Source organism: Callospermophilus lateralis, chromosome 16, assembly GCF_048772815.1.
Source record: "Callospermophilus lateralis isolate mCalLat2 chromosome 16, mCalLat2.hap1, whole genome shotgun sequence".
Lineage (NCBI taxonomy): Eukaryota > Metazoa > Chordata > Mammalia > Rodentia > Sciuridae > Callospermophilus > Callospermophilus lateralis.
Genome location: NC_135320.1, coordinates 58,481,227 through 58,553,315, shown reverse-complemented (window position 1 = coordinate 58,553,315; position 72,089 = coordinate 58,481,227). Strand labels below are relative to the sequence as shown.

Genomic DNA, 72,089 nt, shown 5'->3' with positions numbered 1-72,089 from the left:
TGAAATCTGGGTGGGGCACAGGTATATTTAAAATTACAAACAGGCTGTGACAAACTATTTCATCTGTGCAGGTTATAAGGCACCAGGTACCAGAGGCGAATAATTATTCCCGTTTTGTGAAATAATTGGGGCTGGGGGGTGGGAGTGCACAGGATCCTGTGGGGTAGGGACACACTATGACTGTTTCTGATCTAGCACACTGTGGAGGAGGAGGTCAATCCCTGGCTATTCTCTGTGCTCCAACTGGATTACTTGCAAGGGCTGGTGATGATGGGGCCAGAAACTGTGGGTACTCGGATTTGTTTTTGGCACCAGGGAAAACAGACTCTAAACTGATCATTATACCACTCTTGCAAAATTAAACAAAACAAAAAACAAACAGCAAACAAAAACCCCAGGCAGAGCCCCCGCACCTCCAATTGAGAACACAGAAACAGTTCCTACGTGACCTTTCCCAGGGTTGGACTGAGCTCTACTTGGATTCCAGGCAGAAACAAAACAGATCTTCAGGCCCTGTGGCTCAAAGGAAAAGCAGTCCTTATCTTTTAGAGGTCAGCCTCCTCCCTTCTTGTCTAGCTGTATTATTATCAAATGAAGGCCACAAAAGGGTCAGACAGGCCCGTGCTTATCTTAGCCCAATGCAGACTTCCTTGGCTAAAAATGAGGATGTAGCCAGGCCACACTCCACCAATTTCAGGTGAATTAGATTTTTTCCCCCCCTGGAGTTTCCTGGGGCAGCTGGCCAAGAACCCCTGAAAGTCCATTCCCCTAGGAAGTGCCAAGTTTCGTCCACTCGGTTTCATGAAAGTTGGTGTAATGTGGCTGAATGGCGCGTCCTGCACCATTGTCTAAGGTGGACTAGGGCTCTCTGTTGAATGGGAGGGGGAAGAGAGAAAGGGAAATTGGGAAGAGAGGAAAAAGCAAAATTCCCCATTGACATTTTTCTTTCTTTTTTTCTTTTTTGGTGCAGGGTGTTAAACTCAGGCTCTCCCACCTGTTAAACACACACCCCACCACAAAATTACACCTTCAGCCCCTTTCTGTGGTGTTTTTCCCTTTTTCCCCCCCAGCCCTTTTTTTGAGACAAAATCTCACAAAATTGCCCAGACTGACCTTGAATTTGTGATTTTCCAGCCTCAGAAGTAGCTGGTATTATTGGCAAGCACCCCACATCTAGCAATCTGTAGCCTGTGGCATTTCTAAATGGGGCTCATAATCATGCACACACACTCATTACCTGCTTTGAAAACAGCATATATAATATATATAAAATGGTATGTATTATAGAAAACATATACAATATCATATATTATATATACATACACATATATAATATATAAAATAAATCAATACATACATATATATTTATACACACATATATATTTTTGTTACTGGGGATTGAACCCAGGGGTGCTTTAGTACAGAGCTACATCCTACAGCATGGAGCATAGGGTTGGACAAAGATTTGTTTCTTTGTCTCATGAATTTGAATAAAAGAATAAAATCTACAACACAAGGGTGACAGCAAAGTAATAGGATTTGTTAGAGTAATAAAAAAAGCAGAACTCCCAAAAAAAGAAGAGTCCTAAGAGAGGGGATACCCCAGAGTGGCTATTGTCTAGGGGTTTACATATATCTATAGGTTTAAGGAAGTTAGTTCCCTGCCCAATCCTGAGTAAGGCACTCAGTGTCCACAAGGGATTCATACAGCCTTTAGTCCAATAAAAATATCAATCAGGCATTTTTCCTTCTTTGGAGAGGCATGGACTCCAGTCACACAGGTTGATTTTGACAAAGCCTTTTTTTGGTAAGTTTCTTAGCAAATATCTGCAGGTGCTGTTGGTGCTCTATCAGGGGCCCATCTCCCTGTCCTGCCAGCCTTATCTCTTGCTCTGATGCCAATCCCCAACTCCTTTTTTTTTTTTTTTAAATTGGGCTCCCTCAAGCCCTTTTATTTATTTTTTTAATATTTATTTTTTAGTTTTCGGCGGACACAACATCTTTGTTTGTATGTGGTGCTGAGGATCGAACCCGGGCCGCACGCATGCCAGGCGAACGCGCTACCACTTGAGCCACATCCCCAGCCCCCCCAACTCCTTTTTAAATTTCCTTTAGAGATGTGGTCTTACTAAGTTGCCAAGGTGACCTTGAACTTGAAATCTTCCTGCCTCAGCCTCCTGAGTTGCTGGAATCACAGGCATGTGCCATGGCACTTGTGAATCTTTCTCATCCAGATTGGATGTCCCTGAAAAATCTTCAATTGTTTTTTTCAACATTGGTTTCCCACTTTCTTTCTCTGTCTCCTCATCTTTCATAGTTCCTTCATTTCTTGCCTCCCATGAACATTTTTGAAGGAGAGCAAATCAGCTCTCTCACTAATTACAGAACTCAAGGAAGTTCACATGCAAACTTGCCACAGCTTCAAATCTTGCAAAGTATTCTCACCGAGATAGTCAGTCACAAACTTCTCTGGGAACATCAAGAGAAGTCTTAAGCCACTGGCTAGTGAATTCTTTTCACATCATTAATCCTTAAATTTACAGAGCCAGGACCATATCCCAGGGGAGGGAGCAAGACCGAGATTCAGAAGGGCTACAGTCCTGTTGGCACACTCTCCACAGCTCTCTGGGTCATTCAGGGAAATGTCCACCTGACTCAGCTTTCTCTGCTACTGTCTCTCCCTCAGTGGTCCTTGAATACTGACATCAAGATTTTAACAGTTCATCAGGCTTGTAATCCCTGGACTCAAGAGGCTGAGGCAGGAGAATTTCAGCCTAAGCAATTTAGGGAGACCCTCAGCAAGTTAGCCAGCCCCTGTTTCAAAATAAAATAAAATAAAATACTGGGTATGCAGCTCAGTGGTAAAGCATGTCTGGGTTCAATCCCCAATACTAAAAATATAAGTAATTTTTAGAGAAAAAGGCTGGGGCCAGGTGTGGTGAGATACAACTGGGGAGGCTAAGGCAGGGGAATGGCAAGTTTGAGGCCATCCTGAGCAACTTAGCAAGACCCTCAGCAACTTTAATGAGACTCTGTCTCAAAGTAAAAAGGATTGGGTAGGAGCCGGACATGGTGGCACATACCTGTAATCCCAGCAGCTGGGTAGACTGAAGCAGAAGGATTGTGAGTTCAAAGTTAGCCTCAGCAACTTAGTGAGGCCCTAGCGAAATCCTGTCTCAAAATATTTGAAGGGCTGGGGATGTAGCTTAGTGGTTAACCACCTCTAGGTTCAATCCCTAGTAACAAACAAACAAACAAAAAAGGACTGGGAATGCAGCTCAGTGATAAAGCACGTCTGGGTTCAATTCCCATTAACAAAAAATTTTAAAAAATAAACCCAAAATAAAAAAGGGCTGGGGATATGGCTCACTGATAGAGCGCCCCTGGGTCTAATCCCTGTTGCAGCAGGGGGCGCAGGGAAGAGAATCAGTAGCCCCACCATCCACAAGCCCCAGGTTGGAAATCTGCCAGGCACCTTTCTTGTGAGTAGGAAATTTTCCCTAGGGAGGGGTTGGGCTACATCTTCAGGGGTCCTACTTTGAGGGGAGATTTGAGAATCCACTTGTTAGCAGTGGCAGCAAGAGCTGGGATTTCCCTGGGGTTTCTCTACTGGTCATTCCATCTCACTTAAGTTCTGGCTTTGGAGGGGAACTGGAGCTTTGGAAAAGAACAGTAGAAACTGGAAACCCCCACCCCCACCCCCACACTCACACATCCAACTCTGCCCAGGAAAGAAAAATCCTTTCCTGTACATGGGTGTCTTGGACACAGAAATGATTTTAGTTCATTTTTTTTGGCTTTGTTTTTCTATGTATGCACAGAGCCACACACGAGCATAAAGGAACAAAATCAGAATGGGTCACTTTGTCATTGTTGCTACAGAGTTGTTTATTTTATAGTTAAACAAAGGCATAGAGGGACTTCTCTAAACTTTTGCTCAGAAAACCAAACTTGAACTTTGGTCCTTAAAGGATTCCTGGAATACTGTTCTAGTGAGCAGAGAGCACCCACTCATAGCTTTCTCTCTCCCCTCAAGGGTCTTTGATCTTCACTGCCTGTTCTGCTACACATATACCAAATAGACACAGTGTCCTAACTCAAGAGGCCGAAAGTCTTGTGAAGTTCAATCAGAAAATTGTCTGAAGGAGGATGAGAAGAAACAAAGAGTCGCAAGGTTACAGAGAGGCTGTGACTAATCATACTAACAGTGGCTAACACTGTTCAGCAAGTGGGCGCCAGGCCCATGCCGTAAATAGATGATCCCACTTAAATATCACAATACCCTGGGGAGGAGGTGCTGCATGTATCCTCATTTTATAATCCATGGCACAGAATAACTGCCCAATGTCCATGTTTGCTGGGAGCCATCAGCCAAGTAGGTATGACAATCTCCTTGCCAGCTTACTCCCATGCTGTCTAGTGGAAGGACTTCTGAAAGGTGACCTTGCTCAAGGAATAGGGCAGTTTAGCATAATAGGAGATTAGGGTGTTCCCCCTTTAGAATAGGGCGTATCCTGCTGCTGAGTTCCTCTTGAGTTCTTAGGGTCAGACAGTATATTTTGGGAGACAGAAGCCCATGTGGAGTGGATTTTGGGCAGAGTAGTGGATTTGGGCAGAAGTGTATTTGGGCAGAGAACGTGGATTCCCCCAGAACGTGTTTGTAGACGGCCAGTGTGAGTTCGGGAATAAGGAATTGCTGTTTGAATCTACAAGCTGTGTGGAGGCTCTGATTTGTGCCCAGCCAGAGACTGTGGCATCTGGTGGCTCGGAGGCCGAACGCCTGAAGCTTGGGGGTAAGTGAAATTGCTCGCCCCTGAGGGAAGGCGAGAGAATGGGTGACCATTTCAAAAAACAATGTGTTCTCCTTTTGATTTATTTTGTTTTTGTTTCAAGCTGCCTATCCGTAGAAATTTCTCAGGCAAACTGGAAAAAATGGTTGACTAAAGGCTTGAAGTTTGTCGGCCCTGAGGAAGAGAAAATTGATACAACGATTTTTTATTCCGTTTTTGCTTCATTCAGTTTCGGTTTTGTTTTGTGTTATCTTATTGGGTTGCGTTATCTTTATAGTAGATTAAAACAAACTGAAAAGATGTTAAGTAAATTGTTAGAGGTTCAGAACATGGAGAAAGACATTTTAGATCAAGCAAAAGAGAAGGTCTCTCCAGCTAGTCAGACAGAGGAAGAAAATTTAAAGGAAAAGGGGTTGTTAGGAAAAAGGCCACAACAGGAGGCTGTTACTAACTCTGTTTTATCACAAGAGGGTTTAATTCAACCAACAGCCCCACCGATAGAGACAGCTGAGTGGCCCTCAAACCCCATAGTTGATAATTGGGATCCTGAGACAGGACCTCAAAGATTACCATGCCCTGTACTTGAGCAGGCAGGAGGGCAGCGAATTCACCGTGCTTTAGATTTTAAAACAGTGAAGCAGTTAAAGGAGGCTGTAACAACCTATGGTCCCCAAGCTCCCTTCACGGTAAGCATGGTCGAGTCCATTACTAACTTGGACATGACGCCAGCAGATTGGGCTAGCATGTGTAAATCTGTGCTAAATGGAGGACAATATTTGTTATGGAAGGTTGCCAATGAGGAATTTTGCGCAGAGACAGCTAGGCGAAATGCAGCAGCCGGTTACCCTCAAAGAAATCTAGAGATATTGCTAGGGAAAGGACCTTATGAGGGTCAGCGGCAACAAATTGAATATGATCCTGCTATATATGCACAAATTGCTGCAGACGCAGTTAGGGCATGGAAGACTTTACAAGGACATGGAGATTTACAAGGTCAGCTATCTAAGATAATACAGAGAGCTAATGAACCTTACGCTGACTTTGTAGATAGGCTAATTCAAACGGCTGCCAAAATTTTTGGGGATACGGAACAAGCAATGCCATTAATAAAACAACTGGCTTATGACCAAGCAAATCGTTGCTGCAGAGAGGTTATTAGACCATGGAGACATGAAGATTTAAACACATATATTAAATTATGTAGAGATATTAATGAACAAGGGCAAGTCTTGGCAGCTGCAGTACAACAGGCTTTAGATGCCAGGCCAAAAACATGCTATGATTGTGAACAAACAGGACATTTTAAAAGGAGTTGCCCCATAGGAGGAGGGTTTAACAAAACTAGGTATCAAAGAAATAGAATACCGGGTATTTGCCCACGATATCGTAGAGGGAGACATTGGGCTAATGAATGCCGTTCTCAAACTACCATAGAGGGTACTCCCTTATCAAAAAACGGACAAGGACCAGGTATTTACCCACGATATCGTGGAGAAAGGCATCAGGCTCCATTGCCAAGAAACGGTCAAGGGGGCCCAATGCTCCAGGGCCCACAACCACAAATATACGGGGCAGTGGAGGAACCCAGCAACACCATCAGAGTAGTGCCCAGGACACATTGTCCATTAAATCCCTCATCAGACAAACCCGAGGGAGCGCAGGGTTGGACATCTGCGCCTCTGCCAGAGCAGTACTAACTCCAGAGATGGGAGTTCAAATCATTCCTTCAGGAATAAAAGGACCTCTTCCCCAAGGGACAGTAGGCTTATTATTGGGACGTAGTTCATCTACATTAAAAGGACTTGTGATAAGTCCTGGGGTAATTGATCCCGATTATGTAGGTAAAATAAAAATTATAGCTAGTTCCCCAAGAGGTATATCAGTAATTTCACCTGGAGATAGAATAGCACAGTTGTTAATAATACCCAGCCTACATAATAAATTTCCTAGTCATAGTGTAAAAAGAGGTTCCAGGGGATTAGGCTCCACAGGTGTAGATTGGGCTATGTTGTCTTTAAATTTAGATTCTCGCCCAATGTTAAAACTAAATATTCAAGGACACGACTTTAATGGGCTACTGGACACAGGTGCAGACCTTAGCATCATATCTAGTCAGGAATGGCCAAAACATTGGCCATTACAACAAGCCACTCAAACGCTTCGTGGCCTAGGAGTGGCTACTAATCCCCATAGAAGTGCAATGGTATTAGATTGGAAGGATCCTGAAGGATGTGAGGGAACTATACAGCCATATGTATTGGATCATCTTCCTATAAATTTATGGGGACGAGATGTCCTAGATCAACTAGGTTTGACGTTAACAAATAACATCAATCCTAATGCGCCCACTACTAGGGCTAGACAAGGTTTTAGGAAAGAAAAAAGATTAGGAAAACAAGGACAAGATATAGCAGCACCAATTCAAATAGATCAAGGAGCAGACAGACATGGGTTGGATTTTCAGAAAGGGCCACTGCGACAATAAAAATTACTTGGAAATCAGAAAGACCAGTGTGGGTTCCTCAGTGGCCCCTGACTAAAGAAAAGATACAAGTAGCCCATGATCTGGTCAAACAACAATTAGCGGAAGGACATATACAACCTTCCATATCTCCCCATAATACTCCCATTTTTGTCATTAAAAAGAAATCTGGTAAATAGAGATTATTGCAAGATTTAAGAGCCATTAATAATGAAATGGTCATTATGGGACCTGCTCAATCAGGGATTCCTCAATTGTCTGCTTTGCCAAAAACCTGGCATGTTTTACCCATAGATATTAAAGATTGTTTTTTTTCAATTCCAATTCATCCCGAGGATAGTCCACGTTTTGCATTTACTATCCCTGCATTAAATCATGAAGGTCCTGATCAGAGATATGAGTGGAAAGTACTCCCTCAAGGGATGGCTAACAGTCCAACTATGTGTCAAATATATGTTAATAAAGCAATCCAGCGATGTATTATTGGCACATAAAGATAAAAACATATTGCTGGAATGTTATGCCACACTTACAAACTTATTAAAAATTATAATCTAGAGATAGCAATAGATAAAGCACAATTAAATTTTCCAATTAGTTATTTAGGAGTTCTATTATCCTCAACCATGGTCCGTCCACCAAAAATTCAAATACGAGTAGATCAACTCAAGTCACTTAACGACTTTCAAAAGTTATTGGGAGACATAAATTGGATAAGGCCTTATCTAGGCATACCAACAGGAGAGTTGGGACCTTTATTTGATATTCTAAAAGGTCCATCAGATCCAAACTCACCTCGCATGTTAACTCCTAAAGCAAGAAAGGCATTAAAAATTATTGAAACATATATGGAAAATATACATTTGGATAGAATTGATATAAGCTTGCCTTTATTATTTATTGTACTACCAACAAAAAATATTCCTACAGGAGTATTTTGGCAGGAAGGTCCATTATTGTGGATACATTTATCTTATTCTCCTAACACTATTCTTACTAGGTATCCTGAGGCTGTAGGACAATTAATACTCAAAGGAATAAAAGCAACGAAGGGAGTGTTTGGAATTTCTCCCAATAAAATTATTACTCCATATACTATGGATCAAATTGATGAGTTAGCTAATGAGTTAAATACTTGGGCAATAATCATGTGTAAATCTAATGTTTCATTTGATAATCACTTACCATCTAATCCTTTGTTGTCTTTTTGGTCTAAGCATCCTGTAGTTTTTCCAAAAATGACAACAAAAACCCCTATCATGAATGCTCCAAATATATTCACTGATGGGTCAAATAATGGTACAGCAGCAGTAGTTACCCCTGATCAAACTTTTACATTTTTAGTACTCAAACAATCAGCTCAAAAGGTAGAGCTTAATGCAGTATTACAAGCCTTTTTAATGTTTAAAGATTCTGTATTTAATTTATTTTCTGATAGTCAGTATGTAGTTAATGCTATAGTATCTCTTGAAGATGCTGGTAGGATTTCCCCTTCTTCTACTGTTTTCTCTTTGTTTTCCACTATACAAAGTCTAATCTGGGACAGAAAAGATCCATTCTTTATAGGACATATTAGAGCACATACAGGATTGCCTGGAACCCTTAGTTTGGGCAATGATTTAGCAGATAAAACTACACATGACATACATATTTTCTCTACACTAGAAGAAGCTACGAATTTTCATAAAAAAATCCATGTTAATGCTAATACTTTACAAAAGCGTTTTAAAATAACTAAGGAACAAGCCAGACATATAATAAAACAATGTCAAAATTGTGTGACCTTTTTACCACAAGTTAATCTTGGAGTCAATCCTAGAGGACTGATACCTAACCATATTTGGCAGATGGACGTCACACACTTGCCAGAATTTGGAAAATTAAAATATTTACATGTTACAGTTGATACTTCTTCCGGATTTTTGATGGGCTCCCTTCATGCCGGAGAAAAAACTAAAGATGTTATAGCTCATTGCTTACAAAATTTTGCCACTGTGGGCGTTCCTAAACAGTTAAAAACTGATAACGGTCCTGGCTATACCTCTACCTCTTTTAAACAATTTTGCTCATCATTTGGTATTACTCATATAACAGGAATCCCATACAATCCACAGGGACAAGGCATAGTTGAAAGAGCTCATCAAACTATTAAAACATACTTATTAAAGCAAAAAGAGGGAATTGGAAAGGGGTATATATCCCCCAAAGATAAACTTAAAATAACACTTTTTACTCTAAACTTTTTAAATTTGGATTCATCAGGACTTAGTGCTGCAGAAAGGCATATGTATCCAAAAAATGTGCATAAGCCTAAAGTTCTTTGGAAAGATATTCTAACAGGACAATGGAAAGGTCCTGACCCAGTGATTGTCTGGAGTCGGGGCTCTGTCTGTGTGTTTCCACAGGGAGAACAGCAACCGATTTGGATTCCAGAAAGACTAACCAAAACGATTTCTACAGATCGAAAAGAAGATGATTTGACTCAAATCCATAACAGCTGATATCCAGAACTCCAGCTTGGCCATTCTTACATCTGCAACAGTGATTAACCAGGATGCTTTTTTCAATATCTATTTTATTATTGCATTTTCCCACATCATAAGGTTCTATTTTTATTTTTTGAGCTCATACAAACCTAGGTTAATGTTTTTCTGATCAGTTTTATTTTTTTGACTGTGGAGTTTTTAAACATTGCAATGGAGATTTCACCTAGGTAAAGCTACAAGGCCTTTATTATTATCTTATGTGTTGTACGTTTGTTTGCCCATTTGTGTTTTGTGTTGTATGTCTGTGTGTGCGTATGTCCATATTTCATATATGAGGAGCGCTCATGAGAAAATGGATCCAAATTATTATTTTTTTTATTCACGTGATTTAAATGGCTTAATTTAAATTAGGTAAACAGCTGTTAAGGATTGTTTTTAAAGGTGGTTAACAGATCTGCTTGTTTACTAATTTAAATCAGGTAAACAGCTGTTAAGGATTGTTTTTTAAGGAGGTTAACAGATCTGTTTGTTTACTTTCACCTTTCCTTTTCATTATATTTAATAATTCTTTTCAGGATAATGTCTTTTTAGCATCATTGCCAGAATTCCTATCTTCATCCCAATGAATATAACTCAACAAGTATACTCAATCAAGGAGTCAACTTACTTTGGGAGGAAATGGACTTTGGGAGGAGACGGACAGATTGATAGATTCCTCCACTTTGAACTGCTTACAGAACTTGCCTAGACTATGTAACTATCGTTTGGTACAGCGAATTGTGGTAATGCTGGCATATCTTTGCTGATGGTGTCACCAGTGATCTTTGCTGATGGTGTCACCAGTGATGCAATTTTTCCAAAGGAACTGTCAATTGGCTTGGTGTCGTGGCATTTCTTTATCCTCCTCCCTTCTGCTAGTGATGGTCTAAATTTGGGGGCCAATGGCTATATGCTGGACCGGTAGTCAGTGACGGGTATGATCCAATTGCAGTGGTATCAACCTAAGACAGGAGGCTGACGCCTAAAGGTCAGTTGCCTAAAGGTCAGTTTTCCAATGACGGGTAAGAACCATATGTTGAATTGGACAACCTACCAGGCACGGTCCTTAAGCCACATTAACCTCACTCCCCCACTGGCACCAAGGCCAAATTTGGGGGCCAACAGAGGTGAGGCAAAGAACCTCACCCCCCCACTGGTGCATAGACCTATCCACAAGTATGGCTGTATGCTGGACCGGTAGTCAGTGACGGGTATGATCCAGTTGCAGTGGTATCAACCTAAGACAGGAGGCTGACGCCTAAAGGTCAGTTTTCCGATGACGGGTAAGAGCCATATGTTGAACTGGACAACCTACCAGGCACGGTCCTTAAGCCACATTACTTGTTGTTTAATTAATCAGAAGTGGGGAGATGCTGGGAGCCATCAGCCAAGTAGGTATGACAATCTCCTTGCCAGCTTACTCCCATGCTGTCTAGTGGAAGGACTTCTGAAAGGTGACCTTGCTCAAGGAATAGGGTGGTTTAGCATAATAGGAGATTAGGGTGTTCCCCCTTTAGAATAGGGCGGTTTAGCATAATAGGAGATTAGGGTGTTCCCCCTTTAGAATAGGGCGTATCCTGCTGCTGAGTTCCTCTTGAGTTCTTAGGGTCAGACAGTATATTTTGGGAGACAGAAGCCCATGTGGAGTGGATTTGGGCAGAGTAGTGGATTTGGGCAGAGAACGTGGATTCCCCCAGAACGTGTTTGTAGATGGCCAGTGTGAGTTCGGGAATAAAGAATTGCTGTTTGAATCTACAAGCTGTGTGGAGACTCGTGATTTGTGCCCAGCCAGAGACTGCGGCACATGTTCAAACCCTGGCCCCACCATTACCTGACCCTGGGCAAACTACTCAGTTTCCTTTATTGTAAGCCAAACTGGATAAAAATAATATCTAGAATTCCTGTGAAGACTAAGTGATATGAAAGACACAAAGGGTTTAGTAATTAATTCCAGGGGTTGCTGAAGCAGGAGAATTATGAGTTCAAAGCCAGCCTCAGCAATGGTATGGTGCTAAACAACTTTGTGAGAACTTGTCTCTAAATAAAATACAAAATAGGGCTGGGGACATGGCTCAGTGGTTGAGTGTCCCTGAGTTCAATCCCCAGTACCAAAAAAAAAAAAAAAAAAAAAGGCTTGGGACACCGTAAATTTTGTTTTACCATTATGACCTCATTCACCCAGCTGGGAGGCTACTGAGCCCAGATTAGACCCAAGTCTGGCCGTTAGGGTTCTGCTTGTGCAGGAAGCAAAGTTCTAGGAAGCAGGGAGCCCCTAACAAAGTCTGGTGGCGTGGCCTTTGCTCTCCTGCTTCAGGTGCCTCCTGCTCTGGGTTTTCCCCCTCACAGGAAGGATGGGCTGCAGCTCAGACATCCCCTGACACATCATCTACCAGGAACCACAAACTGACAAAACCCGTGAGTTCTCATCTGTCTCTATAGTGGCCAGTTTGTGACGCAAAACCCTGCTTGGAGAAGCAATTCTGGGAGGCTTTGCTGGACCTCTCAGCCTTGGTGTCCTGCCAAGCACTGTGCTCCAAGTAGCCTCTTCTCCAGCCTGGCCTTTCGAGCACCACTCTTTTCCTTGAACAAGTCAATGAGCTCTTTCTTCTGCCCAGCCATGTATCAACAAGGCACGACACGGGCTTGGCTCGCTGTCTCCAATCAGTGGGATTGCTGGACTCCTGTCTCCCATGAGGGTGGCCCCCTTCCCACTGGGCTGCTTTTCCTTGGGTATTCCCCTGGTTGTACCCTCACCCTGGTAACAATTTGCAAGGGACTTCTGGGATTGGTGCTAAGGCAACCCTCCCCCTAGCCCCATGGCTCCTGTCAGGCAGCACTTCCCTGAGCTTGGGGAAAGTAGGCTTAGAATTTAGGTCCATGTCGCTGCTTAGTGGAGGGGTTTGAGGAACACCAAACACATGCCCCCGATGTTTTTCCCACTGGGCAGCATTCAGCATTCACCTAACAATCTCTCCATTACCAGCATCCAAGTTGTTTAGTTTAAACCTGTGTTTCAGATTGTGAGGACACACTGATTTAGTTTCCATCGGTTATTCTGTGAACATGGCCTGTTTTGTCCGCTAAAGTGTCTTTCTTTGGGTGATAAACTATATGTCCTCCTAAGTGTGAGTGCGGTGCATTAGGTCTCTGGGAGATGGCTGTTATGATGCACATGGTTCCTGGGTACTCTCATTTACTAGCTTAGTTAACTGAAGGCAAAAAAGTACTTATGAGGACTTGAGGGAATTGCTATTGGTTTGCTTATCCAGTGTGTGTGTGCGCGGATGGTGGCGGTGAGGAGGGAGAGACCTCAGATCGACTGTCTTTAGGAAAAGAGTTGAGGCCCTGTTCTCACCACTCCCACCCTACCCCTGCATTCCAAGCCTGGCCTGGTCAGGGTTAGCCTATTTTCTTACCTTCCTGAGCCTTACTCCAGGATTGCAATTGTCTATGGACCTGCCAGATCCCCCTACCACATCGTAAGTTTTCTAAGAGCAAGGACTAGATGTTACTCAGCTTTCTATCTTCAGCATCTAATCCCATGTTTGTCGTGTGAGATATGCTTATTGAAATCTTTCCCTTGCAGGGCATGATAGCATACACCTTTATTCCAAGCAACTCAGGAGGCCCAGGCAGGGGGATCATAAATTCAAGACCAGCCTGAACAATTCAGCAAGACCTTCAGCAACTTAATGAGACCCCGTATCAATAAAATGGCTCAGGATGTAGCTCAGTGGAAAGCACCCTGGATTCAATACCCAATACCAAGGGAAAATATATATACATATAAGTAAATAAATTAATGACTAATATATATGAAATAATAAATTAATGAATAAATAAATTATAGAATTAATTTCTTTAACTTACTATAAAAGGGAAAACCTAGCCTTTTAAAATTGTTGTGGGGAATTGAGAGAGTTTATGTAAACTGTTTAGTATATGACAAATTGCTATCTTGCATTAAATAGAAACTAACATGTTGTTCCTCAACCTGAAGGTAGTCCACTAAAACCAAGCCAGAGAATTGGAAAGGCACCTCCCAGACAATATTGCCATCTTCTATAAAGCATGTTTCCTTCTCCAGGATGCATCTGAAGTTTGTAGTCAATGGGATAATCTCCATGGGCTTGTTGGAATGGAAAGGGGGAACATACAAGGTGATTTGTCCCAAAATTTTCTTAGGGGTCAACAGTTCTTAGAAAATATGGCAAATAAATGGAATGAGGGGGAGGAAGCACCAGGTGTTTGGGAAAGGTCTATAACACGATGGCTGCAGAAAGAGGAGCTGGGGTGGAGAGGGGGCAGAGCAAATAGGAAAAAATGAAAGAAAGTTCCATGGGCCCCCTTATATGCTTTGCAGCACTCAGGGACACCGATGCTGGTTAATTCCCTATGTGATCCTTAGGAAGTCCTGTGACGGGGGTGTTATTATCCCATTTTCATCTGAGAACACTTGGCCTGGTGGTTAGATAATTGACAGCTGCTGAGCAGCAACTGCTGAAACTAGGCCTGTCCAAACTGGAGTTCACCTACCTTCCCACAGTGCTGCCTTCCCCATGGTGGTCTTGGGAGCAGGATCACAAGGAAGATCTGCAGTGGGGTAGATTTATTTCCACTTCCTGACCCAACCTACAAGAAGTAGGACACCACTAGGATCACCTTCCAGCATAGGGCCTGGCCCACAGTAGGCTCTCAGCAAACCCTGAATGGCCAATGGGAACTGAGTTTAGGCACATGCTCAACAGTCCATGCCAGTAGGACAAATACCCAAACTGGAGGGATTATTTGTGTGACCTAGAAGTTCTTTATTTTATTTCTTCCACAACGACCTTGACTCATGAATCCACAAAAAAAATCTAATTCATATATTGTGCCCAACACCATTATTTTTTGTTCTATTTACTTTCAATAGGAGAGATAGAATAGAATTAAATCCCTATAAAAATAGATTTGGCTTAAATTATGTGTATATAATTCATTATTAATGGCCTACCTTTCATTTGAAGACATTTTAAAATTACAAACTATACCAATAGGAACCGGGCATGGTGGCACACGTCTCTAATCCCAGCAGCTCAGGAGGCTGAGGCAGGAGGATCACAAGTTCAAAGCTAGCCTCAATAAAAATGAGGCACTAAATAACTCAGTGAGACCCTGTCTCTAAATAAAATACAAAATAGGGCTGGGAGTGTGGCTCAGTGGCCAAGTGCCCCTGAGTTAATCCCTGGTACCCAAAAAAAAAAAAAAAAGAAAAAGAAATTATACCAATAGGTGTAATATTTTGGAGCTGGAGAGGATCTTAGTATTCATCTGATTAAATATCCCATTTTTTAGAAAAGAAAGAGACACAACTTATATGGCTTGTCTAAGGCCAGGCTCTAGGGCATGGCACAGCTGGATACAAAGCCGGGGGATTCCTCTGGACCACAGGTTTTCAAATTTTGAATAAAGAGCCATTGATGAGTGGAAAAATCAATTTTTGTAGTTTACAACCAACTTTTTTTTTTTTTTTTTTTTTTTTTTTTTGTACTGGGGATTTAACCCATGGGTGCTTTACCACTGAGCTACATCCCTAGCCCTTTTTGTTTTATATTTTGAGACAGGGTCTAAGTTGCTCAGGGCCTCAGTAAATTGCTGAGGCTGGCCTTGAACTTCAATCCTCCTGCCTCAGCCTCCTGAGTTGATGGGAGTGGTGCCTAGATTTATTTATTTACTTACTTATTTTGGTTCCAGGGATTGAACCCAGAGGTACTTAAGCACTGAACCACATCATCAGGCCTTTTTCTGTTTTTTATTTTGGGACAGGGTCTTGCTAAGTTGCTTAGGGCCTCACTAAATTGCTGAGGCAGGCTTTGAACTTTCAATCCTCCTGCCTCCTGAGCTGCTGAGATCATAGGTGTATGCCACTGCACCAGGCTTTTTTTCTTTCTCTCTTTTTTAACTTTTAAGAAATACATTTAAACATTTTTTGTAGTTATGTATGAACAGAATGCCTTTATTTTATTTGTTTATTTTTATGTGACTCGAGGATCAAACCCCAGTGCCTCACACATGCTAGATAAGCACTCTGCCACTGAGCTATAGCCCCAGCCCAGCTTTTGAGAAACATTTTTAATACACTTTATTTTTTAGAGCAATTTTAGGTTAACACAAAAACTGCACAGAAAGTACATTTTTTACAATTGATGAACCAATATTGATATAGTATTACTAAATAAGGACTAGAGTATACATAAGGATCATTCTTTGTGCTGTGCAGCTCTATGGGTTTTGACAAATGCCTCTTGTCATGTATTCATCATTACTACACCATGTAAGACAGTTTCATTGTCCTAAAAGTGCCCTGTGTTCCATCTATTTCTCCCTTCTTAGCTCTTCCTGAACTTACTGTCCAACTTTTTTTTTTTTTTTTTTTTTTTGGTGGGGAGGGGTACTAGAGATTAAACACAGGGCCACTCTATCACTGAGGTACAGCCTTAGCCCTTTTTATTTTTCATTTTAAGACAGGGTCTCATTAATCTCACAAGCTGACCTTGAGCTTGCAAGCTCCCTGCCTCAGCCTCACCAAGCTGGGCTCATGGGTGTGCACCACCAGGCCTGGCCCAACCTTTTGTATATAAAGTACAAGAGAATTTTTAAAAATCATAATGCATAACTCCTAGCAAGAGTATTATTTCACAAAACTTTCGATGTTTTTGGAAATTTTCTTTTAAATACACATGTGAATATATGTATATTTAGGATAAAATGTGAAATTTTCTTTCTATAGGCTGAAGTACAACAAAGTTTGAGAAGCACTTAAAATTCTAGGGAATAAATCCAGAAAATGAATACACAGATGGAATATTTCATACATGAAACCAAAACAAGAAAAACATAACCAAGAGACATTAAGAAAACAAACAAGTATACAAAAATTCTCTGAAGAGGAGTACAAAGAGGTCAAAAAGTTAATTGTTTTTCCCCAAATCAGCTTTGACTTCAGCTTCTTCTTTGAGATTGCAGATCAAATTGTTTGAAGATTTTAAAATTCTCAGAGTACAAGATATTTTTCCTGTACTGGGTTAGATGGAGGAGTGAGGGTTTCATCTTTACAAACTGATTCTGTTCAGCTTCCTAACATGTTATCTCTGGATGATAATCAACAGAGAAAAATTCCTTTTGATGAAGGTTTGGTTCTTAGTTCTTTCTTCTCTCTCTCTTTCTCTCTCAGATTTGCTTGGCTCTATGGCTTTATATTTCTTACTTTTTCACCTGAAACATCATGGAACTAAGAATGTTATTGTATTTAATTTCGGGTCATGCCAAGTGTCTGAAGACTCCAAAGGGATTTGCATTAACTTATTTATTTATTTATTTATTCATTCACTTATTTGCAGTACTGCAGATTGAACCTAGGGTGCTTTACCACATCCCCAACCCATTTTTTTTGAGGTATAGGGGATTGAACCCAGGGCTTTATGCATGCTAGGAAAGCAGTCTACCACTGAGTCCTTATTTATTTATTTTTATTTTTTGATATTGAGAATTGAACCTAGGGGTACTTGACCACTGAGTCACATCCTCAGACCTTTTTATATTTTATTTTGAGACAGGGTCTCATTAAATTGTTTAGGGCCTTGCTAAATTGTTGAGGCTGGCTTTGAACTTGGAGATCCTCCTGGCTCAGCCTCCTGAGCTGCAGGGATTATAGGCACGAGCCATCGTGCCCAGCTCCCTTATGTTTTTATTTTGAGACAGAATTTCACTAAGTATCCCAGGCAGGCCTGGAACTTGTGATCTTCCTGCTTAAGCCTCTGGAGTAGGTGGGATTATAGACATGTGCCACTATACAGGGCTCAATTTATTCTTGTGTTAGATTCCTCAATTTTTTTTTTTTAAGAGAGAGAATTTTTTAATATTTGTTTTTTAGTTTTCGGCGAACACAACATCTTTGTTTGTATGTGGTGCTGAGGATCAAACCCGGGCTGCACACATGCCAGGCAAGTGTGCTACCACTTGAGCCACATCCCCAGCCCAGATTCCTCAAATTTTTAAAATCTTCCTTTTGTGTACAGCAGGGCCTCATTTGTCCAAGAAAGGTGTAATATCTAGATATAGAAGTTACATAGAGAAATATACAAGGTATACAGAGAAATCCAGACTTCAAATTGAATTGAATTGGCCAATCATGTGGTGACCTCTGCTGTGATAATCTCTGCAGGTAAACCAGGGCTTGAATTCCAGGTTGTACAGCTGATCACCGTGTGAACCTGGAAAGGGATTCTCTGTATTCTGTGTCAAGAATGGGATACAAAGTTCAAATTAAGTGATACTAAGTTTTTATTACCAATTCCTCCTTGTCTGAACAATGTGGGGACCCTGTGCATGTGTTTCTAACCCTATCAACAATCCCATGACACACAAAATATTGTACTCATTTAACAGTTGAATAAATTTGGGCTTGGAAAGCCTAAGAAACATGCCCATGACAGTGGTTAACCAGGTTGGAATTCATATCTGATTTTTTCCCCCGGTACTGGGGATTGAACGGAGGGCCTCACACACACTGTATAAATGCCCTACCACTGGGCCTACATCTTCAACTTGGTACCCATGTCTGAGAGACCAGAGGTCAATTCTTTTACATGCCCCCAAGGACTAATGTAGTGCAGCACATAGTACATGCTCAATGAATGTTTCCTGAAGGACTGAAGAGCAAAAGTTTAATCAAGACTGTGGTATGGTTGTAAGATAATGTTAAAATAAGGTACTATTACTAATATTGCCTGTAACATACTGAGCACTTACTGTGTGCCAGATATTATGTTAAAGTCTTTAAATGTATTATATACACAATGTACATAAAGGATTTAACACAAGTTATGGCAATAGTAGACTTCAGTGTTACTAATACTACATACAACTGTAATGATAGCTATTATCATTATAATAAAAGAGCTTAATGATATGGTCTCTTCTAACCCATGCTCTCTTAGTGCTTCTTTCTGAGTCTTGAACAGGTCAAACTGAGGGTGAATCCTTTCAGCAGCAAACCAGCTCCAAACCTGGTTTCTCCATCCATCTTCTTTTAACATAGGCGCAATCATGACTTGCTGTGTTGGTTTCATCTCTAGATTACATAAGGAGCCCCCAGCGTGCTTGCTGTGGGAGGCAGGAGGAGGGTGGTGTTCTGGTGCTTGTACTCAGTTTGCATAACATACTCTTTTGGGGTGAATTGAGAAAGAAGTCACATGGTCTGATGGCAGCAGCTGGAGGAAGGAGTGGTGACTCAGCAGGGCTCTGCAGGACAGTGCACCAAGCTCCCCGGGAGCAGCAAACATTAGCACCCCCAGGCCACCAGAGAGCCCTGTAGTAGAAGGAAGGAAGGGAAGTAGCCATGGTGGGACCTGATGAGGCTGTGTAAGTGGTCTTGGGGACATGGGGAAGAATTCTGGGATCTGGACCATGTGGTTCTGTCCTGGCACTGAGCCAGCATACTTTAAAGTGGGGAAGTTCCAGGTGTTGCCCATGGTATACATAAAATAGTCCAGAGCCTGAAAATTAAATTTCCCAGATGGTAACTGGAATTTTCACAAAGCCAATGCCGTAGGCAGGAGGATTATGCACAATTTTAGAAACAGACCACATTATTACTGAGAAACTGATGTGACTCCATTTTTGAGAAACCAGCTTCTACCTCAAGGCTTGTCCCAAGGAAGGGGGCGTGACCCTTGTCCTGGGAAAAACCCACAGAGCCTTTCTAGGCCCTTACCCACCCTGCTCAATTGTTTGTCTGCAAATAACAGCAGAGATCTGTGGCACCAGGTGTCCCTGACTCAGTTAGGCTAGGTGAAGACCCATAGCAACCCCCTAGCAACCACCAATCAGCTTGAGACAGGGAAAATACCTGGAATGCCAGATGACTCCCAGTAGTTTATGGTGGTTGATAACATATTGGGAAACCACGTAGTTTAGCACCCCTCATGGCTCAAACCAATCAGTTCAAAGCAATCTCCCTCTTGTACTAATCAATCACCCCTACCCAACTTGTTCCCGCCAGTGAATGTGCTAATCAATGTTAAGAGTTGTTGTGTGATTTTCCCGTGGTATGGAATGATTTGCTGTGTGATGTTGTGATGCATAGAATATCCCCCCAAAACCTATAAAATCTCACTGAACAAAGGACTGGAACTCACTCCCTGGGACAGCTGCGCTGGGAACGGTTGTGAGTCCAGGCTCGAGCTTGCAATAAAGACTCTTGCGTCGGATTAGGCTCCTGGAGGTCTATTGGGATCCCACGAATCTGGCATTACAATTAGAACTCCAGATCTTCCCTCTAGTAATCCTACCGTTAAATACAATATCAATATATTTTGAAATAAAACTCATAAAAAATATAATATGAAGTCACTCTTACCTCTGATAACTGGAAAGTCTTTCACTAAAAATTCTCAAGAAAGGGGCTGGAGGCCTAGGGATGTGGCTCAAGTGGCTGCCCGCTCGCCTGGCATGCGTGTGGCCTGGGTTCGATCCTCAGCACCACATACAAACAAGGATGTTGTGTCAGCCAAAAACTAAAAAATAAATATTAAAATTCTCTCTCTCTCTCTCTCTCTCTCTCTCTCTCTCTCTCTCTCTCTCTCCTTCTCCCTCTCTCTTTAAAAAAAAAAAAGGGGCTGGAGTTGTGGCTCAGTGGTAGAGCACTTGCCTTGCACATGTGAGGCACTGGGTTCAATCCTCAGCATGACATAAAAATAAATAAAAAAAGGTATTGTGTTCATCTGCATTTAAAAAAAATAAAAATAAATTCTCAAGAAAGGGTTCTTAAAGTTTATTCATACCTTCAATCAATCTACAAATATCTATTATTATTATTACTATTATCACTCTCCAAGGTAAAGCTGATGAACATTTTAGTAGTAGAAGTCAGAAGTTGGTATTTGAGTTCCATTTTTACTAGTACTTAACTGTGAAATTTAGGAAATTTCCTTTGTAAAATGTGGAGGAAAATTCTTAGCTTGTATCCCAAGAACTTGACAAATATCACAAGATAATGTATGGAAAGTGATAAAGTATCTTATGGAAAAGTGGTAAAAATTGCATTTTTATGACTTAGAGGCTGAGGCAGGAAGATCTCAAGTTGAAGGCCAGCCTGAGTAGCTTAGCAAGTCCTTATCTCAAAAGAAAAGAAACGAAAAGGGCTGAGATGTAGCTTGTGATAGAGCACCTATTCAATCCCTAGTAAAGAAGGAAAAAATGAATTTTTACCTCATAAAGAAACTGAGACATGAAATGAATAAAGATCTGCTCAAATTCATAATTAGCTAGTAAAGGAATTCAAAGGCTGTGTATAAATTCAGGTAATTGGACATAGTATAGGTGGAATAAATTCAGCTGAACAGTTGCTTTTGCTGGACACAGTGGTGCATGCCGGCAATCCCAGCAGCTCTGGAAGCTGAGGCAGGAGGATCACAAGTTCAAAGCCAGCCTCAGAAATGGAGAGGCACTAAGCAAATCTGTGAGACCTTGTCTCTAAATAAAATACAAAATAGGACTGGGGATGTGGCTCAGTAGTTGAGTGCCCCTGAGTGCAATCTCTGGTAACAAACAAATAAACAAACAAAACCCAGTTGATTTCTTTGTTCTTTTTCTTTCCTCCAATACATGGGATTGAAATCAAGGGTGCTTTCTTAGCTCACAGTTCTGTAGGACAAGAGCAGGGCACTGGCTTCTGCATGGCTCCTCCCAGGTCAGGCATGTGTGCATGGTTGGTTCCATCAGCTGTTCCCTCCCTCCACTATCACTACCTCCCAGGCCTTGTAGTCACATGAGCTCACACTATCACTAGCTTTGGGTGGCAAGTGTGCTAAACTGCCAAGGGGTGTTATCACATAAAGCGAGGAACTATTTATAGAGAGGGTGCACTTTGAATGATTGTATTATGGATTTTGTTTATGAGATTAAAGACCCCAAATTTCCAGTCAAACAACCAGTTCAGGGCTATGGTTGTAGCTCAGTGGCAGAACACTTGCCTAGCATGTGGGAGGCCCTAAATTCAGTCCCCAGTACCGCCCAATTCCCCCCAAATCAATCAATTTCATAAATATTGGGTAGGGCTCTGAAGATAGACACATATGTCCAGAAGATATGCCCAGAAATAATTGTATTATAAGGCCATCTATGAACATTTCTTAGAGACTGTCATAAAATTACATGGAAAAATAAAAATGGATTAAGTATCCTAAAGGAACCAGAAAGTTTTCATTGAGCAAATGCTGTTTGAGATATGGCTTGAAATATTTATTTCATTTTCTTTTTGGTACAGGGAATTGAACCCAGAGGCACTCGACCACTGAGCCACATCTCCAGCCCTATTTTGTATTTAATTTAGAGACAGGGTCTCACTGAGTTGCTTAGCACCTTGCTTTTGCTGAGGCTTCCCCAGCCCTTTTTTTTTTTTACATTGATTTCACAGGGATGTTCAAGACTGCAGTTCATGAAGAATACACACCAAACTGTGAATTGTGGTCACTACAGGAGTGGTAGGTGATACATAGGATTATAGAGTCCTTTCATGCAGTCCAATTTGATTGCATCTGTCGTCCATAATAAACCAAGATACAGAAAGGGGGAAAGGATTCCCTCCATTGTGCTGTGATAGGGAAGAAGAGAGCTACAGAGAGCAGATGGAAGGGAAGGCCTACCTGCTCTCTGATGGTATGGGAGGTCATATATGAATACGTATATGAATATAGTGGGTAAAGAATGTCATGCATGCTGGACACAGCCCTTAATCTCATGAAGATTATAATACATATAAAACATAAGTCTTTTCAACACATGCATTTTTAAATATATACACACAAACATGCATACACTACATATACAGAATATACTTCTAAATTAATTACATTTTTATCATCTTTTAGCTCACAAAAATAGCATTTTTGTTGTAAAATATAATTAATATATTCTGGATATCTTATCAGATATATGGTTTGCATTTGTTTTCTTCCAATCTGTGGGTTGCCCTTTTGCTCAATTGATAGTTTTGTCACTGTTTTGTTTATTGGTGGCACTAAGGACTGAATCCAAGACTGGCCCATGTTTGGCAAGCATTCTGCTGAGCTACACCCCAAGTCCTCTTTATTTTTAAGATTATTATTATTATTGGTACTGGGGATTGAACACAGAAATGCTTTACCAATGGCCTACATCCCAGTCCATTTTATTTTTTGAGACAGGGTCTCACTTAAGTTGCTTAGGGCCTTGCTAAGTTGTCAAGGCTGGTCTTGAACTTGCAATCCTCCTGCCTCAGTCTCCCAAACTGATGGAATTATAGGCATCCACCACCATACCTGGCTCAAGCCCTTTTTATTTTATTTTGAAACAGGGTCTCACTAAATTTCCTAGGCTGGCCTCAAACTTGCAATCCTCCTGCCTTAGCTCTCTGAATAGCTGGGATTATAGGCATGTACCACCATGCCTGGTCTGATAGTGTCAAAAAGTTTTAAATTTTTATTAAGGCCAATTTGTATATTTTTTCTTTTGCTGCCTGTACTTTTGCTGTCATATCCAAGAAATTGTTGCCACTATCATAAAGGTTTTCTTGTGTTTCTTTTTCCTAAGGGTTTTATAGCTTCAGGTCTATATTTAAGTTTTTGATCCATTTGGAGTTTATTTTTGTATATATTAAAAGATAAAGGTCCATTTTTTTTTTTTTTTTGCATGTGAATATCCCCTTTCCCAGTATTCTTTGTGAAAAAGACTGTCCTTTCCCCACTGAATGGTCTTGACACCCTTCTCAAAAAATCAATTGACCATACATATGAGGTCTTATTTCTGGACTCTTATTCTGATCCATTGGTCTGCTATAGATTTGTGTTTAAAATCAGATAGTGTAGATTCTCCAACTTTGTACTTATTCAAGGTTGCTTTGGCTATTTGGAGTTTCTTGAGATTTCCTATGAATTCTGGGATGGATTTTTCTATTTCTGCAAAGCAGCACCACTGGGATTTTGGTAGGGTTTGCTATAGCAAGGCTGCAGTCAGAGGGAGGAATGTTGGGGTTTAGACCTCTAGGAAGGTAAGGTGCTCCAAAGGTAACTCACAAAAACACTGACTTCAGAGGGAGATTCAAGACTGCAGTTTAGGAAAAATATATACCAAACTCTGAATGGAGGTTATCACTGGAAACGGGGTGGGGATATGGATAGGATTATAGAAGGATTTTATTATAGCACCTTTGTTTTTAGTACTGGGGATTTAACCCAGGGAAATTTACCACTGAGCCACATCCCCAGGACTTTTAATTTTGAGATGGATAATTCTTGCTAAATTTCACAGTTTCTGAAGCTGGCCTTGAAATTGCAATCCTCCTGCCTCAACCTCCTGAGTCACTGGGATTACTTGGGCATGCTACCACGTGGGCCTTATAGCACCTTTTTAAGAATAAAGGATAATAAGAGTTATTGATTTAAGGTTATAATTTAGGAACTTTAATTTGGGAGAGGAAGATTATGAATCAGGTCCCTTTTTGTGGACTAACCCTCACAGAGTGCCAGAAGGTGTCAGATGATACAGGCACAGATGCATGGAGGGTGCAGGATACCTACCAGCTGGCCTTATCTCTTATTTTTTTTCAGAGCAAGGATCTGGCAGTAGCACTGTGCAGCTGAGACAAGGCCAACCCTGCAAATAGAAGTGATAAAGCAAACACCCTTGACTCAAAGTGGTGGCAGGGTAAGCTATATTCTTGTAAGACAGTCAAGTTTCAGTTATGGTAAGGAATGGGAGGTGGGCTGGAAATGTTGGATGAAGGTTCTCTCACCATGAAATGGGGGTTCCACAGGGCATGGCCGAAGGTGTAAGAAGGAAGGGAATAGTGGAGAATGAGTGTGAGCAGGCACAGAGAGGTCTTGGACCAGTGTGCAGGACAAGCTGGATGAATGAAGGTGCTGATAGAGACTGAGAATGGGGGAGTTTTATAGGGAACAGTGGCCCTTATGGTCCCACAATGACCTGTGATATTCAGTTGAGCAACAGACAAGCAGGCCTCCTGGGATTTGAACAAGATATTGAATTTGAGTTGGGATAATATAGATGATAGAATTTAGGTAGAAAATAAAACAATACAGAGTCCCAGAGGTAGACATTAGCATGAATAACTCAAAGGCCCATGAGCAAACCAGACAGGCAGAAGGTTTGCCTTAGGGATTAGAATACTGGCTCCCAAGGATGGGGCTGGGTTTTGGAGAGCCTTCTAAGCCAGCAGAGGAGTTGAGACATGATTTGTAAGAAACAGGGGATCATTATGGTTTCTTACCAGTGGAGGGACAGATGAGAATAGCATTTAAAGAAGATTAGTGTGAGAATATCTATGCAAAATGGATTGGGGCAGGAAAAATTGGACTCTCTTCACATTTACAACTATCCAGACATGACAGGGTACAGGGAGAAGAAAAAAAGATAATTTCAAAATAAAAACAAACAGAACTTTATTTTATACAGGGAAGGTAAGAAGAAAAAAGCCAGCAAAAATTTTTTCAAAATGGTGGTCCTGACTGATTAGAGAGTTAGATCAAGAATATGGGCAGAAATGCTGAAAGAAGAGAGTTCTTAGCCGGAAAGAGTGGACAGTGATATGTATAATGTGGGAACCAGATTCACTAAACTCTTAGGGCTAACAAGACTTTGTGTCTGGCCATGTGGAATAACAATCATGTTTTAGGGAAGCCTGTGAATGAACTTTGACACAGATCCTCTTTTGGCTGCTGGCTGGAGACACCAGTTCCTTGCCATGTAGGCTACTCCACAGAGCTCACAACATGGTAGCTTACTTTCCTTAAAGAGAGAGAAAGGGAGAAAAAGAAGGTACTCATAACAAAGCTGTAGCCTTTTCATAACTTAACCTCAGAAGGTGACATCCTATCACTTTATCTAAATTGTTACTCATTAGAAACCAGTTAATAAGTCCAGCCTGCATTTAAGGAGAAGGGATTACACAGGGGTGTGACTACCAAAAGAGAGGATCATGGCGGGGAAGGGGGGGGGGGCATTTAAAAAGCTGCTGCAGTATCTAACAGATTCTTAGTTACCCAGTTCCTTTTTTTTTTTTTTTAATGTAGGTGATTGAGCCCAGGGGTGTTCTACCGCTGAGCTTCATCCCCAGCCCTTTTCACTTTTTCTTTTGAGACAGGGTCTCAATAAATTGCCCAGGCTGGCTCTGAATTTGGAATTCAGCCTGAGCCTCCTGAGTAGCTGGGATTATAGGCTGGTACCACCATGCCTGGCCTGTTTATTTTTGTAACTAGTTCACCTAGTTTCATATTTATTTGTTAAATCAATAAATATTGATTCCAAGATGGGCATGGTGGCACATGCCTGTAATCCTAGCAACTCAGAAGGCTGAGGTAGGAGAATCCCAAATTCAAGGTCAGCCTGACAGCTGGGGATGCAGCACAGTGATAAGGAACTCCTGATTTCAAATCCCAGTACCAAACTTTTAAACTTTTTTTTTTTTTTATTAGCTACACCTGATATTACAACGATCTTGGCAATTCATACATTTGAATCAATTGGGGTATAATTTCTCATTTTTCTAATTGTACAGATTACAGAATCACACTGGTCATAGAGTTACCTATATACATACAGCAATCATATTGTCTATTCTATTCTGCTCCCCTTCCTATCCCCCCTACCTCTCCCCTCCCCTTCTATCACTTCTCTCTATCCAATCTAATGTGACACACTTTTTTTTCTTTTTCTCCTCACAACATCATACATGTATTCTGTATAATGATGAGGTTCTTCTTCCATCTTCCGTGCAACTCCCCTTCTCCCTCCTTTTCCCTCCCACCTATCTTCCCTATTTAGTGGTAATCTTCTTCTCATGCTCTTCCTCCCTATCCCATTTTTCGATACCCCCCTTATATCAGAGAAGACACTCGGCATTTGTTTTTTAGGGATTGGCTAACTTCACTCAGCATAATCTGCTCTAATGCCATCCATTTCCCTGCAAATGCCATGATCTTATTATTTTTCAGTGCTGAGTAATATTCCATTGTGTATAAATGCCACATTATTTTAATCTATTCATCTATTGAAGGGCATCTAGGTTGGTTCCACAGTCTAGCTATTGTGAATTGTGCTGCTATCAACATTGATGTGGCTGTGTCCCTGTAGTATGCCCTTTTTAGGTCTTTCCCAGTACCAAACTTTTTAAAGAAATATTGAATCCATTAAACTAGACACAGATTGGTTGAGGCACAGTAAGGGCAAAAAACAATTTTACCTAGAAAGAAAATTCATGAAATTTGCAGGAAAAATTATGCTTGCATCGCTTTTTTTTTTTTTTTTTTAATGGACTGGGGACTTAACTGAGGGGGGCACTTTACCACTGAGCTATAAACCAGTCCTCTTTATCTTTTATTTTGAGACAGGGTTGCATTAAGTCATTTAGGGCCTCCCTAAATTGCTGAGGCTGGCCTCAAGCTTTCGATCCTCCTGCCACTGCCTCCTGAGCCTCTGGGATTTTAGACTGATGTTAAGGCTAGTGGAAGTATAGCAATAGGCAAAAGAAATTCAGAATTTGAAAAATCTCCAATTAAAATGTGAAATTCTGAGCAAATCTCATAGGGTTTCATCATTTGATTTCAAGTCTATCTTTAGAAATCCTAAGAGTTTAACTCAGTATACCAGATCCTGATAGCCATTTTGCTAAATAAGCATTCCTAAATTTCATGTTTTCTAAAAAATACTTTTGAGCACATCGATCAACTAAAAACTCATATGAAATAGGTCAGAAAATTATTTAAGGGTGTAATTTGAATGCACTTAGGAAAAACTAACATTATCCCATTTTTAGGGCTACTATGAAAAAGCTGAAATTCTAGTTTTCTGTTTTACTAATTCTGTGAGCTTGGCCCCTTATTTCTAGTACCTTCCTGCTTTCTTATCTATACATTTGTTATTCTGGAAGTTTAGGGTTAAGACTATGGCTGAACTTCAAATAAAAGGCCTGGCAGTTTCCCAAAGTGACAACAGTGACAGAACACTGTGGAGGTCTCCCAAGGGCTTCTCTCCCCACGAAAAGACCATCTCTGTAGAATACGTTGTGTCACAATCTCCCCTGTACATCTGGTTTGCTCTCTGAGGCTTTCTGATCACTGGCGCTTTGGCCCAACATAACCAGCTTCCCGAGGATCTTAGCAACCAGAGCCGAGGACCAAGTAACAAGGGAGAGGCCCCTAAGTAAGGCCTGCTCATAGTATTTGGAAAAATATTGATGTTATTCTTCTGACTATTGCTCTTTAAACAATTAAAATGTTGAGCTCGTTATTTTACTGTGTTGTTAGCAACCAGATTGGAGGCCTTAGTGCTCAATAGTCCTGTAACCTGCCACCCGTGGGTTGTGGAGCCCAGGGAGGTAGGAGGCATGCTGCCACACAGACCCTCCTGCGTTAAGTCATCTCCCACTCAAGGGCGGCTGCTGGCAGCTGGAAATTGGATTTAGGAACCAATATACTGTTAAGCCCCATTGTTTTTACATACAAAGAACAATGATTGAGACTGTTGCTTTTTTTCTTAAGCATTCTTGATGTTATACTATTGCAGTGTCTCTCATTTTCTATTCATTCACTTTCTTGAATAGCAAAGAAAATTCTTAGTAATTAGGAACAAAAATAAACATGAAATACCTGAGTTTCTTTGGGGGTGAGGTGCTGGGAGTGGAACTCAGGGCCGTGCGCATGCTGAGCAAGAGCTCTAACACAGAGCAACACCTCCAGCCATGATACACCTCAGTTTTTGCTTGACAGTTCATTCCCATTATCATAATGAAAGCTTAAAATGTACACACACACACACACACACACACACACAAATATATATATATATGAATTATTCATCCCTCTCAAATAGAACCAGGAAATTTTTTTTTTTTTTTTTTTTTTTTTTTTTTTTTTTTTTACTATAGTAAGCTATTGATTTCCCTGGAGAGGAAGATGAATCAATAAAATGGCCAATCACAGGTTAAAAGCATCCTAATTTTATGTATGGATAAGCAAAGAATTAGAAAGTCACACAACTTCTTTATATGTTGATATGCAATCATCATAAAGTTAAAATAATGCTAAATTCTTTCTTAAGAATATATAAAGAATAGCGATGAGTATGTTTTGCCTCTATATCATGGTTAAGGAAGGAAAGTATCTAAGAGGTCCCTTTGGTCCAACATGTTCCCAATGCAAACTTTCCCTCTTTATCCCTGAACAGATCCAGTGACAAGATAGCTTTTTGCTGCATGAGACGTGCCATGGCATTGCCAGTCACAGCCTCTGCTAGAAGTCATCAGAGGGTTGGGTGCAAGGCACTGTATTGAGTAAGTATTCCATAAGATTAAAAAACCCACAAAATAGTCTTTGCCTTAAAAAGCTTAGTGTCCCATTCACAAAGTTTAGACAATAACTATTATACCAGACAAGACATTGAAAAGGCCATGGAAAGACAAAAAACAAGCCTGGTGGAAATTCAGAGGGAGAGATAGATCTTCTGTCTGGACAAGGAAACCCACTGATCTTACCTATGTCTGGCTGATCCTGTAATTTCTCAAACTTAACTGCTAGAGCTTGACATATTCTGCAGACAAAAGTTATCCAAAGAGGTAGTAAAGTGGAGGGTCTTAGAGGTTGGCCCTGTACATGAGACAACTTTGGCTATGAATCTAGATGCGCTCAGTTTAACCAAGTGATCATGAGCAAGTTATATAAACTCCCTGTATTTTTGTTTTCTCACTTGTGAAGTAGGCATAATAAGACCTACCCAACAAGCTTATTTAAGGATTAAACAACATAAAAGCACTTTAGCATAGTGCCTGGTACTTTTTCTTTTTTAAAGATGACAGTTTTTGCATTTCCATTTTCCTTCTGTGTCTTTCCTCCAATCTCTCCCTCTCTTTTTTTTTTTTTTTTTTTTTTAAGTACTGGGGATTGAACCCAGGGGTGCTCAACTACCAAGCCACATCCCCAGACCTTTTTTTATATTTTATTTAGAGATAGGGTCTTGCTGAGTTTTTTTAGGGCCTCGCTGGTGAGGCTGGCTTTAAACTAGCCATTCTCCTGCCTCAGCCTCCCGAGATGCTGGGTTTACAAGCATGTACCACTGCACCTAGCTATTTTTTATCATTCTTAATAATACATTGTTTTCTAGATCCCCTCATCTTTTTAAAAAAATTTTTTAGTTATAAATGGACACAATACCTTTATTTTACTTATTTATTTTTATGTGGTGCTAAGGATTGAACCCAGTGCCTCATACATGTGAGGCAAGCGCTCTGCCACTGAGCCACAATCCCAGCCCCCTCATCCCCTCATCATAAGACTATCTTCCAAACTATATAGTTTTCATTCTCTTGTACCATTCACTATTTAGAACTTTACAACAAAACTTTTCCCCCAAAACAGGAAAGCTACAATTGGAGTCAGATTCAACTGCAAATCAAACTGCTATCTCCCTTCCAATCTATACTTTTACTGCAATCAAAATTGCATTCAGGTTTTCTCTCTCTCTCATTCCTCCCTCTCAGCCTTGCCTTTGTTAGTTCATGGCAAGCTTGTGGTCAACATCTCTAGGCACTATTTAAATAGTAAACAATTGGGCCTCTCTTGTACTTGTGCAACTGATTTTCTGAGCCTAAATGAAGATCTTTTTGTTTCTCTTTGCATAGGGCTGAACTCTTAGTTGCAAGTGACAGAAAGCTAGCTGAAACTACCTTTGATCAGAAGAAGGAATTTCTTTGTTGGTATACCTGAAGGAGGAAAAGAATGGTTTAACTAGAATCATCATAAATATTAGCTTTATTGTCTCACATAGATTTCTTCTAGGATCCTAGTTCCTGGAAGATCTGGCTCCTAAGTGTCACAGAAGAAATGATTCCCTCTCTAAGACTTCTTTCCTGTACCCTTTTAAATTTTTTTTGGTGGTTCTAGGGAAAGAACCTCAAAGTCTCACATATGTGAGGCAAGCACTCTACCACTGAGCTACAAGCCCAATCCTTTTTGAGTCAGGGTCTCACTAAATTGTCTAGGTTGGCCTCAAACTTGCAATCCTCCTGCCTCAGCCTCCCAAATAAATTAGGATTACAGGTATGTGCCACTATGCCCCACTCCTGCAACCATTTTGTTAGTGAAAAATCCCAAGGAAAGAATGGTCTGAATCAGACACGTGCCAATCATTGTTGTGCTATCTTAGCCCCTAAGGCTGGATGAGAAGTTGTCAACCCTTGTACCAATTCCTGTGATTGGTGAAGCTGGGATTAAGAAGATGGTAGCTGTCAACAGAACTCAGGGTAAGGCTGGGGAAAAATCTCTCCAAAGAAAAAGGGAATATATTTTTGCAGGGGAAAAGTACATAAATAAAAGGAAGCAAGTCACTTAGATAAGTAGAGCTAAAATTATTTTCTTTTACTGGGGATTGAACTCAGGGTTTGTATATAAGAGGCTAAAGCTTAACCAATGAGATACATCCCTAGCCCTGACTAAATATCTTTCAATTGCTATTATATTGTAGGTGGCTAAATGACCTTTTTAATTCAGGCACAAAAAGATTATCCTTATAAAAACAAGTAATTTATGTTTCATTTCCCTATTTTGATAAAAGAACTAACATTTTATAGTCTTTATTACATAAGCTTTTCTTTTCAGTTATAATAACATAAAGCAAATTTAGATTGATAGAAATGTTTACGTAAGCGCTGTCAAACTTCAAATTAAATGTCATTTTAAAAGTCTCATTAAATAAAATATAGTTTACAGTTACCATTAATAACTATTTAAGAAGCAAAATTAGCTCATGTGACAGTATTCAAGCCAGGTTATTTATTAAAGAATACAGAACAAACCACACTACAAACTAGACAAGATTAGATTTCATAGCTCCTATTTTCTAAGGCTTAACCCCCAAATTTTAGGTTATCTGACAGGATGCTGTTTCAGATAGAGAGATAAAAACTCATCATGCTATATGTTTTTCTCAACAAACTATATACTTGTCTGGCAGCACAGTACAAATGAAATTAATTTCCCAAGGATTTTCCAAACTTCCAAGGAATACAGAAAGATAAGAAAGAAAAAAACTATGGGTCATTCACTGATTCTAGTCATGTGAATTACATTTAATTTGCAAAACTGGATTATTGCTTTGGCCTCTTACGTAGGTTTCTAAATCAGTCTTCTTACATTAACAATGAGTAATTTGTTGTTTCTCAAAGTAATGAAAGACGTCAGTGTATTGCTTATAACTTGCTTATCAAGAAATTGTCCAAGTCACTCAGAAAAGTTAAAAAGTTGACCAACAGTTCATGACATACATAGCCACTGAAATGAAAATAGGACAATTTTTTCCCTTTTATACTTGGATTTGTATCTGGTCTCTATCTCCCTATGCTTGCCATGCATACAACTCTATAGATTAAATTATTCTGTGAACAAAAATATGGGTGAGGATATAGGCCAGTGTTAGGACGAAGTGCACTTCTAAACTGTAATGCCATATAACCCTATTGAACTGGCCCTACATTTTGTGGAAAAAAAAAAAATTACACATGACAATAAAATTAGATGATTTCTTATCTGAAGTGAAAATCAACCCAGATAAATTATGACTGTAAAGGCTTTTTTTTTTTAAACAGCTACTCAGCAATTAATGGAGTTATAGTTATTGCAGAGAGAATAGTACATAATCTGAACTTTGCATATGGCAAAATAATTTGGAAATATTTTACCCACTTTTACTAGGCCATAAGTACCATAGCATCTGATTTTTGATAAGTGAGCCAGCTTTTTAGAAAGGTTATCAGTGCACAAAAGATGTGGTAGAGATTTGAACTACTGTAATTTGTTTATCAGTGCTGGGATCAAATGCAGCACCTTCCATAGGTAAGTCTCTACCATGGGCTACAGTCCCAGTCCTCATAATGTTTTAAATGTGAATGCTTTGAATATTGTGAACCTATATATTTTGGATTTCTACATAATAAGAAATACTCTAGGAATTTACCTGACCAAAAATATTCTTTTTGAATTGAGCTTTCTTTGAGATTTCCATTGTCTGAGTCCATTTGGTGTTGCTATCACACAATGCCACAAATTGGAAAATGTATAACAGGAATTTATTGGCTGTTCTGGAGAATGGAAAATCCAAGATTGGTGAGGACATTCTTGCTGTGCTATCCTATGGTGGAAGGGCAAAGAGTTGATGAGAAAGAAAGGCAGAAGGGAAAGAGAGACAGAGGGGGACTAAACTCTGTCCTTTTATATGGACTACCTCCGGTCATGGCATTGATCCCTTTACTCCCCTCTGGGACCTAATTACCTCTCAGCGGGCCCCTCCTCCTAACATGCTTGCATTGGGAATTAAGTTTCTAACACATGCTTTTCAGATAACATATCCCAAAACCTCAGCATTCGTTTGAACTGAGATTTCATTACTCTTCATTTGTCACATTCACATATGTGACTACATGAGATTTCTTTCATAAGCTGGTGATATTATTTTCAGTGACTTGCCTCTATTAATAATTAAATTAGTTAAGCAAACTGGTTTGAGTCAGTCGACCAGGGTGAACCAAGTGTGAATGTTATTCTATCATTTGATCTTAGGGTTCTCTATTTAATTATAATATTTTTGTTGGTACTACCTGTATATTTGTGTATGAGGAAGCTGACTTGGCAGAATAACCCAAACCCCAAACCCCAAACATAATTAAATATGCTGTTCTCATTAGGAAGCTATCATTCTGTCTACTCAGATGTAGCACAGCTTTCAAAGTTCTATGGTATTCATTAAAAGCAAGTATCATCCTTTAAGTTTGAATTTACTCATTACCAGAGCACATAGTTGTAACAATAACTGAGGAATTGCTTCATGGTGTAAACAATGTTGGGTTAGGCCTTAGTTCAGTACCCTTCACTTGAAGAGAGGTCATTATTCATGACTTAAATTCAAACACTCCTCCCTTGAACCTCTACAACCTTCTGTTCCTCCCACTCTTCTGAAATTGTTCAGTTAAAGGTCACAAATAATTTCTTCTCAGAATGATAACCATGAATGACTACAATTGCTTCTCAAATGTTTTCCCTGCTGACACTTAGTCCTTTCTCTTCCCACCTCCATATATTCTCCTTTTCTAAAATGCAAATCACTAGAATGATTGCAATCTTTCCCAATGCCTGTGAGATAAAAATCCAAATTTCTTAACATGAGATTAGGGTTCACCAATGATTTGCCATTTGCAAAAATCAGAACCCACTTTTGTCTTGAGAAAGATGACAATCCTGAACACACATTCCATCCTCAAACACCCGCTCCCTGAATGGCTTGACATTGCACTATTATAATTCTCTTTCTACTTTCGGTCATTGCTCTTGGTCTTATCTGCCAGTGTCTCTTCTCTCTGGCATTTCTTTAGGGCCTGTGCTTTTATTCCTTTTCCTGTTCACCTCAACAATTCCTTAATTCCCAAACTCAACCCAGATAGCTTCACATCTCCCCATTTCCAGGGGACCTTACCTGGATTTTGTCAACAGCTCAAACTCCTTAAGCTCCAAGCAGTCTCACTGCTTGCCTTTTCCATTCTGAATTCCTTAGTACTTTTAAAAAAACTACTGAGTCTGCCTCACTGTTACTGCCAAATCACCTACTTCTTTTCAATCCCATCCGCCAATGCCAGAGTAATCTCTTAAAAACATATCTTTGAGGATATCATATCCCTGTTTAAATGGTTCCAGAATAAAGTCCCAATTTCTTCTTGATCTAACCCTAACCTACCTTTTCAATCTCTTTTGTAACCATGCTCTTAAGATGGAGGTGGAAAGCCCACTCAGTTCTGTAAACCTGTCTGTTTTTGTGCCCTTGCTCATGTTTCCCTTGCTGGAACATCAGCTTTCAAAATCACCTGTTTCCCTTCCTTGGAGTATAGGTGCACAAAATGACTCTGTTCCTTTTCCTGGCAGGTTTTCTCTTAGCTGCAATTATTTCCTCCTTTTTCTAGGTTCCTTGTAACATTTTAAAAATCTGTTTATCTGTCAGCAGTAATTGTGTAGTTTTTTTATTTCTCCTGATAGACTGTAAGATGTCAAGTGGTGTATTCAATTTTAGCTTTACCTCCTTCATGGATTGGGGGTGGGGATGGGGGTGTCTAGTAAAGTTGCTGTGTTCTGAATTGCACAGAACTTTCAAGAAGTATTATAGAAAGCCAAGACACATCAGAGCAAAATACATAAAAACAAATCAGTTAGAGTTCACAACTCTTAATTTCTACCTAATATTTCTATTCCAGAGACTACATTTCATCATCACAAGATATCTTGCCTTTTTCTCTTCCTTTCTCCTTTGACGATTTCTTAATAACTGTGCTGGTCACTATGTAAAAAGAATGCGGGGCAGAATGAAAGGGAAAAAAGTGAGGGTTTTCATCTCAAAGGTCCTAACTTTGCATTACTGGGGACGGAACACAGGGGCACTCTTATCATTTGGTTATATCTCAACCTTTTTATTTTGAGACAGGATCTCGCTAAATTGTTCGGTTGGCTTCAAACTTGTGATCCTCCCTGTCCTAAGTAGCGGGATTACAGGTCTATGCTACTGCAACCAGCTCAAAGATTCAAAAGACTTTAACTTTGGAGGCTATCAATCCTATTTGCTTTGCGCTGTTAAGTCTAAGTTGCACAACATTATCACTAAGATACCTTAAGGGGGGCGGGGCGCACAAATTGAAAGCTATGTAAGTCATCCTGGACCCGATAGTATAAACTTTGTTAAGAAGTACGAAAATCAAAATGCTCATAAAATGTGGGGGATTAGTCATGTGCGTGTAACAACAGTACACTTCAACATGGCTTCTGCATTATTAAGGCTCGATCTGACAGTACCAGCCCACTTTATTATTTTTATTTTTTAGTACAGGGATGAAACCAGGGGCACTTAGCCACTGAGCCACATCCCTCGCCCTCTTTTGTATTTTATTAGAGACAGACTCTCGTTGAGTTGCTTAGGCTGGCTTTGAACTCGGATCCTCCAGCCTCAGCCTCTGGAGCCGCTGAGATTACAAGGGGGCACCTCCGCGCCCGGCTGCACCAACCCATTTTAAAATATAGATTTCAAAATCACACTCCTTAAAAAAAAATTTTTTTTTTCTTCTGCATCATATTGCAACGTGGGAGTACTGAGGACATTCTCCTGGGGTCACAAGCCAAACTCTAGACCGACCCTTCCTAGCCATGAGGAAATCACTTCCATAAAGGAATTGTTGCATCCCGAGAGGGCTTGACCTGTGCTTGGAAGGGCGGTCCCCAGGTGTAGACCACAGTCCCCACAAAATAGAGCGAGCTCCACCGCCAAAGACCCTGCGATGGTACCCACAAGCCTCCCGGGCAAAGCAGGGGTAGCGCTGACTCGAGCCCAAGACAGTACTCAGGACTGCCGCTAGTGTGTAGACCTGCTCAGCTCACAAAGCACGGGAGCCTGCCGCGAGCGTGAGCGCAGGCGCTGCGGGGCGGGGGCGGGGGCGGAGGGGACACGCCGCGATCAGGCCCAGACGCCAGGCCACTCTCAAGCCCACGTCACTGTGGTGGGCCTTCCGCAGGCCTAAAGCTACGAGCGGCTGGAGGGCGGGAAGCGACCCGCGGGTTTGCACCTGCACTGCCGGGTCGCCCCTCCCCTCTCACCACAGCCCAGCGCAGGCCTCCTTCCTCTTCCGCCCCTCGAGTTTCCCCAGTCTACTGCCGTGCCCCGCCCCGCTCGCGCGGCTGCCTGGCCGGCTGTGACGTCACCAGACCCCGCCCACTGGCTATAAATACTGGCGTCTCGGGCACCGCCTTCCCACACTCTTTGGCTCTCCTCGCGGCTGAAGCGTTTCCTTTTTTTCACCCTGTTGTCGCCTTCTCTGCCTCTTCTTTTCCTTTCTCGTTCTGCTGCTCTGCGGTGTGACGAGGCCAAATCCTCTCCCCACCCAGCCCGCGACTTTTTCCTTTTACCCGCGCTGCTCCATTTCTCTCTGGCCGCCGCTGCCACTGCTGCTCAGCTGGTGTCGGTGCCGCGCTTTTCTCCCCACGTCGTCCCCGCAGCCTATGGCCCAGGCCGCCTTGGGTATTTCTGCTCAAGGTAACCACATCCCTCTTTAAAAATTCCGCCGAAAAAGAGAAGACGCTTTACCCGACTCTTTGGGCCGTTATCTCACGTGAGTACTGGGACAAGGAGAGCGGGAGGAGCTGGCGCGGGCCGGCCTCGGGGGCGGTGGGTACCTCCGCTGGGCCGCGTAGCCCTGGAGTCCCCGCAGCGCCCCGCGGCCAGCCGCTTCGAACATGGCGGACAGCGGCGTGTGTGGCGGCTGTCGGTGCCTCGGGTGGCGGGGCTGGCGCGGCGGGTCGCGCTTCAGGGCCTTAGAGACGGCCGCCCGGCGCTTGGCAGAACCCGAGCCACAGCGGTTGGGGCGAGGGGGCGTGTGCGTGCGGGGGCGCGCGCGGTGGTCTGGCCGCCGGGGGTCGTGGTCCACTCTCGGCAGCGTGCGGCCCCCACCCTTCTCCCGTGGTGCATTGCTGTTTCCGGGGAGGGGGCCCAGCTACGGCCCCTTGGGCCGTGGTCCCTATCTGCGGCTGGCTCTGCTTGGCCGCCTTTGGTTCCGGAGCCGGGTGGGCGGCGCGATGGGCTGCAGCGGCTCGGGCGCTGGGTTATGAATGGAGCCGGTCGGGTCCAGCGCCGGCCTCTTGTGACAGCTGCGGAGGAAGCCGGTCTGGGGGGTGAGGGGAGCGCGGTCCCCCTCTGGTGGAGGAAAGTTGACCCCACTCGGGGCCCGGCGGCGGGGAAGCCCCGGTGTCAAGTAGCGAGCGGGAGGCCTTTGGCCCCTTCTGGAAGCCTTGGGGCTGCCGCTCCGCCTCTGCGGCGTTCCTGATTGGGCCAAGTCGCTTTCAGTCACTCCCGGAGTCTGAGGATTAGTCACCATGGCTTCGCTTTCCAGTTCGCGCCGCGATTTCTGGGCAGAAAGAGGGAAAAGGGTAGGCTGGGGTGGCTTATCAGGTATTATCTTGACTGCCAGCAGTTAATGGTGATGACTTGTTTCAAATCTTAGAGAATATATGCCCTGAACTTGTATTCCTTAGACTAAACCACTGGCTAGGAAACCAGAAATGGTCGGGGATACAATTTACAGTCCAGTCATGTTTCAGCAGATTTTACTGGATTTTGTGGTGGCATCTTGGTTGAATATGTTAAGTTTTTCTGTGTCCAGCTTGGGTTAAGAATGACTCTTAAGGAATCTCTCTCCCTTATTGTGCGCTCAGGAAAGCCTGATAGAAATGTGGCTAATGGTTGTTTGGCGAGGCCCTAATGATCCTTACACATAAAATATCATGCAAATACTGATCCTGAGGACAAATAAGCTCCGAGGAGTTTTACATTAAGTAGAAAAGATGCCTGACTATAGGAATAGAAATGAAATCAAATTATAGTTTTTGTCCCCCAACGTATTATTTATATAGGATCCCAAACAGGTTAAAGAGTGGTACCTCCACTTTGATTCTATAATTAACATTAACATTTTCTTTTATTTGCCTTATATAATTGTTGCGTGAATTTCACAGTTATGTTAGAGACACCAAAACACTTCCCTTCCAACTTTATTTTTTTTAATATTTATTTTTAGTTGTAGTTGGACACAACACCTTCATTTCATTTATTTATGTTTATGTGGTGCTGAGGATTGAACCCAGGGTTCCACAAGTGCGAGGTGAGTGCTCTACCACTGAGCCACAACTCCAGCCCCCCTTCCAACTTTAGATAGGAACCTCATGGTTAGATAGGGTTCCATGCTGTTAGCAATTTAAAAAATTTGGGGGGGAGTAAAATTGATGGTAAAATCCACAAAAGTGTACTATTTTGAGCCTTACAAAAAATACTGCTATGTAATAACTCAAGCCTCTATCAATGTGCAGAACAGTGCTATTGACCCAGATAGATATTTCCCTTTTGTCTAGTCAAACTGTCTCCAAGTTGCCACAGACTCAACCATGATTCTGATTTTTTTAAATTAAAAGATTAGTCTTGTTTGTTCTAGAACTTCCGTACAAGTAGAATCAATCTATATGCATTCTTTTGTGTAAAAGGCTTTAATTTGGCATGTTTTTGATGTTCACATTGCATTTTTCAGTGGGTTTTTTATTGCTGAGTAGTACATTGTATAAATACCTTGCCTGATTTTTTAAAAAAAACATAATTTTATTTTAGAAATTTCAGTCTTATGCACACAAAAGAAGTCTCAAAGTCAGTAACGGTTCCTATATACTTAACCAGTTGACCATCTTATAGTATTGTGGTACATTTAATCTAAAGTAAACTGAATTTGTTAAGTATTTTTACTTCAACTCTTGAGTTTCTTCAAATTTCACCAGGCTTTTGGTTTTTGGAGTACTAGGGATTGAACCTGGAACTTTATTAGTATTTGGCAAATGCTTTACCACTGAGCTACACCCCAGCCAACAGTTGCTTTTTGTTGTTCTTTACTTTTTCCAGAATTTAGTCCTAACTCTACCACATTGTATTTAGTTGTCATATCTCCCCAGTCTTATCTGATCTGTGACAATTTACATTTTCTGTTGCTTTTCATGATTTTCAGTTCAGAGAAGTATTGGTTAGATACCTGATAGACTACCCTCCAATTTTGGATTTGTCTTGATATTTTTCTTATTACTTGAAAGAATACTACAAAACAACCTTAGAAATAATTGGTAAAAACAATGTGTAGAAAGAATCATAATTTTGAGATACTAAGTTTTGAGATATTAAATGTCAAAAGTGATAGAAGGTTTTTTGTGTCTTGGTCTGCTGGCTGATTCAGTCAAGTCTGGTATGCCATGCTCTTCAAATGATTGTTGAGGAACTTGGTTGCAGAGTTGTCTCATCTAGCTAATTTATGCAAACCATTCTAACTGAAAATTTTTTCATAATTCCTTTATCTTTTTCATTTAATCATTCATACTTTTGAAAATGTGCTTTTCAAAGTTTGGCACCTTCTTTCCCTGATAGTATATTTTTGTTAAATTTAGTGTCTTTGGGGGTGGGGTGGGTAACCTGGAATTGAACCCAGAGTGCTTAACCATTGAGCCACATCCCCAATCACTTTTTTTTATTATTTTGAGATAGACTCTCCCTAAGTTGCTTTAGACCTCAACCTCCTAAGTCACTGGGATTATAGGCATGCTCTACAATGCCCAGCTTCAAGTTTTATTAAAGATCTTATTGAAGAACATTCTTGCATTTCTAAAGATTAATGTTTTTATATTTCATATCACTTAAGCAGCAAAATAGGTGTGGGTAATATAGCAGGGAAATGATGAATAATGTCTCACCAAGGATAATTATCCTGTTCCCTAGGATAATTGAGAGTGAACTGTCCCTGGCATGAGTAGTATTTTTGTTTATTTTTAAAAATTATCTAGGTGTGGGAAGAGTTGGAATGTTTACGGAGTAGCACATTATTTGGAATTTTATGTAAGTTTATAATCATTGTTGCAAGTTAATATGTATTCTTTGGTCATCAACTGTGAGTGTCTTTAACTAGTTTCCCCTGCTAAGTAGAACATATTACTCCCTTCAAGGAATCCTTGAATTCTGGTGGAAGGGAAAGGGAGGCTTTAGGCATGCTTAAGAGTGCTTCTGAAATTTTTCGAACTCTTGACCTTAAATTTCTAGTTTTATTATTTCTGGTTTCCTTATTACCAACCTTTTCTAGCACATACTGTCAGGCTCTATTACTTTAAAACGGTAACTATTGAATTACAAATAGAAATGTAGGTATAGCATTTTATCTTGGGAACCAGTCAAACTGTAATAGGTGATGACCATTTATAAAACAGCATTTTGTGTAGTGTGGCAAACACTTTGACAATTCATTTGCTTCTAGTGGTGATAGAATGAAGTGTAGATCTAGATAAGTGTAGATCTAGATAAAGCTTAAGAGATTACTTGCCTAACATTATAAGGACTTCTCAATAATTCAGATACATAAGGTATTAGGATGTACAACTTTTTTTAAGTAATAAGAATTTGCATTTTAAGCAAAGAAAAATTTGGACTTGAAGTTGAAGGGTGTTCTGGGTAGTTCCAGACTTTAAGATCAAGTTAGAACATTATGTATTTAAAATCTTGCATATATGCTGGATTGTTGAGGGTACTTGGACAAATGAAAGCAAAATTTATAGCAGGCACTGTGGTGCATGCCTGTAGTCCCACTTACCTAGGAGACTGAGGTGGGAGAATCACAAGTTTGGGGTCCTATCTCCCGCAAGAAAAAATAAAAAGGAATGGATGTGTAACTCAGAAGTAGAGTGCTTGCCTGGCATGTGCAAAACTCTGGATGCAATCTCCAGTACCACCAAAAGGGTGGGGGGAGGCAAAATTAGACTGGAAATTCATGAGTAGATAGATAAAGCAACTTGATAAGGTGACTGGTGCCAGGTTCTGTGAACTTCTGTAGTAGAGCAGCTTGGAAATGATTATTAATAAAAAGTGCTTGGTTCTGTGGTAAACACTTTGAAACATTTTGGGTAATGTGACTTTAACAAAATGTATTCTATTAAAACTAAAGTTCTGTAGTTTAAGTGAACCTGCTATTGGAGCACAGCTGAATTTTATTTTTTAACATGGAATTATTTGCCACTTTTATTTTCTTTAGGGCGAACTTTCTGACCAAGTATACAACTACCCAGAAGGCCTAGGAGAAGTGCTGTATAGAGAGCAGTTCGACTTTAACGCCGAGCCACCTTGGGAACCTAGCTGATGATAGGGGGGTTCCATCTCCTAACTTGTCCATGTAAGTACCTAGGGGATCCTAGTAAAATGAAGGCAAGTGAGAGTGCTGTGTTTTTCAAAACTTGAAGTTGTATTTCTTTAAGAGCAGTGATCTTTAAAAACTCTGGACAGTTATAGATTAAACTTAACTATTCAGTTTAATTTATGCATTTTTCACCACTTAACTGGGTCATTTATAATTTACTTTCTCTTGAATGCATATAATATATTTTACATTAATAAATTGTAGAGTGTTTTTGTTTTTTTGTTTGTTTTTTTGGAACCAGGGGTTGAACTCAGGGGCATTCAACCATACAGAGCCACATCCCCAGCCCTATTTTGTATTGACAGGGTCTCACTGAGTTGCTTAGTGCCTCGTTTTTGCTGAGGCTGGCTTTGAACTTGTGATCCTCCTGTCTCATCCTCCCAAGCTGCTAGGATTACCGGTGTGTGCCACCATCACTGGCTGTACAGTGGTTTTTGGATTTAAGATGTAGTTTGCCACATCATTCAACCATTTAACTTTGGTCCAAGTACTGGTCTTGATCAGAAAAAAAGTCAAAAACCATTTTTATTTTTTTGGTACTAGAGTTTGAACCTCAGGCTTCATGCATGCTTAACATTCTATCACAGAGCTACACCACCAGTCCCAAAGACATTTTTAAATAAAGGAAAGGATTCTGCTGCCATTTCACTCAGTAAATCTATACCTCAGAGCATGGGATTTGAAACATGAATCTTAGTTTTTGTTTTCTTAGTCATGAACATCATGCTAGACTAAATATGATTTTTCTAGTTTACATTCCTTTTCATAAAATAAATTTTTATATAATACTCAGCTGTTGGGAACAACTGGTTGTTTTTTAGAGGACTTTCTGAAAGATGTCTGTGTCTCCCCCATCCTGCTACCTTTCTAACAGATTTTCAAGGATAGTTTTTGACTAGATTTTCTGTTTGGATTGACTTTTTAGAATTGATCCCCCATTCAAAATATCATTCCTCAGTAAAATATTTGAGCTGCTAGATTTGTGTGGTTCGTTCATTTAAAAACTTAATTGTATATAGATTTCTTGCTATTGAAATTTGATTTGGGATATTGAAATTAGGATATTTCTCTTGGCCAGAAACTTGGAAGGAATAGTATTAGAAATTTTCACAAAACCAAAAGATAACAGTTTGGTGAATTTAGCGTTTCTTTAGACTGATCTGCACCACCACCACCACCATGGTTTGAACCCAGGGGCGCTTAACCACTAAGCCACATCCACATCCCCTGCCCCTAAGTTGCATGTTTATTCTATCTTATGAGAGGGTGTTGATGTTAACTCATTTAAATGATTTTTTGATTTCAGGTTTTTAGGTTAAGGCTAAAGAGACAGAACAGTTTTAAGTACTAAGATTTTATAAGTTACAAGTTCTAATGCTTATAACCCTGATTGGAGGTTTTCCTATTTTGGCTTTTTTCCAACCTGTATAAATTTAAGCAAATTGCTTAGTTTTTTGAAACATAGCCATATAATAAAATTGGACTAGAATAATTCTTAATCCTAAGCAGAACAAAAAAAAAATTTATAATGCTGTGTGGTTATGCATTGTGTTTCTTGGATGAGTAGTATTAGTATCATCTAGAACAGAAATATAGACTCCTACCCAACTTGAGTCAGAATCTTTTGAGACAGGATTTTGCTAATTGCTGAGGCTGACCTTGTACTTGATGATCCTCCTGCTTCAGCCTCCAGAGTTGCTGGGGTTACAGGCATGTATACCATATTGCCCCACTCAGAATGTGCATTTTAAACAGATTGCTTGTATGCATATTAAAAGAGAAGCATGGTGCCAACATCTTAGTACCAAGTCCATTACCTAATATTGTTAATCTTTTTTTTCTAGGATATCTGATATTTTCCCTGAAGTTAACTGGGAGGGTCTGATTGGCAAAGATACAAATTAATTTTAAGGTGAAAATTAATTTTTCTTTTAAGGAAGGCTATAATGAAGGATGTTTTTACTAAAGTTTTTTGCTAAATTGGAAATTAAATCTTCATTTTTTTTTAACATTTGTAATGTTTCCTCTTACACATTTGACACTGATAACAATAAGCTGAAATATATGAGAATAATTTTTGCCAAACAAGAAAAAGTAGTTTTAGAATAATAAGTAATATCAAAAATTCAGAAAGACCTTACTCTTTTGAGTGAGGGAAGTGGGAACAGACAGACTATGCTAAAGATGTTTATTATTTATTCTGTAAGTTCTGGCAGCCCAAATTACTGATTTTTAGATTTATTATGCCCAGGGAAAAGGTATTAACATATACTCTTGTACTAGATACTCTGCTATAAAGCTATAGGTCCACAATCCCTTATTCATATAATTTTGAAACCCAGAAAACTTTTTTTTTTAAAGAGTTTTCCTTCAGCTTCCTTGGTATGACCCAAACTAATTTGGGAGAAAAATGTGACCTGAATCTGTGCTGAGGTGAGGCTATTTTTATCCTATCCCATTTAATGTTAATATTCCAGAGTTTTGATGTAGATATATTGTGATTACAGGATGCTGACTCATTCTCTTGGAGAGAGTTACGTTATATATTATAGATACTACATTATTGCTCTAAACCTTGACAAATTGTGAACTCAGAAAATACTTTGTTCTATGGTTTCACTAGAATTAGTAAAAATGGTAAGAGAATCATACCTCCCAGAATTGTAATATTCTTATGTATAATAGTGTGTTCTAGAAACTGAAACCCTGAGATTAATTTTATGTTGAGCAACAGTACTATTTGGAACCAATAAGAGGACTTTGCATATAACATTGCAAAGCAATGTTGAATATTAGTAGAATTCCTGTGCAGGCGATCTGAGCTCCAGGATTTGCTTCAGGGTAAGGTTTTTAAATCAAATAAACATCTGAATTTAGTGGTAGTTCATTAAGGACTGGAAGCTATGGAAATTGCTTACATAGTACAACCTCTCCCCACTCCCTCAATACTCGCTATTGAAACCAGGGATACTACCACTGAGCTACATCACAGCCCTTTTCATTTTATTTGAGACAGAATCTCACTAAATTGCCAAAGACTGGAATTGAATTTATGATCCTTCTACCTCAGCCTCCCAAATTACTGGGATTACAGGTGTGTCCAACAGTAGCTGTAAATTATTTTCTTTTGAAATTTGTTTTTAGAATCTCACTAAATTGCCAAAGACTGGAATTTATAATCCTACCTCAGCCTCCCAAATTGCTGGGATTACAGGTGTGCCCATCACTAGCTATAAATCATTTTCTTTTGAAATTTGTTTTTAGAATATGAATGATGCATTATGTGAAAATATCTTTGGTGCTGGGGATAGATCTCAGGGCCTCTGCATGCAGTCTCTGAGCCACAACTTCAGCCAACTCCAGCACTTGAGAATACCATGACAAATATTTTTAATATTAGTATCTCAGATTAAATTCCTTATATTTGGCTGGCATGGTGGTACACACCTGCAATTCCAGCTACTCAGGAGGCTGAAGAAGGAGGATTGCAAGTTTGAGGCCAGCTTCAGCAATTTAGCAGGACCCTGTCTCAAAATAAAATATAAAGGACTGGCCATATACCTGAATGGTAAAGTGATCTGTGTTCAGTCCTGGGGTGGAGGTGGCAATAGTGGAATTTCCTAGGGCTTTATGGAAACCCCAGTAAGGGGTTTCTAGTGTATTTGTTTTGTTTTCAGTTCACTTTAGCTGTAGCTCCAGTATAAATAAATTAGCCTAATGGAAAATATTTAAAATTATCTAGTCCAGAAAACTAAACTCCCTTTAACTAGTGGATTTGGTAATAGCTTTTACCAATGGATTCAATGATGAAGTCAGGTTGAATTAATCATTGTATACCCCCTGCCTTTTTGTTGTTGTTGCTGGGGATTGAGCCTGGCAGCAGTCTGCCACTGAATTACATCCCCAGCCCTTTTTATTTTGAGACAGTGTCTTTACTAAATTGATAAGGCCAGCCTTCAACTTCTGAGTCTTTTACCTCAGCCTTCCAAGTAATTGGGTTTACACCTGTGCCACCAAGCCTAGCTATCATATGTCTTTCAGTGTCTCATTGTATCTAAGTATAGAAAGAGAATTAATTAAGTGTACTTTTTAAGTTTGCTTTAAAAATTACTGATTGTTACTAGTTGACTGTATGTTCTTACGGAAACATCAAAAGAACATCAACATTCAGGTTTTGACTTTCAATTGTTAGTATTTATATAGCCTTAGTAGGATCCCACCTTAAGATTATTTTAACGTTCTTTATGAATTTGCTAGTGCTACTTCTTCATGTATCACAAATTGTTAATAGAAAAGAGAGGTTGGGACTCAGTGCTAAAGCACTTGCCTAGCATGTGTGATCCCCAGCCCTGGGTTCGATCTCCAGCACCACATAAACTAAATAAACAAAATAAAGGTATTGTGTTCATCTACAACTGGAAAAAAAAAAAAAATTGATTCTACTTGTGGTAAAAAGGAGAAATTTGATTATGGTAGTTAAAGATACTGTGATGCAAGCAAATTCAACAGAACATTCATTAATGGTTGATTGTCTTGGAGAAAGATGAGTAAAACTATCATTGTAATATATAATTTTAAGGGGTGTGTGTGTATATATTATTTTTAAACAACCCTTGCCCCCCATACTGGGGAATGAACCCAGGGCCTCTTACCATTGAGCTATATAATGAGCCCTTTTTATTTTGTTTTGTTATTATTTTATTTTGGGGGGAATTCTCTGTTGCCCAGGCTGGCCTTGAACTTGTGATCGATCCTTGCCTCAACCTCCCAGGTAGCTGGTATTATAGGCATGTGCTACCATACCAAGTCTTAAAATATATTTTTAAAGTATATATATTTCTTTGACATGCATAAAATACTTAAGGGTGCATTTCTGCTGGTAGCAGAAAAATATTCTGTATAAGCATAGTGTGAATTAATAGCATGTTAAAAGATTAGTAAGTTTGGGTGGGGGATATGGTATTGTTGCTTGGGGCAAATTTATCTTTTCTAGGAGGACCAACAAGATTGGAAAATGGTGTAGATCAGTTTTTAAAGATGTTGAACTGTTTCTTGCTACACTGCATAGTTTAGTTGAGAGAATTAATAAAGTGACTACCAGTCTGTTTCACACTGTATTCACTCAACACATTCTTTTTTCAATTTAGGGTTTCCCCTACTCCTCTCCTTCACATCTCTCAAAATCATTTTGGAACTCGGAGGAATTAATTATGAGAAAGGTTTTGTAAACACTAGGTAAATTTGGTAGTTTGCCGTTCTAGGTTGGTCATTGTTTAGATAAGCCTGAGGACACTCTTCCAGTGAAAGTACTTATTACATAATGGAAGGCCCAGGAAACAGATGTTTTGTTCTTAACCTCCATTAGTAGGTTATTCATGCCTATTTAATTAGTTTGTTGCATGCTAATTGAAGCAGAGATTTAGCCATCCATTTCCCTAATCTGGTGTTTTTCACTTGATGGTCCAAGTAGGAAGTATTTGGATAACATACTGACTTAGAAGGATTAGCCTGGTCTGGTTCAGTTTGCCCAGGAATGTATGCAGCCACTCTTGAGGTTTGAAATGTCTGTAATGGATTGACTTGCAGCAGGAGTCAAAATAGCAAACTCTTTCGAAATATTCTTCATAAATTTTTTGCCTCATTTTATGTAAGCACATATTTCAAGTATCCCCTCAGAATTTATTTAACTATGGGATTTTATTTTGTTCATTTTATCTAGCTTAATCAGTTTATGAACTGATCTTTGATATACCTCAAACACAGTTGTTTTGGGGGACAATGGTGAGAGGTTTTTGTTTTGTTTTTTTTTTCTTGTGATGTATATGGTCTTGATCTCTAGAGGTTTGAAAATAGTATCTTCTAGAACTGCTTTGTTTGAAACAATAGCCATTATTTTTAGCCATTTTTTTACCTTAGCAACTGGGAATACAGCTCATTGATAGAGCACTTGTCTAGCATGTGTGAGGCCCTGGGTTTGATTCCCAATACTCTGGGGGAGGAGAGCTTTGTTTTTATTTAAAAAATTTAGTTTCTCCGATGCATGAGGCTTATATTTCAAATGCTTGAAACTATCAGTAAAGAACAATTCATTCATCATAGAATGTTGGGCAGCACTACTCTAGGATAATTATTGTAAGTGAAATATGAATCACATTCTAAGGTTTGTCTAATAAAAATTTGTTGCTGAATTTGTAAGGGTTTCTTATTTGTATATTCTTACTGAATTCTTTAGTTGTCTAACATATCCTTAGGATATTACTCCTTATAGTGACTGAACCTCATGTAAATTGAAATTAATATTAGCTTTATGTTGACTTTTTTTTTTTTTTTGGTACCAGGTATTGAACCCAGGGATGTGCTTAACCACTGTATCACATCCCCAGCCTTTTAATTTTGAGACAAGGTCTTGCTAAATGGCTGAGCCTGGCTTTGAACTTGTGATCTTCCTGCCTTATCCTTCTGAGTCACTGAAATCATAGGTGTGCACCACTGTGCCTGGCGACTTCAGGTTATTTTTATGTATTCCTTGCTCTTTACTGAAAGTATTGCAAAGAGCTGTTAAAGGAAGTATTCTCTCTTAGTTCATCACCTAGGTTTAGTGTAATCAACAAGAGTTAATATTTGGTGTGATCACAAATAGGATGGTGTATTCTAGTACATTCATCTTGGAAACTGTAACAATAACCAAATATTATTCCAAAGGAGATATTTGCTCTCCTGAATTCACGAAGAGCTCCTACAGGTTATAAGAAAAAGGGAAAGCACGATTTATAAAAAAGATTAATAGACTCGAAATTCATTTGTCACTTCCAACCTAGCATTTCCATCCTTGAGCATGTGTCCTAGACTGTAGCACCTATGTCTAGACTTGCAGCCAGTACAGGACCAGGGTATCCTGTAAAATAGCATACTGCAAAGTATTGCTTAGGATTCCATGAAAGAAAACTATTAAATAAGGGAATGGTGTTTAGCAAAAGTCTAAACATCTGTAGGGGAGACACACACACACTGCCACCTGTGAGAAGGACCTTTGAGATATGAATCTTGTTTCTTAATTGCTTGCTTAACCTGGTCTTTGTTGCAGTAATTGTATTTCACATATGTTTTATATACAACAAAATAAAAAGTATTCCATTGTAGTTAGGGCTTCCAGTTAGTGAGATCTGCCTAAAGTATGAATATGTCAAATCTTATTTACATTAAATAAGATGAGATTTCAGTATTTTCCTTGCGCAGGCACACTTTTTCTAGGGAAAAAAAAATCGAGTCTTCAAATTGTCAAGGGAGTTTAATAGTGTTAATTCCACATGTAAAATAACATTGCTGTGAAAATTCTGTATTTTATTTTTCTTATTAAGATACATTTTAATATTTATTTTTAGGCATTTTGAACCTAATTTGAAATAAGTTGGGTCTATTTCCTTAACCCTCCCTCTCATCTCTTGTTCATTCTTGTTCTTTTAAGGGGGAAAAAAATCTTCAGCATCTTTTAGTGTTCTTTCTTTAGGCTTACTCAGTTTTTTTCCCTCCCCTCCCAAACTCATCTCCTGAAAAATAATTTTTTATGAGTATATATTGTGATCACTAGCTTTCCAGTTATTGTCAGTTGAAGCAGGCCCTGTCCTGGTTATCCTGAGTGTTCTATCACTTGTTTTTATCCACTATGGCAAAAATGGATTATGTGATCTTATGGCCATCACCCAATTTATTAGAACTTCCTATCATTTTTAGTATGTAGCTTCCTGGAATTTTTTTTTTTTTCCTGGTTCAGACCTGCTTGAGGCCTTATTACATCTATAGTGCCGAAGTCATTTTTTAGAAGCCTCTTTTAATGCTATTCTGATCGATCACTTCTAAAGGTATTCTGTGTGGTAAGTAACTTTTTCCTGTTTTAGAGAGGAGGGGGCTTTTTGACATCTGTTTTTTAAAGCTGAGTGCTGAGTCATCAAATGCTTATGTAAAAATAAAGAACTTCCTATCATTGCCTTAGGCATCTTCAGAGTAACTATAGTAGTGTAAATTTCAAAATAGCAGTTTTTCATTTTTAAATGAGTAAAAGTCCTGTTAGAAAAGTGGTTGATGTGTTAAGGTTGGGTTTCCTGCTTAGGTGTCTCTGAAACTACTCTCAACCTTTCAGCTCTCCCTGTTCTACTTCCAGGGAGGTCTTCACTTCAGAAATCCAAGACTCATATTCATCCAGCTTGGTGTCAAGTGGGCTGTTGCTGCCAGAATTATCTTGTGATTATTTGAAAGATGTATCAGTTTCTTCTGAAGTACAATCAACTGTAGAAGCCTTTGTAGCAGGTGTGTAACAAGGCAAGTGCCCCAGCTGCTGCAACCACTACTCTTGGAGCTACCCTCCCTGTGAACATGAGGACTCAAGGCCTCATGGAAGGCTCCAGGGAGCAGTGTGTGGTTCTTTGGAGCCTTTGTTTCTTTTGGCAGCTCTTCATGGAAAATGTATTATGAAAACACCAATATAAAGGTGTAAATGAGGGATGTTATACATTTTTTTTCCCCCAGCTGAGTCCAGGAGGAAATTTCCTATTAACAAATTACTTTTGTGATTATAGCAACTTTAGTATTGTGACGTAACCTGAGCTTTCTCTCAACCATATATTAATAGTGTTTGTGAAAATAGTTTTGAAAGTGCTTGTATGTAACGAACACCTTTTCATAATTGTGGATACCAGTAAGCATCAGAGCTTTTGTAAAATTTGCTACTAAGTTCAAGTTCTAAAGCATTCTGGTGAAGAGAATCTAAGATCTACATAGAATAGATTTTCTAAAGTTTAATAAATAATTTAAGGTCCAACAGCACCAAACTGGTAAACAGTGGTGCATGATGTGTTAGAACCAGGAAATTAATCTTGTTTCTGATTTATAACCAGAACCACTAGAACATTTCATCTAACATCGTGGTTTGATTCTGTATTTTCAGTTGAGGGGATGGAAAAGTCCTGGGAATAATCCCTGTGGTGTTAAAAATCGAGGTGAATTAACTTGCTGAATCTGGTATACAGTATAAACTCTGCTCACCTCAACATATGCACACTTATTTTTTTTCTTGCTAGAACATGCTGTATCTCAGAATATTTATTTTAATAATATTGGCAGCAACTAACTTTAATACCTCTAAACATTCTAGCAGAAATGTTTCTTAGTTGTTTTTTTTTTTTTTTTTTAATGTTAACACAAACCTTGCTTTTTGTGACAGTGTAGCTATACAGTTTTTTTGCTAACATTAAGAAAATTACAGGAAAGATCTCCTGGAGTCTTATTTTTAAAAATAAGTGAGATGATGGTATAATATTGAAGGTAGAAAGACTCCTGATCAGGCTACTTTGACCCTGATTGGCCCTTTTTGATGGAAATACTGGATCTCCAATAACAGATATCTCATTTGAATTCATTGGCTCAAAGTGTCTTAGAAAGCTGGTTTTCTGAAGATACTTGTGTTTTACAAGTTGCAGAATTTGTTTTTTCTGGGACTGACTAGCTTTTAACAGTAACTGATAGCTAAGCTTAACATTTACATGCACATCACTTGCATATCACAGTTAAAGACTTCTTTTTAAGAATGTCAAAAACAACTGGTTGTGGTCATGAACACCCAGGAAATGACAAGTTCAACATCAGCCCCTGCAACATAGAGATGGCCTAAGCAATTGAGCCGAGATCCTGTCTCAAAATAAAAAGAACTGGGGATGTAGCTCAGTGTTAAAATGTCCCTGGGTTCTGTCCTTAATTCCAGCAACAACAAAAAGAATGTCAAAGACAGGTTTTTCAATGCATAGGGGATACATTATCACCACCTCTTAAGTTAAGAACTCCCTAATTTAGCTGGGAATATAGCTCAGTGGTAGAGATCACAAGTACCCACAAGGCCCTGGGTTTGATCCTCAGCAGCAAAAACTAAAACAAATAGAACTTTCCAATAATAGAGTTGTGAAGTCCTTTTGCTTTAGTTCCCAAGACCTACTCTGGCTAATTAGTCGACTTTAATCAACAATTTTATTGTAATTTTCAGTATAATTAAGAAAATCAAGTAGCATTACACCTAAATCTGTTTTAGTGGTTTCAGATGTGCTTTAATCCTTTTTGTCAAGTACTACCAATATAAAAAATGAATTTTATTTTTTCTAACAATCCTTTTTTTTGTTTGGTTAATAATTCTGCAATTACTTCTGAAGTGACAGTTACATTTCAAAGATGTGTAGTTACTCCACTAACACTTTCTTTTTTTGTTTTGTAGCCAGCATATGCTTTCCGAAATTCTTTTTATTGTTGGTAGTATATTTTTATTCATATTATTAATAACATTTGTCAGATGTTTGGGTTTGGCCTTTAATTTTTAAAATCATTTTACTTCTAAAGAAGTCTTATCGTGGCAGGTTTCTGGGTTGGGAATTTATTGGAAACGGGACATGAGAGTACTTTGTGGTAGTAGATGATTATAATTACATGCCAAAACAAGTACACATTATTACATGTAAAACTGTTAATATAGATACAAAAATGGAAAGAAAAATTTCAAATTTGGGGTCTACATATCTGAAAATTAGACAAAAGATTCAGAAATCAGGTTTAAAATTGCGAAGATAGTCATGGGGTTTGGGTTTTATAGTCCAGTGCTTAGCCTCTGAAGTTCTGGGTTCAGTCCCTAGCACCAAAGGAAAGAAAATAGTCATAAAGATAAGTAAAAGCTGAGTAGGCACAATAGGAGGGTTTTTTTTTGTTTTTTTTGTTTTTTTTAATGCCAGTGGGAATACAATGAAGAAATTAACTATGAGAAATGGTTAGTTGATTATGGGGATGTGATAAAGTTGTATTAAAGAGACTGAATTGTGTTATTTCCAACAAAAGGGATCCTATGATTTACAGGGATAAGTTTTGGGAAGGCAGGCGCTGCATTTTGTTTATAACACAATTTTCCAGCTTTATATAACAGCATGCCATACTGCTATAATAACATGAACATGTTTGCTTTGAGATTGAAGCTAGTTTTAATAGGCAGTGATAATTAAACCCTCTAGATTCTGTAGTTGGAAAAATATTTTTACAGTTATCAGCATACTACTATAGAAATACTCTGAAGAATGGGCATTATGCAGGTAAGATGGGATCCAGTGGGCCTCATATTTTTGTAAATACTGAATGTTAAAGCAGAGTTAACCCTAAGCTACAAAAATTACCTTGTCCTGACTTTAAAAGCTAACTTTTTGATAATGTAGCTTATTGGTAGAGTGCTTGTCTAGGATGCATGAGGTGCTGGGTTCAATCCCCAATTCAAACTATTTGGCCTCAGTTGCCTTTGGTGGTGGACTATCCATAACCTAAGATTTCTCAAATAAATGCTACATGTATTGCATTTAAAGAGACTAGTGAACTGAGATTTTATTTAGGCAAAAGATCTTGATAATTTTTTTAAAAATGTAGTTCTCGGAATAAACAAAAGCTTATTTTGTTTATTTTGGCTGGTAAAACGGTGGTGCCAAACCATGGTGCATGGATCTTTTTGAATTAGTGTTCTTTTTCTGTCAACCTACTACTAAGTATCCACACTTAGTTGGCCTTATTGCTTAAGATAAATATGCATTCTTGGCCTAAAACGTCTACTTGCTGGGCACACATCCTTTAGAGAATGTCTAGACTATGATTTGACTTCACTGCATAAGTAGTAATTGTCATGCAAATATGCCTAAATTAACTTCTTTGGAGTGATAAAAATAACATCAACTTTAGTCTCCCCCTATCATGAAAGAGGTTTGATGAACTGAATCTAATTGGCTTCTTGGAATTAAAGCGCTGTTTTAAGTTAAAACTAAGTATTGTTTATATTTCATAAAATTTAACTAATGTTATAGCTTACTGAGCAGTTTTCTTCTGATATAACCAAAAAGCTGATACTACTATGTGTGGGGACCCTTGAAAATGGAGTGCATTTTCAGGATGAGGACCATCACCCAACACGAACTCCTACACAGGATATAGGGAGGTGGTAAATGATGGGGGTGGCAGGAGGAATGAAGGACTCAGGAATGACTATAAGGTTTATCAAGATAGAATTAGTTACGCAAAGTGAGTGGTAGTCTGTCTATCCGAAGGACTTGTTTTATCATGTCTATGTTAGAAGGAATCATTTCCTAAAATCACCTAAGGACCAGTGAAATTCAGCAGAGAAGATGAGCCTTGTATGGCAGCAAGTGTTGCCCCAGAAAATGAGAACCAAGTAAAGTGGGAAGGTTTGATTGGGAAAATTGGGTTTAGCCCAAGGACTTTAAAAAAAAAAAAAAAAAAATCAGTTGGCAACTCAGTTTTTATCTCTTTGAGCTAGCACTTGAACAGATGTTTTTGTTTCATATGCTTTTTTGGAGGGCAGGGTTTACAAAGTCTTTTGAGAAAGTAACTTAAGATGGTTAAGGGAGATTTTGAGAAATTGAGGTAAGATTTGTATAGTACTAAAAAAACAGCCCAGACCATGTGTTCTAATTGAGTATAAAACCTGAACAGTCTATATTCAAAGAAGTCACGGTTTGTCCCCTGAAGCTATCCTCCACCCAGCCTAGTTCTATTATTTTTATCTACTCTAGAATATTGTAAGACATGTCTGAAGTTACCTGGTCCTACTGTTTGTTACTGGGTACCTGGGTGGGTTACCTTCTCAATAAATTATATTCAGCTTATTTCTTAAATGTATAAAATATACATTTACTAATTTTTTAGAGTGGGTATTAAAGTAATTCAATGTTTCTGAATGCTAAGTGATCACAAATTCTTGACTAAATTAAGAACTTGGCACACTTTCACTAATAATTCATGTAATGTTTACTGAAATAATGTAGACTTTGATATAACTTTTATTTTGACAGTTTGTTGCATATTCTAAGGACCCAGACATAGGCTTGGTGGCCCGTCTCTTGTTTTTCCTGGTTTATGACTTTCGGCTTTGTGGAATACGGCTGAGATGAAAGGATTTATTGACGATGCAAACTACTCTGTTGGCCTGTTGGATGAAGGAACAAACCTTGGAAATGTTATTGATAACTATGTTTATGAACATACTCTTGTAAGTGCACCATTTCATAATTTCAAAATAATTTTCCTAATTTGAAAACACCAGTGCTTTGTTAACTTCTAGAAGTTAATCTGATAAAAAGTGTTTGATTCAGTTAACTTTTCCAGGTTTTAAGTTAACACTGACACCCCTACCTTGAAGTGTATCTCTTTTTAAAGTCTACATTATTTAAAAATGTTTCATAATTGCCATTTCTCTATTTTTTAGCACCTAACTCTGTTTATTTTTTTAAAACATTGCTGGAAAACCTAATCAGCACATGGCTTCTTACTAATTTTTCTGAACCTCATTATTTAATTTTCTTTACATATGTTGATTATGAATTTGATAATTTATACTGAATGTTTACTTCCCAGGAGAGTCAACCTGTACAAAGTCATACATTCCAGAATTATATTCACCTCTAATTTAGATAATTTGTTTTTATTTTAGACTAGTAGAATTATTTTCATTTATTAACTTACTAATGGATTCCCATCTCTACCCCAGTACTAGGGATTGAAGCCAGTGCCTTGGGTATGCTAGACAAATGTTCTACCACTGAGCCTCATCACTCTATCCCTTCTATTTTTTTGAGACAGGACCTTGCTAAATTGCCCAGGCTGGTCTCAACTTGGAATCCTCCTGTCTTAGTTTCCTGGTTAGTTGGGATTATAGGCATCTGCCACGATGCCTGGCTAGGATTTGCTCTTGTTTTGGGGAACTAGTTTCCTATATTCTCCAAATTTGTTGGATTATCATGTTATTTTAGTGTTCTGTAATAGGATACCCAAAAGACTTTTATCCTTCTTTTGACTTGGATTCTACAGAAATGCTAGAACAGTCTTTCCTCACCCTAGCAAAATCTCTTACTTTCTTATCCTTCATTATCAAACTTTGAACTTATACTGTTCAACCAGCTCGTAAGAAGCTTGTAGTCAGATTTTAGTGCCTTTTCTCTTTATCATCCTCTTCTAACTGTAACATTTTTTTTTCCTGGGTCAAGTATAATCTTAGAAATCTTAATATTCTTTGTATTATCTCCTATTATCCCTGGTTTGCCTTGCACATGTTGTTTAGAATAGTGATCTCCTAACCTCACATTTTCTGCTTAATTTCATTGAATATTCATTAAGTACGGTTTCCCCATTCCCTCAAGTTCATTAGTTTTCCATTGCCTACTCTCATTCTTCCAGTTTCACATTTTGTCTAAGATAATAAATAAAACTGAATACCTGGTGTTTTTTATCCCAGCTCTCTTTGCAGTTAGCCCATTAAATACTGGCAGTTGAACCCAGGGGTGCTTTCCACTGAGCTGTACCTTCAGTCCTTTTTATTTTTTGAAGGGTCTCACTAATTTTCTGATGCTGGCTTTGAACTTCCCGTCTTCCTGTCTTGGCCTCTGGGCTCGCTGAGATTATAGGCATGTGTCACTGCGCCTAGCTTAATGTGCAGTTTTAATGGAGGTATATACTTTGTTGAATATTCCAAATTCTACTCTCTGTAGTCAGAAAATTATATCCTGAACTGCCAAAGTAACAGCATGGAAGGAAATAGGTCTCCTTCACTCTACTAAAAAGTAAAATTGGGAAATTGATTCTTATGAGAGCCCCAAAAGAGTGTATTTTATATACCGGTATAGCACATACAGCAAAATGTCAAATTTTAAAAGATCAACACTAGGGCTAGAGCTCAATGGTAGATGCCTCACATGAATGAGGTACTACAAACAGAATGAAGATAAATGTGTTTAAGTTTTCTTTTAATGTTTACTAGGACTAATTTAATTGTTAATAAAAAAAGTTGAATATGCTAGTGAATATAAGGAAAAGTGAGGATTATTTTTCTACTTATGATAGTCTGTTTTCAGTGGTTCTTTGTTCTTTGTTTTAACCATAATAGACAGGGAAAAATGCATTTTTCGTGGGGGATCTTGGAAAGATTGTGAAGAAACACAGTCAATGGCAGAATGTAGTGGCTCAGATAAAGCCATTTTACACAGTGAAGTGCAACTCTACTCCAGCTGTACTTGAGATTTTGGCAGCTCTTGGAATTGGATTTGCTTGTTCCAGTAAAGTAAGTATTTTGGATTACTTTTTTACTAATCACAACATTTAGAATTCACTTTAACTTCTAGCTACCCACAGCAATAGCAGAACAAATATAAAAAATTTTGACTTCTGGATGGATTTTAAATAATTTTATTCAAACACAGTCCATTATTAGAAATCTATTAACTCTTCAGTTTTACCAATAGAAAAGTTCCAACGTGATGATCTTTTGAAAAACTTTCTCTGTTAATCATGAACTTTAATTTATTATTCATTCTTAGGCCTAGGGCTAGCTCTCTAGACCAAACCACTACTGACTAGCAAATACTTCTAAAACTGAGATTTTTTTTTTCTTTTTAAATGGTTTATTTTTACTTTTTTAAAACAAGAAGTATAGGGAAGCATTAAATATAATTTTAGTCTAATCAAAAATAACCTATGGAGGCTGGGGATGTGGCTCAAGCGGTAGGGCGCTCACCTGGCATGCGCGTGTCGCTGGGTTTGATCTCAGCACCACATACAAATAAAGATGTGTATCTGCAGAAAACCTGAAATAAATAAATATATATATATATATATATATATTTTTTTTTTAGAGAGAATTTTTTAATGTTTATTTTTCAGTTTTCGGCGGACATAACATCTTTGTTTGTATGTGGTGCTGAGGATTGAACCTGGGCCGCACGCACGCCAGGCAGGCGAGCTACCGCTTGAGCCACATCCCCAGCTCCAAAAAATAAATATTACAAAAAAAAAAAAATTCTCTCTGTCTCTTTAAAAAAAAATAATAATAATAACTTATGAATTTTATGGATAAGGCCTTAGATTTTCTTATAACCCATCACTGCAAAAAAGTATATGAGAGTAATTGAATGAAAGCAATCAAAAGTTTTTCCTTTTAGATGAGTGTTCATAATGTCTTTTCACAGAATGAAATGGCTTTACTGCAGGAATTGGGTGTATCTCCAGAAAATATCATTTACATAAGTCCTTGCAAGCAAGTTTCTCAGATAAAGTATGCAGCAAAAATTGGAGTAAATATCATGACATGTGACAGTGAGATTGAATTGAAGAAAATCTCACGTAATCATCCAAATGCCAAGTAAGTCCAACAAAAATAAGTACTTGAATATTATCGGATTACTTAGGGCATGAGTCTGTGTTTTGCTGGGAAGGAGGGGAATTTTTGGTAGAGCAGTGGTATGTAGGTAATTATAATTTATCTAGGGTTCCTTTATGAAAAATGCTAATAGCATTTTTATTGATTGCCTCCTTTGGTCCTCTTGATGTAGAATTGTGATAAAGTAACTGCACTTTGGGATACAATCTTAATTTTAAATTCAAGGGAAAAAATGGTGTGAAAATCAAATTAGAGACCATAGCTATATTAAGAGTAATATTTTCCTGAAAAAAATGTATAGTACTTGTATTTTTTTTTGAGCTGTAAGTTTTGTAAGGTATCCTGGCAGCATTTATTACTCTGAAAATCTTGGGATAAAGTCCTTTTGGAAGAAAAATTATAGGGAATCACTTTTCTTTAAAAAAAAACCTAACTGCTTTGTGGTCGTAAGACAAACCTAACTGCTTTGTGGTAGTAAGACAAACTTTGACGTGGTTATTTAGATTGTAAACCAAATGGTACCTTCTTCGTAGAGCTGATTCTCCTCTTGGAATGATTTTGTTTTCATCAGTCTTGCCTTCTGATCATTTGTCTTTCACTAGGAGTTCCATGGGTAAATGGTTTTACAAACAGCATTTATGTATTCGTAGCTTTTGGTGGCTTATCAATTACTTAATTCCTGATAGTAGAGACATTTAATCAGTTTGTCTTGGTTTTCCTGGTTTTAAAGGAAATAGATTTGAGTCAAGCATAGTAAACGCTGCCATTTAGACACTTGTAGTAACTAAAATATTTAGTATGTATAATGAAGGGTTACCTAGCTAAAAAAAAATCTAGGAACTTTGACACTAAAAGTCCCAGTGTTTTTATTGAAAGACATTGATGGCATTGCTATTCAATTTAGTCTTTCTAGGTGGATTTATGGACTGATGGACTTCATTTGAAAGTAATGTCTCTCATTACAGAGCCCAAATGACTCTTGCTGCTACAAGAGTCATAAACTTGCTGCATTTTCCAAAATCCCATCCTTGTAAGCTTCATGCCTTAGGCCCTAATTGCTAGTTTTTTCTCTATACAGGATTGTTTTTCATTAGGTTCACTTGATTCATCCATCGCTGGATTTGGGAGCACTGACAACATAATCAACACACTTCCTACAATCTTCAGGCTTCAAATGTGCTGATGATGATGTAAACCAACTCTGCCCCAATCATCTTCCTCTTCTCTTAGGGTCTTACTACATATTGCAACAGAAGATACTATTGGAGGTGAAGAGGGTAGCATGAAGTTTGGCACTACACTGAAGAACTGTAGGCATCTCTTGGAATGTGCTAAGGAACTTGATGTCCAAATAATTGGGGTCAAGTGAGTATTTGTTTTAAACTTCATTTTATGGTGATAATCTCTCTCTCTCTAGAACCTCATCTCTAGCCCCTATATCAATCACATCATTTTAGGTTGGGTGGGTGGGATTTACTAGAATTTAATGAATATTAAAATGGCATTCAATTGCTAAGTTGTCTTAGGTTTTGTTTCTCATCTGATTTTTTTTTTCCTCTTTTTAATCCTTCAGGGCCATTTCAATAAATCAGACTTTGTTTTATCCTTTAAATTTTTTAAATGCAAGGAAACCTATATCCAGAAGTGTAATGATTTGGTCAAAATCTCAGAACAAAAGAAGGATACAATAATACTAAGCCCCAGATTTTCTGGGTTTCCAGTCCATTGCTAGTCTTAAGTTACAGTGAAAGATCTTGCTTTTTAAAATGTTCACAAAGATGTATATAGTTCATTGTATATCTTTCCATATATTTTGTACACACAAAAAATGTTGGTAACCTTTTAAATGAAATTGAAGATTGGGCTGGGGATATGGCTCAAGCTGTAGCATGCTCGACTGGCATGCACGGGACGCTGGGTTTGATCCTCGGCACCACTACATTAAAAAAATAAAATAAAATAAAGATGTTGGGTCTACCGAAAACTAAAAAATAAATATTAAAAAAGAAAATTCTCTCTCTCAAAAAAAAAAAGAAAGAAATTGAAGATTGCTGTATTCTGCACAGTAGATAACATTTTTGGGGTGTTTACATTTCTGTGGATTTTGACGTTTGTATAACGATTGCCACAATCAGGATACAGTAGAACAGTGTTTGAGTTAAACTTAAGAATTCTAATTTGAAGTATGTAATATCACTAAGAAGTAATACTAATGAGTATGACTCAGCCAGTTGAATTGATGTTTGTTTGTATTTATTTCACAAGTGACATAGTTTTATATTTGGTCAGATACATTTGACCAAATTTGAGATCCTATTTGTATAAAAGCATGTCCTCTTTTGTTACAATGAAGTGTGACTAATCTGACTCATTAAAAAATTTTTGTCATAGCATTACAATATCATTCAAACATCACCGTTTCTTAAAGGCATGTTATTTTGACTTGGTTAATTAGAGGCTACTATTCTATTAGATATATGATGAAGTTAATGTATGACTAATGGTATCAATATGGTGAATGATAATTGAAAGGAATTAAAGTGCTTTGAAAACTTAGTACTGCTTTAAATTTATTACTCTTATTTCTTTTAGATTTCATGTTTCAAGTGCTTGCAAAGAATCGCAAGTATACGTACATGCTCTATCTGATGCTCGATGTGTATTTGACATGGCTGTAAGTTTGTTCTTCAAATTATTTTGTATTTTAAGCCAGGATATTATTTAAGACTAAGACTCAGTATTGTTTTTTGTCTGTGTGAATTACTCAGTTTTACATATGTTTAATAGTACAAGGATTCAGGGTTCAGTGCAGTCATACTCCTTAAGTGGGTAAAGGAATGAAATAGTATTTTACATGTCTAAAAGAGTACAGGTAACATCAGGGAAATGGTAATATACTTAACATTAAGTTAAATCTGTTGCTTGTTAATAAAAACCAAGAATTTGATTACTGAAGATCAGAAAACAGATCTTTACCTTCGGGGGAGGGGTTTGAAATGTTCTCATATCCAAAAGCATTTAAAAGTTTTGTTTGTTTTTCATCTCTAGGGAGAATTTGGTTTTACAATGAACATGTTAGACATTGGTGGAGGTTTTACAGGAACTGAATTTCAATTGGAAGAGGTAAACATTTTTCAGTTGATGGATATATTGGAATAATTTACCTTCTTTGCTTCTTATTGAGTGGCTAGACCAAGGTTTTTATAATGGCAGAACGTTCATAAAGAAAATCAACAGGCAATGAGAAATCCTAGTCAATTTTGAAGTTTAAAATTCTTGAAATTTTTTGAATTCTATGGCTAGTGATTTGGCTCAGTGGTAGAGTATTTGCCTAGTGTACATGAGGCCCTGAGTTCAATCCCCAGCAATGGGGAAGGGAAAAAAAATATCTTGGAACCCTATAACATTATCACAAAATATCCCCTCACCTAGTAGTCCTGGTCAGGTCAGCCCAGGGCTTGTTGAATACTAGGCAAGCCATACTGTCAGTCTCACAAAGATTTCCTATTTCAGTTTTTATTTTTATTTTTTTGGTACCAGGGATTGAACCCAGGGACGCTTAACTGCTGAACCACATCTCCAGTCCTTTTTAATTTTCACTTAGAGACAGGGTCCCGCTAAGTTGCTTAGAGTCTTTCCAAGTTGCCAAATCTGGCTTTGAACTGTGATCTTCCTGCCTCAGCCTCCCAAGCTGCTGGGATTACAAGGTGTGTGCTACCATACCAGGCCCTTCAGTTTCTATTCTCGAAGTCCAGATTAAACTAATTTCAATAACTGATGTCTTTCGCCTTCTTGTTCAGCCCTCTTTCCCTCATTCTATAATATTTAGAAATTTGTTTGAAATGAATTAAGGCTTTTTAAAATTAATGCCATTCTGGTTGTTAGAAAATTTTAACTTGAAAAGCTGAGTGTGGTAGCATACACATGTAATCCCAGCCCCTCTGAGAGGCTGAGACAGGAGGATTATGAGTTCAAAGCTAGCCTCAGCAATGGTGAGGTGCTAAGCAACTCAGTGAGACACTGTCTCTAAATAAAATACAAAATAGGGCTGGGGCTATAGCTCAGTAGTTGAGTACTCTTGATTGAGTTCAATCCCTGGTACTTCCCCCACCAACATTTTTTTTTTTTAATTTTTTTTTTTACTTGAAAGCAAACTTGTGCATTTTTGGAGAGGTACCTAAGCTTTGTGGTCTGTAATTAGAGCTTTTTAATTTTCCTAGGAAAACTTAGTAATAGATGTGAAGCTCTTAATATTGAGAATTCTGTAATCCAGCATTGATACCATAATCTGGAATTTAAAATCCACAGGTTAATCATGTTATCAGCCCTCTGTTGGATATCTACTTTCCTGAAGGCTCTGGCATTAAGATAATTTCAGAACCTGGAAGCTACTATGTGTCTTCTGCATTTACACTTGCAGTTAATATCATTGCAAAGAAAGTTGTCGAAAATGATAAATTTTCCTCTGGAGGTAAGTTATTAAAGTTCATAGTTTTATTTTTGTTAGTAGATAATTCCAGAGAGTTTGGGGGTGAATAGGTGCTCAAAATTATGGGTAGTTTTCAGCCAGCTAGGGAATTTTTCAAAAGGTAGTTTCATAAGACTTTAAACGCAGCTCTCTTGGTATTGATGTTTATATATATAAACATCAATATATATATATATATATATACTTCCAGATGATTGGTTCTCATCCCTTATCAAAAGCCAGTTTCATGTGATCTCTGTAAACATTCCTCTTGGCCTCAAATGGATTAGAGGGAGAATCTAACCTATATTTTTCTTACACAAGGACCAACAGAGAATCTTTATTCTTCAAGTCAAATCAGTAAAAACATATTATTAGATAGTTAGTTCATTGTATCAGTTAGTATCACTATAGGAAAGTAAGGCTTTTACATTAATGTGACTTAATTGCTTTTGGTATGGATTAGTCCATAGGAATATGAACAATTTACCCAATACTGTCCTTTACAGTAAACTTTTCCTTTCTTCCATAATTAAAATGCAATCCAGGATCACATTGCATTTATTTCCCCTTTTTTATCATACTTTTACCCCGTTGGTTTTAGCATTTATTAAATCATTCTAACTTTGTTACTGAGGTTGGCCTTTAAAGGATAGTTTTTGCTTCCCCCACATTGATACATATTTATTGATACATGCCCCATTATTCACTGAAGACTTTTGTAGTTTCTGGTACATGAAGATGTTCTAGGATCCCCAGGCACAAGAGGGCGTATGCCCATAATATCCCAGCTTCTTGGAAAGCTGAGGCAGAATGATATCACAAGTTTGAGACCAGTTTCAGCAACTTAATGAGAACCTATCTCAAAGTAAAAAATAAAAAGGGCTATATGCTCCCTGGTAGAACACCTAATTTAGCTTCTTTGGTATGATAAAAGTAACATCACATTTTAGTCTCCATAGCATGAAAGAGATTTGATGAACTGAATCTAGATGGCTTTTTCAATGTAGTTTTACCTTTTCATCCTGCTACTGTCTGTCAGTGCATATACATGAGTCTGGTTGCTCCCCATCTTTCTGATGTTTTGGTATTGCCAGTCTTTGAGTTGATCCAGAAAGTAGGTTTGTAGAGGTGATGGTAGCTCATGATGTAGAACTTTTTTCATGTGCTCATTGGTCATCTTTGGTGAAGTATGTGTTCAGCCTTTCAGGCTAAATTTTAAGGTATTTCATTGTATAAGTTTTTTTTCTCTCTTTTTAAAGTTACTATATTGAGAAATGTGAAAATCATGCTGGTCTTATAGATATTAAACTCATAATATATTATAATACATTCTAAACCAACTATATTAGACATATTATTATGAATGCATCTTTTTTCTTAGTAGGAAAAACCGGGAGTGATGAACCAGCTTTTATGTATTATATGAATGATGGTGTTTATGGTTCTTTTGCAAGTAAACTATCTGAGGACTTAAATACCATTCCAGAGGTTCACAAGGTAAGTTCTATTACAAATAATACCAAAATTTATTTGGTAGTTTAAAAACCTAGTTGTAGGGGGTGGGTGTTGCTCGGTGTCAGAGCCATTGCTTAGCATGTCATGTCAGCAACCCTCCCTCTCCCAAAAAACAAAAGAAAACCACAACTAGGTCTTACTTTTAATATGTGCCCCAATTTTTTTGAGAAAAACTTTAGAGTGGGGAGATGTCCCTGTTTAGAGAGTTCCTCTCCTCCTCCCCCCCCACCCCGGTCTATTTTTTTTTTCACTGAGTCCTTTTAGTCTGCTGTGTTTGTGTTTAATGGTATCATTCTTCTTTGTGTCTGGTCCTGGGTCTTCCTTCCATGGACAGTTGAGGTTGAGATCCAAGCTAGTGAAAAATGCTTATTATCACCCTAGAACTTCAGTATCTACATGAGTTTCAGTAAAAACCTTATTTTAAAAAAAAGTCTTTTCCTTTCCTACAGAAATACAAGGAAGATGAGCCTCTCTTTACAAGCAGCCTTTGGGGTCCATCCTGTGATGAGCTTGATCAGATTGTGGAAAACTGTCTACTTCCTGAGCTGAATGTGGGTGATTGGCTTATCTTTGATAACATGGGAGCAGATTCTTTCCATGAACCATCTGCTTTTAATGATTTTCAGAGGCCAGCTATTTATTACATGATGTCATTCAGTGATTGGTAAGCTGATTTTTTTATTTTCAAGTAGGTATAGGATATTTGGAGGTGACATTTTAGATTGGCTAATATGTTCTTAACAAGTGGATAATTTAATAGAAAAATGATAATCTTAAGGATTACTGGAAGACTAGTTATGACTCTATTATCCATTTGTTAAGTGATTCTTCTTTGCAAAGATAATTTGCAAACTTTTGCTTACTTCTTTTTTATATATAGGTATGAGATGCAAGATGCTGGAATTACTTCAGACACAATGATGAAGAACTTCTTCTTTGTGCCTTCTTGCATTCAGCTGAGCCAAGAAGACAGCTTTTCCACTGAAGCTTAAACAGGCATTCACGCTTCTTTAGATCTGAAGTTAGCAGGTTAAGCTTGTCTGGTCTACATTCCGGTGGAAAAAAATTAAACAATCTTATTCTGTTAATTCTCTTGGAAACAAAAATTAATAGTAATAGCTATTTGGGACCAGACGAAATCAGCTTTCATTTATAATTCATTTTGGGGGTAATGGGAGATTTAGATAATGTATCCAGATTTAAACTTACCAGTTTGAACAGCCCCTTAAGTGTTTAAAATAAAATATGCAACAAAATGGATGACTTAGTGGAGATGGAAGCCCACTAATTGGGTTCCCCATTAAACCGTTTACATACCAAGTACACAGTTTTTATACTAAGGATTCGTGTTAAAAAGTCTTGTAAAGTTAATGTCTTTCACCCAGATATATCAGATGTCAGTGGAAGGCAAACGTGACTTCATTAGATACGTTTAGTGTATTTAGAATGTGTAAATTTGTGCTTTGAACTGTAGTTTAATAAATGTAAAATTGCATCATAGTATTTGTTGTATTTGACCTAATGTAACCCTTGTATGATTGCAATAAAATTTTGTGTAGATTTTACTGTTTTTTCAGGCTAAAACTTTGGGAAAGGGGCTAGATAGGAAAGGTAGTTTTGAAATAGATGTGTATATGGTCTGTTTTGAGGGTTATTTTTCTTTGTAGCCCATTTAAGTTTAGTTTGGCTTAGTCCATTTTTTTTTTTTTTTTTATTTAATTAGTAATTTAAAGTGTGGTAAATCATTGTGAAGTTCAGATTCATTAATGGAGAGTTGATGTGCATTAAGCATGATGTTTAACCATTTTAACACCAAAAACTGTTAATCCTGCATAAACCAATTGTAACAATTAGTAGATGTTTCTGTATAGGTAGAATGCATAGAGTACCTTAGTAAATCTTTGAATCACAAATCTTTCGGCTGACATGGAAGATTCTATTAAATACTTTGAATAAACTTGGTTGGGGGGAGGGAGATAAAATTGCAGAAAACTGCAGAGCACTAAAACTTAAAGAAGGGCTACATCTACAACCAGAAATCTGATGCTCTTTTGCACAGAATATTTAAATTCAGAATGGGGAGGGGGTATGGGGTGAAGCACACTTAATTTTTTCTTTTTTCTTCAATTTTTTAATTGCAGTGATTTCAAATTTTAGGATTCTCTTTTTGTTATTGGTTTGAACTATTCCCTTAATTTCTTGTTGTTTTTCTATTTGTTCATCTTAGTAATTCCTTTAAAATCTTTCATACTAAAGTTTTATGGTGGTTGGGGAAGGGACTTAGCAGCACTAACCTGACAGTTGTCAGGAATTTGCTTTGTTCACTGCTAGTGTATTAGTAATCCTAGTTCTCAGAATCACAATAGTAATAAAACAAACAACAGGGGTCATTTTTTCCTAACTTACTCTATGTTCAGATGTGGAATTTCTGTCCCCCAAGAGGAAATGTGACTTCACTTTGGTGCCAATGGACAGAAAATTCTACCTGTGCTACATAGGAGAAGTTTGGAATGCACTTAATAGCTGGTTTTTACACCTTGATTTCAAGGTGGAAAGAAATCGATCATGAATCTCTAATTTCAATCTCAAACCAGTAGGTGCTTAATGTTTTTGATTTAATTAATGCCCATTTTTGAATTTCATGGGTTCTACTAAAAAATTTAGGACCCCAATCCATTGTCCTCTAATTGCCCTTGGACTTTACCAAGGTATAATGGGGTTTTATGCAAAATTCCAATTTACCATGCAATCTTTTTTTTCTTATTAACTGAAATGAGAATAAATAACACTCTACCTTCTTCATATATTGTTGGTTATTGTGGTCCAGAAATGCCAAATCCTTTAAAAGATGGTACAAGTTTTGAGTCATTTGGCTTAACTTTACAGGCTTGAGCTTCATGGCATGTCAATTTTGCCATCTCATAGGAGAGCAACAGTTCAGAGTTGCAGGTGTCACATGTGAATGATATATGTGAATGAAACTTTTAAGAAATGTCTGTATTGTATTTGAAGACTGTTTACCATAAATCTGAAGTTTGAACCTATGTATTTCAATTTGGTATGCTAACAACTGAATTAATGTAAAATCTTTTTATATACTATTGTAATCTCAGTTCAAAATTTAACTGAAAATATAAAACCCAAATGATTTCTATATAGTAAATTGAACTGTAAAGGTAACTTGTGTGTGGTTCTGAATACACAGATAAAATGTTTTTATTCCTCCTCATGTTTTACTTTGATGGCTTCTATCACAAAATAGAGGTGAGATTTTACATTTCAGCTTTGTGTATATTTTTTTCAGAGTTTTCATTATAAACAACTTAGTAAGATGATGCTGGGTGTTAACATACACGACAGTGAAGATTTTGATGAATCTCAGTATAGGAGGGAGCAAGGATGTTTTAGGGGCCATCTTTTCTACACACTTTATTTCATCAGCCTTCTAATTTTGTTTTAGACTTGGATTATGAAATAGTTTTGTATAAATTTTGATATTCCATGTAACGTGGGTACTGACATTCAGTACACAATTGGGTTAAAAAAAAAAAAACTTATTTGCCAACTGTTGGCTTCAAGAAATCCTGAATTTTGCTGAATTGAATATCAGCATTTCTTTGTTCTTGGAACACTTGTTGATTGGGCAACTTGATAACGAAACTCTGTTTTTCCAGAAGGTACATTAGGTTTAAAGACTTTTTATTTAGGCATTCCAGTATATAGGTTGGCAGTTAAAAATGAAAAATTGACTCCAGTCAGCCGGGTTCTATTCCTGCTTGCCACTCCCTGTACGTGGTGGTAATGAAGGTACTAGCTTTCTAAAGTTAAAGGGACATAACACTTCTAAGGTGCCCTGAGTCTTGGTTTCCTTGCATATAGGATGGAGACAACAACCTAACTTTATTAGATCACTGGAGATTAAGAGAAAATTCTTAAAAGGGCCTAGCTGTATTTGCCTGACAAGTGCCATCTCGCTGATGGCTTAGTCTCAGGGTAACTAGTCTCTGGCATTCTGCTTTGTCCTTGTACCTTAGAGTGGGGAATGTCATTCACTGCTGTTATTTTTACCAGTTGGTCTGATTTTAATATTACCCTGCGGTGTTAACTAAAAGTACAGTAATTTACACAAATTGCCTGGCATGAATCAAAATTCAAGTTGAGGAAAGCCTACAAATTCCATTTTGAAGGCAAAAATATTGAATAAATTCGTTCAGATATCTGTTGGCTCTCAGTATGGGAGGGATAAACCTGACCTAGGCATAAGAAACAGTTTTTGGTCTTGACTGGCATTTGCTGGAAGCTGAAATGTGGAATGAGCTAATTAGCTTTATGGCTGGATTCCCACTTTTCAAATAAGCTATTTTGTTTCCCTTGGAAAAAAACACTGGTGGAAGGAGGGGGGCATTGTGTTGGATAACAAAACCAGCCCCTTAGAAGTTAGTGATAACTAAGGTGTGAAGTGATGTGAATATAATTTGATAATTGAAAGGAAATATTAGATGCTGCATATGGATAATGTCCCTTTGCAGTGCACTTTAGGGGGGGAGGGGGAGGCGAGAATTTTAATTATCTTAATATCATTGACTTCCTTTATTTTCTGCTTATCAAATTGCTCCACTTTGGGATGTTTTCTCAGCTTTATATTCTAAGCCATTTTTTCTCCCTGCAGTTTTACATTTGCAAAGTAAGATTGCATCACTCACTGTCTTTCATCTCTAAGAATGTTAGTGTTTTGGAATGCCTTCCAGTTGTGAATAATCTAATTTACCTTAAATTGTCTTTTTAAAAATTTTTCTTTCATGATTAAAGGCATTCCTCAAATGTCTGGTAACCCTGGTATCAAAGTGGGGAACTAAAGTGTATTAGCTGCAGTGAGTAGTTTGTCAACTAAAAATAATATCTGATTTGGTGAATTCTTTGGGGGGAAATAATGTCTTTGCTGATACTCAGTGCTCTTCATCTTCCTGAAGGTGGTGGGCCATCTGTCCAGCAGGGCTTCTGCTTTCAGCATTAGTAGGGCACTCCTGCCATCCCAGAGAATGTGTGTGTCCCTTTCCACTCATTCATTGACCTGGGAATCTGGAGTCTTAAAGGTGGAGAGAAGGCAGTTGCCCAACTGTGTAGCACAGCAAAAGGGATCTTCACATACTTCACATCACCAGTCCTTATTTTACACCCATCCTTGGAAAAGGTTAAGAGGGTACTGCCAATTCCTATAGTTTCTCAATTTGAGTCACTGGTTTCACCATTGCTGGTCTTGGAATTTCATTTCCTGACTACTAAATTAGGTCCTTTCTAATCCCCCACCCCTTTTATATCTTTTGATCTCCCCATCCCCAACCTTGTGCATTTTGCCCTTTTAATTTAGTAACAAGAATAGGTGTTTCCAATTCATCAATGATAATGTGACCTTCATTATATACCATATGTACAAGCAATTGTCAAATTAAGGGACCTTAAAGATTTGGGAGCAAAAAACCTCTTGGAACCGAATTTGAGAAGAATTTTAAAGATACTCTGGTATTCAAAATACAAAAAGAGATGCACAAAGTTCAGGAATATTGTTTTCAGGGATAGTACATCTAACCAACGATTGTTTGCCATAGTGATATACAGAAATAGAATCTTTATATCTGCGTGTATCCAAAATTGCTTTAAAACAATGAAATAGGATGTATTCAAGTTGTATCCTTACGTAAGTCTGAAACATTCTGTTTTTTTTTTTTTTTTTTTTTTTTTAATGTTGCTACAAACTAATTTCTGTGTGTGGTACTGGGGATTGAACTTGGCCTTGCACATGCTATGCATTCATGGAGCTACACCTGCCCCCTTTTTGTTTTTTAATTTATTTTATTTTTGAGATGGTCTCATTAAGTTGTTAATACTGGCCTCTAATTTGTGATCCAAATAAGTACTTGAATGTATGTCAGTTAGGCTGATGGGAAGGATGCCAAAAGGGCATAGTGCAGAGCTGAGTTGCTGAGTTCAGGAAACACTCCTTTCCTTCTCAAATGGCTGGATCCACTTCCCTACACCCCTGCCCTTGTACTGCTAGGAGTTGACCTATGTTTTCCTAAAGTTGTGCAAAATTTTACCAATAGAAGGGGGGGTTCAAGGGTACATTAAAATTTTGTCAGTAAAACATGATGAGTCAGATGAAAGCAAGTTTTAAAACACCAGTGCAATTTAACACATTAAATACCTTGAAAAAGGAAGTAGAAGGGATGCAGCTTGTGAACCCCTGTCTGAAATGGGAAGTTGTTACACCAGGTGTGGATGAATGTAGCTCATGACACATGAAGGGAGGTACAGGTGGATGCTTGAAGTGGTTTTTTGAATTATCTTTCATATGAGATAAAAACTAGATAAGGAATGACTTGGTGGGGGGCTTAGATTAAAAAAATGGGTAAAATTAATACAGAGATTATTCTATGGTTCTGTTAAACAATTCAGAGACCATAGATTTGTGTGAGACTATTATTTTTAATTTTGAGACAGGGGGGGTCTTTTTAAGTTCCTTAGGGCCTTCATACTTTGCTGAGGCTGGCTGGCTTTGAACTTATGATTCTCCTACCTCAGCCTCCAGAGTTGCTGGAATTACAGGTGTGCACCAGTGGGCATGTCATGCAAAGCAATTTTCCAGGACAATTAGTTCTAACTGCTGTTTCTGACAGATGCCACCCGCCAGCCTCCTTGGTGCACAGAGCCACACAATTCTCATGCTGCAAGCTGGAGGTGGTGGGGACCGGGGAGCTTGGAATATGGCTCAATGATGCTAGAGTGCTTGTCTAACATATGCAGACGCTCTGGATTATCATCCCCAGAACTAAAAATGCAAAGAAAAAAATCAGTGGTTTGGGCAGCAGTGTAGAACACTCCACTAGGTGGCACTCATGGATCATCTTGAGGTGCAGCAATTCTCTGCACAACTGCACTAACAGTTCCTAACACATTTCTGATCAGCACAGTCACAAGTGCCAGACCTCCCTGTCCTTTGTATTGCTGTAGTATGTTTTGAGGTGGGTCAGAACCAGGAGAAAGGGGATTCCTGCCTCGCTTTCTCTCCCCTTCCCAAACACCCCAATAGCAACAGCCTTTGCCACTGGAAGTCCCCTCAGAAACTATAGGTTTCCAGTTACCAAGACAATCGGGGGCTCTGAGCTCAATGTGAATTGTCAGGGATTTGGGAAGGTGTTCCTATGTGTGAAACAATGTACCCAAAAGTTGGAAGGGCAAACCTCAGGGGGCAATGTGATTATTTAATATTCAGTTCAAATCCTGGATTTTCTAGGTGAACATGAACTTCAACTCCTTCAAGCTCCTCAAGGACATGTCCCGCAGCTACAAAAAGCCAGGTTTACTTAGCTCAGTGTAGAACTTAGCTTAGCTCAGTGCCTCAAAGGATCCCACAGTGACTTTGGAGTCACTCAATGTGAGAGGGTTGGGAAAGACTTTTCTGGGGTCTGGTGGTTGAGTTGGGGCTTGTAAAGCCAGTAATGATTGGGATTCTTCCGTAGGAAGAAAAGGGATTTTGGCTGATTATTCAGGCACAAAGCAGGCATGATTTTATCTGGGAAATGATTCTCTGTGGCTTTGCTAAGACTGTGGGTCTTTGTGGTTGAGAATTTAAGGTCTTGAAGGTAGCCAGTCAACAGATTTCCCAGAGACCAAGACTTATTTGTATCCCATAATATATTCAGCAGAGTGTTCATGCAGGTCTTGGATCCCCCCACCCCTTGCAGCTTTCTGATTTATCCCTAAGATGCGGATTCACCAACGTGAGAGATTGCTTCTCTGTCTGTACCTGGCCAAGATGCCTTGCTCTTTTCTGGCAATCCACATTCTCAGGTGAATTTTCCCATTAGCATCACCTCATGGCCTAGTTCTCCATTTTTGTTGCTGCTGCTGCTGCTTTTTTTTTTTTTTAGCCAGTGTGTGTCTGTGTTGCCCAGGCTGGTCTCAAACTTCTAGGCTCTAGTGATCCTCCTCCCTTAGCTTTCTGGAGAGCTGGGACTATTGGTATATACCATCTGCCACTTTGTGCATATCCCTCAGCTCCCATGCACCCCTTGCTTGAGATGGTGCCAGGGCCAGTCTGAGCATGCCACCTGCTCCCTGTATAGTCTCTGACTGGTAGATTCTTCTATTCTGCTGTATTGCAGTAACCGTTGAGGACACTGGCTGCATCTTGTTCATATCACCAGA

General features: G+C 38.7%; 1 protein-coding gene across 6 annotated transcripts; it reads left to right on the top strand.

The window, feature by feature from the left end:
• Window positions 1-36,661: 36,661 nt before the first annotated feature.
• Azin1 (antizyme inhibitor 1) lies at window positions 36,662-67,166 on the top strand. 6 transcript variants are annotated; one of them, XM_076835988.1, is made up of 13 exons: window positions 36,679-37,020; window positions 41,509-41,646; window positions 49,829-49,974; window positions 54,543-54,739; window positions 56,630-56,803; window positions 57,708-57,880; window positions 59,129-59,263; window positions 60,491-60,572; window positions 60,947-61,021; window positions 62,207-62,369; window positions 63,751-63,866; window positions 64,334-64,548; window positions 64,765-67,166. In XM_076835988.1, the coding sequence occupies exons 4-13, from the start codon at window positions 54,638-54,640 to the stop codon at window positions 64,874-64,876; spliced, it is 1,347 nt and encodes a 448-aa protein (XP_076692103.1). In that variant the 5' UTR covers window positions 36,679-37,020; window positions 41,509-41,646; window positions 49,829-49,974; window positions 54,543-54,637; the 3' UTR covers window positions 64,877-67,166. The 6 variants fall into 6 exon arrangements, with proteins under 6 accessions (XP_076692106.1, XP_076692101.1, XP_076692103.1 ...); XM_076835991.1 differs by lacking the exon at window positions 49,829-49,974 and having other exon boundaries at window positions 36,662-37,020; window positions 63,754-63,866; XM_076835986.1 differs by lacking the exon at window positions 49,829-49,974 and having other exon boundaries at window positions 36,662-37,020.
• Window positions 67,167-72,089: the final 4,923 nt, after the last annotated feature.

Coding starts and splice junctions, on each gene's coding strand:
- Azin1 (XM_076835986.1), top strand. CDS start 54,638: ATGAAAGGATTTATTGACGATGCAAACTACTCTGTTGGCCTGTTGGAT. Junction 57,881..59,128: donor CGTAATCATCCAAATGCCAA/GTAAGTCCAACA, acceptor CTCTTCTCTTAG/GGTCTTACTACATATTGCAA. Junction 64,549..64,764: donor ATGATGTCATTCAGTGATTG/GTAAGCTGATTT, acceptor TTTTATATATAG/GTATGAGATGCAAGATGCTG.